Raw genomic sequence first — 72,089 nt, forward strand, 5'->3', positions numbered from 1 at the left:
TTGAAATATGGTGTGTAGGTGATATATGTACAGGGAGTTTTTTTTCTATCGATCTCTGAGTGATTAAGAAAAAAAATAAAGTGTTACTTTCATCCTGGTTCTTCCTATGAATAACTCAGAAATGGTGTTGTGTCCTGCAAATTCAATCCCACATTTTCTGTAACCACGAAATTGAGGCTCTAATATACTGTACTAAAAGAGAGGATTTCTTTATTTATTTCATATTAATATATTCAGTCAGAAATGCAGAATTTAGACTAACTGTAAAAATATTTTTACATTATGTAAAAATTGACTGCTAAACAGTAAATCTTGTAAATATGGGCCTAGAAGTACTCAGCATATAAAGAAGATGGGTGAAATTATGGTGAATAACCCAGTTACCATCAATTTCCTGGATTAGTTATGTCTAAAAAGGATAAAAAATAAGCATGAAATTCCTAGTTGACCATACTGCCATGTCTACATACTGAAAAAAAGACAATGAAAGAGAGCTTCCAAGAGGATCCAAACACTGCAGGTTCAAACCCCACATGTGCAGATTGTCAATATACTGTATGAAGTGTACATAAATATGGGTGTGTTTGCATAATTAAATGCTGTTCAAATGTCCTATGAATGAAATGAAAATACTATATCACCTACAATACATTACATCTAGAAAGAATGTAGGTTTCTTCCTAGGTTTCTTTCTAGGGAGTTTTTCCTAGCCACTGTGCTTCTACACCTGCATTGCTTGCTGTTTGGGATTTTAGGCTGGGTTTCTGTACAGCACTTTGAGATATCAGCTGACGTAAGAAGGACTATATAAATACATTTGATTTGATTTGATTTGAGAGACACATAATGGGGATGTATTCCAATATGCTTTAATTTGGTTGCTGTGATATGTTATGGTGATATTAGGTCAAACTTCAATACAACATTTTCTAAATGTTTGGAGGACCTCCAAGACATGAACATCAATGGAATATTATTTTAAACCTAAAACAAATATGCTATTAAGGTGAATGTTCTGTGCAACGTAACTTAAACATGAATGTATGAATTATATCACAACTAAGCATATTTTGTGTTTTGGTAGCCTACCTCTTGCAATGTTCCCACAACCTACAGTGCATTCAGAAAGTATTCAGACCCCTTGACCTTTTACACATTTTGTTATGTTAAAATGGATGAAATTACATTTTTCCTCATCAATCTACACACATTAAAGACAAAGCGAAAACAGGTTTTTATAAATGTATTAAAAACAATAAACATAAATACCTTATTTACATAAGTATTCAGACCCTTTGCTATGAAACTTGAAATTGAGCTCATGTGACAAATAAAATTGATCATCCTTGAGATGTTTCTACAACTTGATTGTAGTCCACTTGTGGTAAATTAAATTGATTGGTCATGATTTGGAAAAGCACACACCAGTCTATATAAGGTCCCACAGTTGACAGTGCATGTCAGAGCAAAAACCAAGCCATGAGGTCGAAAGAATTGTCTGTAGAGCTCCGAGACAGGATTGTGTCGAAGCACAGATCTGGGGAAAGCTACAGCATTGAAGGTCGCCAAGAAGACAGTGCCCTCCATCATGCTTAAATGGAAGAAATTTGGAACCACCAAGACTCTTCCTAGTGCAGGCCACCCGGCCAAACTGAGCATGGTCACTCTGACATGGTCACTCTGACAGAGCTCCAAAGTTCCTCTGTAGAGATGGGAGAACCTTTCAGAAGGACAACCATCTCTGCAGTACTCCACCAATTAAGCCTATATGGTAGAGTGGCCAGACGGAAGCCACTCCTCAGTAAAAGGCACATGAGAGCCCGCTTGGAGTTTGCCAAAAGGCACTTAAAGGACTCACAGACCATGAGAAACAAGATTCTCTGTTCTGATCAAACCAAGATTGAACTCATTGGCCTGAATGCCAAGCTTCATGTGGCAGCATCATGCTGCGGGGTTGTTTTTCAGCAGCAGGGATTGGGAGACTAGTCGGAATCGAGGGAAAGATGAACGGAGCAAAGTACAAAGAGATCCTTGATGAGAACCTGCTCCAGAGCGTTCAGGACCTCAGACTGGGGTAAAGTTTCACCTTCCAACAGGACAACGACCCTACAGTAAACACACAGCCAAGACAATGCAGGAGTGGCATTCAAGACAAGTCTCTGAATGTCATTGAGTGGCCTATACAGAACCCGGACTTCAACCCGATCTAACATCTCTGGAGAGACCTGAAAATAGCTGTGCAGCGACGCTCCCCATCCGACCTGACAGAGCCTGAGAGGATCTGCAGAGAAGAATGGAAGAAACTCCCCAAATACAGGTTTGCCAAGCTTGTAGTGTCATACCCAAGAAGACTCAAGACTGTAATCACTGCCAAAGGTTCTTCAACAATGTTCTGAGTAAACAATCTGTATACTTACATAAATGTGATATTTCTGTTGTTGTTTTTTTATATACATTTGCACACATTTCTAAAATGGGGTATTGTGTGTAGATTGATTTGTAACGTAACAAAAATTTGAACAAGTCAAATGGGTCTGAATGTTTTGGGAACCTTTAAAGAACTGATAAAGGCTGTTATGTTATCATTCTTGCAACATCAAAGGAATCCAATCAAATTGTATTTGTCACATGCACTGAATACAACAACCTTACCGTGAACGCTTTACTTATGTGCACCTTGATACAAACATTTTCTGAACCTCAGCACAACTCGACAGTTTTAGCGTTTTGGGAACGTATATCAAGTCATGTTAACCCTATGTTCCCACAACCTAATGAAACATTCTGGGAACCTTTAAAGAACAGACAAAATGTGTTATGGAGACATTTTTGTAACATCAGATGAATGTTTTTTGCACTCTAAAAGAGACATTGTAGAATCTTCTGCACAACCGGACAGTTTTTGTGTTTTGGGAACATATCTTTTGTGATGTCCCCACAATGTTCCCACCCGACTGTTCCCACAACCTAATGAAACATTCGTGGACTTAAAATAACAGATTAAATGTGTTATAAGAACGTTCTTGCAACATCAGGCACATGTTTTATGCAAACATACAAACATTTGGGGAATGTTCTTTGGTGGTTGTTACAGATGTTGTGGACAACATTTTAGTGAATGTTAGGAGAACATTCCAAGGATATTTAATCTAAAAGAAAATTGATAAACAAATATATTTTGTCAAAACATTTTCTCAAGATAAAACCCTAGCTAGAACTTAATGGGAATCTTAGCTAATGTTCTGGAAATGTTCCCGGTTTGCTGGGTATTCACTGCTTTTGCCTTGGGTTGGGTTTACGAGACTAAAAGGTGCATGTGTTGTTCTCATAACTGCTGTAAAGGAGATGATTGTTGAGAGCATCCTGACGGGTTGCATCACTGCCTGGTATGGAAACTGCTCGACCTCCAACTGCAAGGCACTACAGAGGGTAGTGCGTATGGCCCAGTACATCACCGGGGCCAAGCGTCCTGCCATCCAGGACCTCTATACCAGGCTGTGTCAGAGGAAGGCCCTAAAAATTGTCAAAGACTCCAGCAACCCTAGTCATAGACTGTTCTCTCTGCTACTGCACGGCAAGCGGTACCGGAGCGCCAAGTCTAGGTCACCGAGGCTTCAAAACAGCTTCTACCCTCAAGCCATAAGACTCCTGAACAGCTAATCAAGTGGCTACCCAAACTTTTGCATTACACCCCCCCACCCCCCCATATACGCTGCTGCTATTCTCTGTTATTATCTATGCATAGCCACTTTAATAACTCTACCTACATGTACATAATTACATAAATGACCTCGACACCGGTGCCCCTGCACATTGACACACTGACTCTGTACGGGTAACCCCTGTATATAGCCCCGCTATTGTTATTTACTGCTGCTCTTTAATTATTTGTTATACTTATCTCTTCATTTTTTTGTATTTTCTTAAAACTGGATTGTTGGTTAAGGGGTAGTAAGCATTTCACTGTACGGTCTACATCGGTTTTATTCGGTGCGTGTGACAAATACAATTTGATTTGTTCAGTTGCTTCAACCTGTTTCCAAAAAATGGCTGTCCTGCATTAGCTGGTTAAAGTGAGAATCATGTCAACACTGCAGGGCAGGCTGTGGAACGCTTGTGCGATGCTGAGCTGTGATTGGCCGTTGCTATAACAATGAGGGCGGGGTAAATGCGGTAGGGGGCGGAGAGAGAGATTGACGATAACACTCTTCTGTAGCGTTCCCTCTCTTCTCATAATCTCGAGTTAGCTTCTGTTTTTTTCTGTTTATTATTTTTCAGTCAGCAGGTCATTGCATGCAGGCGGACGGAGTGGCTGAGTCCTGCGCTGTCAGAGGGGGAGATTGGAGTGGTTGTCTCTTGCTACTACGCTCTCTCTATTTCTCTCTCTTGCTTGTGTTCTGCCTGCTACCATCGGAATAACATTCCTGCAGCTCTGGATTATCTGCCTAAAACACAGAATTACACTTTTACACACACACCTGGGAAATCTCTGGATACCGTAAACAGAAGGAGAGAGGCTTCTGTTTCCCTTCGCGGGCGACCTCTTCTCCCCTGTAAGTACAACTGCAGCTGCTCTCTCTCTCCCTCTCTGCAGCGGTGTGTAACGTTACTTCTCACGTTGTCTGTATGTCTGTATCTCTTTCTCTCTATCTTTCATACCTATCTGTTTTACCGTTTGCAAATGGAAGCACTTTATGTATCTAGTCCCCCCATTTGAAGGTGTTATAGGTATTTGGACAGTGTATTAAAGTAATCAAATCTTTGTTGTACCCATATTCCTAGCACGCAATGACTGCACCAAGCGTGTGAATCTACAAACTTGTTGGATGCATTTTTCAGTTTGTTTTGTTTTGTCTCAGATTGTTGTGTCCAATAGAAGAGAATGGTAAATTGTTAATAAGAAAATATGTTTCTGAACACCTCTATATTAATGTGAAATGCCTCCATGATTATGGATATTGAGGAATAAATCGTGAAAACGTAATGAGTGAGAAAATGACACAGGCAGAAAGATCATACCACCCCCCTCAAAAAGTATGCCTGCTAATCTTTGTGTGTCTGTGTCTCTCTCTCTTTCTGTGTGTGTCATACCCCCCCCCCCCCTAAAAAAAATGCTAACCTCTTACCATTACCAATAACAGCGGAGGTTAATGTGCCGGTGTTCTTTTCTCACCCATCAATAGTCACGATTCATTCATGATTATCCATAATCAAATCAAATTGTATTGGTCACATACACGTATTTAGCAGATGTTATTGCAGGTGTCGCGAAATGCGTGTTCTTCTAGTTCCGACAGTGCAGCAATATCTAACAAGTAATCACGGTAACACACACATTAACGTAGCATGTCTTGGGGATATGATCAAATATGAGAATACACTCAAATAAAAGGTGACATTCTGTATTGTCGCTACATTTGATCTCAAATCCAAAATGCTAGAGTTAAATTAAAAGTTTTAGCTTGAGGTTTCTACAGATCTGCCAACCCTGGCTCTGTAAGGCCTTGCCCTGTGTCCTTTGCAGTGACACATATTCACCTCTGGCACTCTTGCACAATTTATTTTATTTAATTATTATTAGATATTTTTTTAAATAATTGCCAGCTTGGTTCTCCAAAGACACTAGGCTAAAGATAGCTGTTTTAAGAGCTAGTTAAAAACACGGTCTCACAATGAGTGAAGATGGAATCGCTGAGAAAGAAACAGGGAGCGTAAAGGTGTGTGTACAGGTGTAGGATCTTAATTTAATCACCCTGTTGCAGAACACTTCCTAATATTGAGTTGTACCTACTACCATACCCTATTCAAAGACACTCAAATCTTTTTTCTTGCCCTTTTTTCTTGCACACATACACAATCCATATCTCAATTGTCTCAATGTTTAAAAATCCTTCTTTAACCTGTCTCCTTCCCTTCATGTGCACTGATTTGAAGTGGATTTAACAAGTGACCTCAATAAGGGATCACAGCATTCACCTGAATTCACCTGGTCAGTCTATGTCATGGAAAGTGTTGCCAGTTATTCTGCTCTCTGGCACACTCAGACTAGAGTGCTCTGAAATCGGAGTAGATAGCCAGAGTAAATTTACAAACACACCCTTAGATTGACACACATGTGCGTTAATAGACTGTTAAGGATTAGACATATTGTACTTTTCTTAAATGTTTTTTTGTATTTGACTAAAACAAGCAGACAACAACAAAATTGCTTTTGAAAAACGTAAACTATTTGTTGTGAGCCAATGGGGTAACCTAGGTAACACCAGGTTGTTTTCTAATACCGACTGGGATTATCGCAATTATGCATCACCTAATCAACATAGAACCTCCCTTTTTTTTAAATATATATTTTGAATATTCATCAGTGTGTTGTGTGGAAGCTCTGTGGCAGCAGACTGTCAGCAGGGCAGAGGGAGACAGACTGAGATAAACAGACAGACAACTATTAATAACTCGAACAGCCTTTATCAGCACTGTTTGTATTATGTTGTTACATTACCATAATTAAAATAAAGGTTAAATAAATAAAAAAATGTGTACACTACCATGAAGACTGAGGGACTAGAGTAGTGCACATGTTATTTCCTTAAGTTTCTAACTGTAGTTATATCATCAAACAAGAACTAGTATGCTTATACAAACGTACTTGCATTTTTAAAATGAAATTAATTATAAAATTACATGTATACTTTTGTTAATCCCTTTGAGGCTTTGTCTTCATTCAGCTTTGACTTAACTATACTATATAAAAATCTAAACGCCACATGCAAAAATTTCAAAGATATGACTTAGTTGCAGTTCTTATAAGGAAATCAGTCAATTTAAATTAATTAGGCCCTAATCTATGGATTTCACATGACCGGGCAGGGGTGCAGCCATGTGTGGGCCTTGGAAGGCACAGGCCCACCCACTGGGGAGCCAGGCCCACCCAATCAGAATGAGTTCCTCTTCAAAAAAGGGCGTTATTACAGACAAAAATATTCCTCAGCACCCTTGGGATCTTTCATTTCAGCTCATGAAACATGGGACCAACACTTTACATGTTGCGTTTATATTATTGTTCAATATATATTCAGATCCTCTTTTTTGTTGCAGCCACATTTCTCCACCACTCAACTTTTTAGAAAACAAAGACAAGCACAAGAAACAACCATTTTAATAAGCCATTATCAATCATCTGCTAACAGAGGTCACATACACAGAAAAACATTTGATAAACAATGTTATTCTTACAAACAACGGCCTCTAGTCTTATGTCGAGGGCTTCCTTGGGAACAGGTTAAAAGTACTACGTAGGATGGATAAGTATACCAATATGAACATACTGTACATTTGGATAGAAAAACACATACTTACTAGCTAGCTAACAACAACTATCTACTTCCTGTTTTGTCTTCTTCTGCTGTAGTGACTGCTTATTTACTACCAACATCAACTAGTAAAATCACTACCTGATTACTATTGACAAGCCTGTGTGTACTAAAGCGTTAGTGTTTTTAATACTTATTTACAACCAACATCAAGTAGTTAAAATCTCTACCTGAGTACTACTTTACTACTGGAAACACTGTTTTCCTACTGAACACAAAACTCTAATTGTGTATCTGAGTAGTGCATAAACTACACAATCCCTACAAGTCTCTACATAGCCACTACTGCATGAAATATGTTTTGTCTAGTATTTCAGTAGTCGTTTTTCATTACGTAGGAGAGAAATACAACACTGTGGAAGGGAAGAGAGAAGGCAACTGTTCTTGAGAAAATATATATTTTTTGGCTGAGGACATTTTGATACTCTTAGTTTGACCGTAGCTTCTGTTTGCGTCTTTAGTTGACACAATGTAAAAGCCCTTTTCCTTGGTAAAGATACACTGCCTCACAGAGACGATAAGACGCATTCCTCTGTACCTCATGTAGAAGGGGTCTGCTTGTTTCTGCCAGCTTACGCTTAATCGTCTTAGCCTTAGCCCTGAGACATGTAGTGGCGGTCACTCCTCAACCATGATATGAGTAGTGGTGATTTTCTGCTCTCTGAGGCACGGATGTATGGGCAAAAGGTCAGCAGTCAGCATCAACCTTCTCTGGCCTCGTGTGTGTGTGTGTATACATACATACATACATACATATACACACACACACACTGTATGTGGGGGCATTGATTGTGAGAGAGCTGGGGGACAAACAGCAATGAGTAATTTGAGAGTACTCTGAAATCAGGGTTAGATGAAGCCGTCAATAGAGCCAATACATCACCACTCAGATGTCCGGGATGGTGACATCATCAGTACTATTTAGATGGCCTGGCTCATGAATACTTTATGAAAGAGAATAGTTCAGCTTGCTTAATGTAATGAGTACGATGGGAGACAGAGAGCTGGTTTCAAGCGCAGGGCGCAGTAGGTGTTTTTTAGTAAAGGATCACAGAAGGCAGGTAGCTGGGTCCAGGGACAGGCAGAAGGTCATACACAGGGACTCCAACAAGGTAACGGTACAGGCAGGGAAAAGGCTAATAACGAAGTCCAAGAGATCAGGCAAGAGGTTGATGATAGGAAATCTGATAGGCAGGGAATAGGCAAAAAGACGTTGTTAGTGAGGATGGCCAAAAACTATGATACACAGGAGGACTAATACGGACATAAACAGAGCTTCGACTAGATTGTGTATCAAAACAAACAATACCTCAAAATGATGGGGTGCAAAGAAGTGAACTAAATAGTGTGTGTAAATGACATACAGGTGTGTGAACAGGTGATCAGAATTCAGGTGATTGGGATCTAGAGAGTGAGCTGCGTTCAGGGGAGCTATGTGTTTGAGAGTGTGAGTTGGAAGCGGACGTTTCACTTAAGGCATTCCCAGCCGATTGTTATATTTTGGTTCTCCTTGAATTGCGGTGGCATTTGGGCATGGTTAATTTTTCTTGATTAAAAAAATATATATCTCTAATTGTAAATCAACTAATATGGCAGTTTAATAATGACTTTAAATCATTATTACCATTATGATAACAATGTGCCACCAGTAAAAGTAGTAACACCAATTACACATTTAAGGTAATTGAGGAACGTCAAAACTCAAGTTTAGGCGTTCAGACAAGTTAAGGAATGGGTTAAAGAAATCCTCTGGTACTGTTGTATACTTTTTAGCCAGTAGTTCCAAAAGTAGCACTTACGAGCCAAACGTGGTCCCTGAAAATCACATAAAATGTCATATGTGCACATATGTGCATCCCGTCATTATTCTCGCTCTGCTGTGTGTTTATCTTGCTAGCTATCACTCAAATGGCGAGGGTCTGAACTGAAGCTCTTGGTTAGAAATCAAATTGCTAGGGGGCAGGTCCACATGGGGGGAAATGTAGGGAAAATGGCAAAAAAACGAGAAAAAACCCCCCCAGCTAGTTTCAGACAAGAATTTTCATGGCTAATTGAGGTAAAATAGTCATTCTGATCATGTAGATTCTGCATGTATGAACTACACATTGACACATCCAGCCCAAAGCGGGAGGATTAAAAAATACTTTTCTATTCACAAAAATTTCCAGAGCATGTCTTTAAGTTTTGGGATAAGGTTTAAACAGAACATTTTTAAATTACTTCTGTGGTATAAATTACTTGCATTATGTTTGATCATTGATAATCAGTTCAATATAAACAAAATATGTATAACAGTCATGTAAAAAAGTAAGTAAACCCCCTGGAAAGTAGTATTTCTATTTGGACAGATGAATATGTAACCTTCACTTCAACACTTGACGGATAAAGGTACTTATACTTTGCAATAATTTATTCATCAAAAATCTACAGAAATGCAATTCCATATACAGTATATAAGACCACTTTCCAAAGGGTCTACTTACTTTTTCACGTGACGATGTGCAACTATTTGCCACCACATTTCAAGAATGACCCATTTACAGGGTTAATGGGGTGCCCTGACTTTTTAGAATTTCAAACCTTCCCAGTACTTACTCCATGTTAGTGAGTTAGTGTAGTGTGTATGATGCCAGGGCTGTAGGGTTAAATGTAATTTTTAAACAGTATACACTGAGTGTACAAAACATTAAGAACACCTTTCTAATATTGAGTTGCATCCCCCCCTTTTGCCAGCCTCAATTCATCTGGGCATGGACTCTACAAGTTGTCGAAAGCATTCCACAGGGATCCTGGCCCATGTTGACTCCAATGCAGTTGTGTCAAGTTGGCTGGATGTCCTTTGGGTGGTGGACCATTCTTGATGCAAATGGGAAACATTTAAGCGTTAAAGAAAACAGCAGCATTGCAGTTCTTGACACAAACCGGTGTGCCTGGCACCTACTACCATAGCACGTTCAAAGGAACTTAAATGTTTTGTCTTGCCCATTCACCCTCAATGGCACACACACTATCTATGTCTCAATTGTCTTAAGGCTTAAAAATCATTCTTTAATCTGTCTTCTCCCCTTCATCTACAGTGATTTAATGTGGATTTAACAAGTTAAATCAGTAAGGGATCATAGCTTTTACCTGGGTTCACCTGATCAGTCTATGTCATGTAAAGAGAAGATGGTCTTAATGTTTTGTACACACAGTGTATATAAGTATAGGAGAAACAGGAGCTAAGAATCACACAGGACCAGAGAAGCTCACCATGAAATGTCCCAAATTCCAAACCAACACCTAGCTCCCACCCCTAGACACCTCTTAATACCAACTGTGAGGAGTTCCCTTCTCTGAAGTCCCCTTCAATACCATTGACCCATAAAAGCCGCGTATTTTACGAGTCTAGGGAGAGAAACAATATTTCCTGCCTCAGGAAGGTACAGTAAGTGACATCACTGCACAATGCTAATTTTAGCCCCATTCTTACAGGACTAGTATTACTAAAGAATTTTGGTTATGTAATTTAATATTTAAAAAATAAAATAATAATTCACCTTTTATTTAACCAGGTAGGCCAGTTGAGGAGAAGTTCTCATTTACAACTACGACCTGGCCAAGAAAGTAAAGTAGTGCGACAAAAACAGCAACACAGAGTTACACATAGGATAAATTAACGTACAGTCAATAATGCAATAGAAAAATCAGTATACATTGTGTGCAAATGAAATAAGGAGGTAAGGCAATAAATAGGCCATAGTGGCGACGTAATTACAATTCAGCATTTAAAACACTGGAGTGATATGTGCAAGTAGAAATACTAGTGTGCAAAAGAGCAGAAAAACAAATATAAGGGATGAGGTAGGTAGTTGGTTGGATGGGTTATTTACAGATGGACTGTGTACAGCTGCAGCGATCGGTAAGCTACTCTGACAGCTGACGCTTGAAGTTAGTGAGGGAGATATAAGTCTCCAACTTGAGTGATTTTTGCAATTCGTTCCAGTCATTGGCAGCAGAGAACTGGAAGGAAAGGCGGCCAAAAGAGGTGTTGGCTTTGACCAGTGAAATATACCTACTGGAGCATGTGCTGCCAGTGGGTGTTGCTATGGTGACCAGTGAGCTGAGATAAGGCGGAGCTTTACCTAGCAAAGACTTATAGATTACCTGGAGCCAGTGGGTTAGGCGACGAATATGTAGCGAGGACCAGCCAACGAGAGCGTACAGGTCACGGGGGTGTGTAGTATATGGGTCTTTGGTGACAAAACGGATGGCACTGTGATAGACTGCATCCAATTTGCTGAGTAAAGTGTTGGAAGCTATTTTGTACATTACATCGCCAAAGTCAAGGATCGGTAGGGAAGTCAGTTTTACGAGGGTATGTTTGGCAGCATGAGTGAAGGAGACTTTGTTGTGAAATAGGAAGCAGATTCTAGATTTAATATTGGATTGGAGATGCTTAATATGAGTCTGGAAGGAGAGTTTACAGTCTAGCCAGACACCTAGGTATTTATAGTTGTCCACATATTCTAAGTCAGAACTGTCCAGAGTAGTGATGCTAGTCAGGTGGGTGGGTGGGGACAGCGATCGGTTGAAGAGCATGCATTTTGTTTTACTAGCATTTAAGAGCAGGTGGAGGCTATGGAAAGAGTGTTGTATGGCATTGAAGCTCGTCTGGAGGTTTGTTAGCACAATGTCCAAAGAAGGCCAGATGTATGCAGAATGGTGTCATCTGCGTAGAGGTGGATCAAAGAGTCACCCACAGCAAGAGCGACATCATTGACGTATACAGAGAAAAGAGTCAGCCCGAGAATTGAACCCTGTGGCACCCCCATAGAGACTGCCGGAGGTCCGGACAACAGGCCCTCCGATTTGACACACAGAACTCTATCTGAGAAGTAGTTGGTGAACCAGGTGAGACAGTCATTAGAGAAACCAAGGCTGTTGAGTCTGCTGATAAGAGGGGGGGCTTGGGCCCTAGAGAAATGCTTTTTGAAATTATTGTGGATTTATCGGTGGTGACAGTGTTTCCTAGTCTCAGTGCAGTGGGCAGCTGGGAGGAGGTGCTCTTATTCTCCATGGACTTTACAGTGTCCCATAACCTTTTTGGAATTAGTGCTGCAGGATGCAAATTTCTGTTAGGAAAGCAAAGGCTAGCTTTTTCAAACTTGACTGTGTATATTGGTTCCTGACTTCCCTGAAAAGTTCCATATCGCGGGGACTATTCGATGCTAGTGCAGTATGCCACAGGATGTTTTTGTGCTTGTCAATGGCAGTCAAGTCTGGAGTGAACCAAGGGCTATATCTGTTCTTAGTTCTACATTTTCTGAATGGGGCATGCTTATTTAAGATGGTGAGGAAAGCACATGTTTTTTAAATAACCAGGCATCCTCTAATGAGGAGGTGAGGTCAATATCCTTCCAGGATACCCGGGCCAGGTTGATTAGAAAGGCCTGCTCACAGAAGTGTCTTAGGGACTGTTTGACAGTGATGAGGGGTGGTCGTTTGACCGCGGACCCATAACGGTCGCCAGCAATGAGGCAGGGATCACCGAGATCCTGGTTGAAAACAGCAGAGGTGTATTTGGAGGGCAAGTAGGTCAGGGTGATATCTATGAGGGTGCCCATGTTTACGGATTTGGGGTTGTACCTGGTAGGTTCCTTGATAATTTGTGTGAGATTGAGGGCATCTAGCTTTGATTGTAGGATGGCCGGGGTGTTAATCATATCCCAATTTAGGTCACCTAGCAGCATGAACTCTGATGATAGATGGGGGGCAGTCAATTCACATATGGTGTCCAGGGCACAGCTGGGAGCTTAGGGGGGTCTATAACAAGTGGCAACAATGAGGGACTAATTTCTGGAGAGATAGATTTTTAGAATTAGAAGCTCGAACTGTTTGGACATAAACCTGGATAGTATTACAGAACTAGCAGGCTATCTCTACAGAAGATTGCAGTTCTATCTTGACGGAAAATGTTGTAATTGGGGAGAGATTTCAGAAATTTTGGTGGCCTTCTTTAACCAGGATTCATACACAGCTAGGACATCAGGGTTGGCGGAGTGTGCTAAAGCAGTGAATAAAGCAAATTTAGGGAGGAGGCTTCTGATGTTAAATCTGTAGTAGAAGACGTCCTAAAAGCCCTCCAGCCTTCAGATGTGAGCTAAACAGTGCACTTTATATGCATTTCTAAGCTATGAATGAGAAAGTGAAGTTGTCATTTCCAAACTTTTAGCTCAATTTTATGCTGCTTTGCGATCTATTAACAGCAAGGGCTCAATAAATAAATATTTTTAATGATTGCCTATGTTCAATTCAATCGCACATATCATATAAACAAAATCATTCACTGTGGCCCTTCATATTGTTGTAAGTGGAGATCCCACCTACATAGTTATTGTATGAGTGATGGCTTACCAGCCAATCACATGAGAGTTATTCGGTTATATTTGTTGGGCTCTGGTTTAAGTGTCGGATTTTGACTTGACATATTGCCCTAGAACAGAGTCAAGCTAGTTCTGGACAACTAACGGTAATCGGAAATGACTATAAACTCAGAGACATTATTGTGCCGTCCAGCTACAAGTTTATTGACTGTTTATATAAGTAAACAGACATTAGACTCCCCTCAATTGGTGTAGCTAGCTAGCTAGCGTGAATCCAACGTCCCCATCTCTCTATGGCTGATGATCATCACATTGCCATGACAAAACTGTAAAAACAACTGAAGCCAGATGTCACACCCTGATCTGTTTCACCTGTCTTTGTGATTGTCTCCACCCCCTCCAGGTGTCGCCCATTATCACCTGTGTATTTATACCTGGACTCTCTGTTCGTCTGTTGCCAGTTCTTCTTGTTTGTTCAAGTCAACCAGCGTTTTTTGTCTCAGCTCCTGTTTTTTTCCAGTCTCTCTTTTCTCACCCTCCTGGTTTTGACCCTTGCCTGTCCTGACACCGAGCCCGCCTGCCTAACCACTCCGCCTGCCCCTGAGCCTGCCTGCTGACCTGTACCTTTGCCCCCCTCTGGATTACCACCCTCTGCCTTACCCTGATCCTAATCCAAAGATTTTGACTCCCCCATCGGTTTGACCATCCGCATTGATGCGTGATTGTGGGAACGACGGATGGAGAGGAAATTCGATTTCACTAGCACGTCCAGGGATTCCACCTCGCCTCCGAGTCATCCAGGAAGTCCCCGACGGTCCCATGACCTAGAGCACCCGAGATTTCCCAACCTTCCTCGAGAGTCACCGAGGATGGCCAAGGCACTGTTTCCCAAGCCCAGGCAACTAGGCAGGGCTGGGCTGTCGCCAGCGGAACGGCAACCCCGGATCAGAACAAGGAGCTGTCTGTATTGCAGGACTTTTGGTAATTTTGTGTCCTCGTGCCTGGAAAAAAGACCAGGCTCACCGATAAGAGCGAGTACTCTGGTGGCCATATGGGGAACGTTTTTCCTTCCCTTACTCGCACCATTTTTCATGTCATTCTGCTGTGGGGAAACCAGTCCAAATCTCTCCGGGTCCTCATTGACTCTGGGGCCGATGAGAGCTTTTTGAATGCCACGCTGGCTTCCGAGCTGAACATCCCCACTCAGCCCCTCTCCATTCTCGTGGATATTAGAGTGTTGGTTGGACACTTTATAAGTAGGGCCCCCCCTCCCCCCCCCCCCCCCCCCCCATTCTGATGGCAACACCGCCATATTGACCGTGGCGGATCGCTTTTCCAAGGCCGTCCACTTCATTCCTTTCCCCAAGTTACCCTCTGCCAAGGAGACGGCCCAGCTCATGGTGCAGCACGTCTTCCGGGCCCATGGGCATGGTCTCCGAATGCGGCCCTCAGTTCTCATCCCGGTTCTGGAAGGCGTTCTACACCCTCATTGGGTCGTCGGCCAGCCTGTCTTCAGGGATCTACCGCCAGTCTAACAGACAGTCGGAGCGAGCCAACCAGGACCTCAAGACCACCCTGTGCTCCTCCAACCCCACCACCTGGAGCCAGCAGCTGGTGTGGGTGGAATATGCCTGCATCACCCTTCCCTGCTCTGCCATGGGCCTATCACCGTTTGAGTGTTCCCTGGGGTATCAGCCCCCGCTCTTCCCTGAGCAAGAGGAAGTCGGCATACCTTCTGCCCAGATGTTTGTCCGCCTTTGTCATCGTACATGGAGGAAAGCCCGGTCGGCACTCCTCAAGACCACCTCCAGGTATTGATGACAAGTGGATCGCCATCGGACCCCAGCTCCACAGTATTGTCTCGGGCAGAAGGTATGGCTATCCACCCGGGATAGAGAGGGGGTACTGTCACTCCCTGATCTGTTTCACCTGTTTTTGTCATTGTATTCACCCCCCTCCAGGTGTCGCCCATTTTCCCCATTATCCACTGTGTGTTTATACTTGTGCTCTCTGTTCGTCTGTTGCCAGTTTGTCTTGTTTGTTCAAGTCAACCAGCATTTTGTGTCTCAGCCCCTGTTTTTACCAGTCTCTCTTTTCTCACCCTCTTGGTTTTGACCCTTGCCTGTCCTGACTCCGAGCCCGCATGCTTGACCACTCTGCCTGCCCCGGAGCCTGCCTGCCAACCTGTACCTGTGCCCCCCCTCTGGATTACCGACCTCTGCCTTACCCTGACTCTGAGCCTGCCTTCTACCCGGTACCGTTTCCACTCCACTCCACTCCTGGTTTACTGACCCCTGCCTGCAATGACCTGTCTATTGCCTGCCCCTGTTGGAATATTAAACTATTGAATAAACAATGTGGTCTGCATCTGGTTCTTACCTTCATACCTGATAAGATGTTGCATCTTGAGGAGGACCATTTCAACTTTGGAAAGTGATACACTGTGGCAGGACGCTGTCAGTGCATGGAGCCAGTGCATCAGGATACAGATTGAGATATAGTTTTTTCTTTTCTAGCTCAGAATATACAGTATTTTTCAAAATCACAGTGTAATTTTAAAGGCATGTGCTGTTCTCCTACTTAGCGGCAGCTAAGCGAGGTCCAGCAGCAGCTAAGCGACAAATCAGAGAAGAGATGTGACCAACTGGAGAAGAGAATCGGCAGGAAGATAGATGTCATCCTAAGCTCATGTGAGTCTGCTCCGCTCTGCTCACTTATCATGGTTCTGCATCTGGTCTATTTTTCAATGGGGCCCCATCAAACACACCCTTTGCAGCAGAACTTCATGTCATTGACCAGTATGCCCACAGCTCAGGTCCCCCAATCACCCAGTCAGACCGAGGGAAACTGGTTGTAGGCTTGTCTAGAATTCTCCCATGGCCTTCGAACATGACATACAGTATCTGGACACACCCATGAAACTGCCAATAGGCCCACGTCCAGATCTTCCGTGGCCAGTTATCGGGTAGGGGAAGGAAACACAGAGGAGAGGCTCAGGCCCATGCACAGCACCCCCATGAGTACTGATTTTAAGGAGGGCCGCTTCTATGAAGGTGATGGCCTGAAGACCAAGTTGGCTATGTTTGAGGGGAAGGAGGATTGGGGGTCATTCATAAAATACTACTGGAACTCAGAGAAACTTGACAGGCTGCACAAGTGCCTGAGGGGTCATTCCATCTGTTTTGTGTGCTCCCTCCCACAGTACGTTAGGGAGGACAATGACCAGCTGGCCGCGCACCTGCAGACCAGGTTTGGTAAGAAGGAACCACCCACGACTGTGAGGAGGAAACTGGGGGAGATTAGGCAGGGTATGGAAACATCTGCTGAGTTTGCAGAGGAGGTCAATTGCCTGGTTTCTCTTGCCTATCCTGGGGTTAGCTTGGTGCTTCAGGATCAGCTTGCCACTGACGCTTTCCTTAATGGACTCAAAAAAACAAAAGGTGGCATACGAGGTGATAAACTGTGACCCTGGCTCAAGCACAGCAACTCGTGGAGGTGCATGAGCACAACTTAAAGGCAACTGTTGGCCGTGACAGGAAATCAAGGCACAGGGCTCGAAGCCTATCATGGTCTGACAGACGAACAACCAGTGACATACATGGTTCAAGGGCCCACATAAGTTTGAGTCTCTACTGGAAGAAATTAAACCGTTACGGTTGGAGCTGAGAAGCCTCGAACAACCCCCTGCACCCCCTAAGTTTGTCATGTCCGGCCCCATCAGCTACCTTGAGCTGTCTACTGAGCGGGAGAGGAGGTCCGGCCAAGGCGGAGTCACATTCCAGTCCCCAAGCCCAAACAAAGGTGCCAAAACCACCTGCTTCCAGTGTCGGGAGGGACATTTCAGAAAACAATGCTCAAGGTCTCCTAGCCCCACCCCATCCAGAACTCTAGACAGACGCCCAACTCCAGACCTCACCACCATGAACAAGTCCCGAGAATAGGGCGAGCTGCTAGCCGAGGCCCAAGCCTTCAGATCCCAGTCTAAGTTAATGGGGTTGATCAATTTGCACACTGAGTTGAGGCCTACCCACTCCCAGACCAAGGTACAGAGAGCACAGCAAAAGCCCTGGTCAAGGAGTTCATTGCTCGCTTCGGTAGTCCCCTCGAACTCCACACAGATCAAGGAATAAACTTCCAAAGCTTTCTATTCCAGGAAGTGTGCCCCCTCCTACAGATAACAAAAACAAGTACCACACCTTACCATCCATCCTCAAATGGTAGAGCGGTTTAATCGCACGCTCTTGTAGATGAACCGCCTCTATTTTGATGAGAATCAAAAGAACTTGGACCAGCACTTACCCCTACTCTGTACTGCCTACTGCAGCGTCCCACACTCCACAATGGGGTTCACACCCAACAGAATGATGCTGGGCAGAGCTATATCAACCACAGGACATCTGGCTTCGCACAGCAGAACTGCAAAACAAACAGAGACATACCTACCTTTGTGCATCTTTGCGCAGCATAGGTCCGGCAGAAGAAAGCATATGACCTACGTGCTATGGAGAGAACCTACCAACTGGGAGACTTGGTGTACATGCGGGACAACACCAAAAAATAAGGACTATGCCCTAAGCTAAAAGCACCATAGGAAAGGCCCCTTTGTCATCGGTGAATGTTTTGGACCAGTCCTGTACGAAATCAGTGGTCTGCGAGGAAAGAAGGTCCTCCAACATGACCACCTGTCTCCATACACTGGGCAGGTGGTCCCAGGATGGATGAAACGACTCAGACATCAGGTCACCATACAACACCGGAGTACCTCAACTGAACCCACACAAAGCATAGATACCCCTGACAACCAAGACCCAATTTCCACAGCTGTGGAACAAAGTGAAAATGACTGTGAGGAGGGACAAACTTCAAAAAGAAAAAGCTCTGACCGGCTGCACTCAGTCGCTGCATGCTGAAGAAAACACAAACACCATCAGCCAAGAATAAAACACAGAGGGCGAGTAGTCCACTTGTTATCAGGACTGACACATTGGGAAAAAAACAAGAAACAAGCAAATATTGACTAGTTACTGATGTTTTTCAGTGAAAGGGAACTGTTACTGTCATCCTGAAAAGTGAAGTTGTGAAAAGGACATTAACACTCACCTTTAGTTTACTGAACAAGGTAGTCACTTGTTCAGTAAAAAAAAGAGAGAAAAGAGATACTTACCTTGTTTGCTGTTACTACTGATGACACTCAAATGTTTGAAATGCATTTAACTTTGCATTTAACTTTTACCAGTATGTTTGTTCATAGGGGGGAAAATTGTTAGTTATTGTGGGTGCCCAAGGGACTCGGCACTGCTGGAGGGGGGTGGTGTTGTAAGTGAAGATCCCGCCTACATAGTTATTGTATGAGTGATGGCTTACCAGCCAATCATGTGAGAGTTATTCAGCTATATTTGTTGCGCACCGGTTTAAGAGTCTTGACATATTTCCCCATCATGGAACCAAGCTAGTTCTTGTGTTGGCGATAGTTGGTCTAGTGCATTATATTATTTACAAGTTGGTAATAAAACGCCCAAAGAGAGAATGTTGTTGTGGCCTTCTTTCCACGCATCCAAACAACGAGTAGCTGACAGGGGTCCAGGATCATTGATCGAACTACAGTACAGTAGCTAGCTACCATTAGCCAACAACTGTGGTAAAGCAACAGGAGACGGCTGATCAACTCCACGTAGGACATACAACAATATATAGGCTATGCTCAGAACGTTCAATTTATCGAATCAGTTATTGTTTTCGTGCTCAAACTTTGACCAACACCTGTCAAACTCAGACATTTTTCTCAAAACACAGGGATGTAGATTCGCACGGGACTAGTATTAATGGCACCGGAGGAGATGGCTGCCGTTTTATGGTCCCCTAACCAATTGTGCTATTGTGTGTTTTTTTTCACAGTATTTGTAACTGATTTTGTACATGATGTTTCTGCCACCGTCTCTAATAACCGAAAAGAGCTTTGAGATATCAGGACAGCGATTACTCACCGAGTACTGGAAGAAGATTTTTTATTTTAGGAGTTGGCCACAAAGTATTTTCTTCACACACCCGAAAAGGCCCTCATCCCTGTCATTCGCAGGAGAAAGAGACTGAGATATCGGGGACGTAGGTCGGGGTGCCTTGTAAGGATCTGACGGCGAGTGGGTAATCTGCCTTTAACCATTGGTCCTATTAGCTAACGTACAGTCATTGGATAATAAAATAGACAAACTACGATCACGTATAATCCTACCAACAGGACATAAAAAACTGTAATATCTTATGTTTCACAGAGTCGTGGCTGAACGACGACATGAATAACATACAGCTGGCGGGTTTTATTCTGTATCGGCAGGATAGAACAGCCGCCTCTGGTAAGACAAGGGGTGGCGGTCTATGAATATTTGTAAACAACAGCTGGTGCACAACATCTAATGAAGGTTTTGCTCACCTGAGGTAGAGTATCTCACGATAAGCTGTAGACCACACTATTTACCAAGAGTTTATTTATATTGTTCGTAGCTGTCTATTTACCACCACAAACCGATGCTGGCACTAAGACCACGCTCAATGAGCTGTAGACGGCCATAAGCAAACAGGAAAACGCTCATCCAGGGGCAACGCTCCTAGTGGCCGGGGAATTTAATGCAGGGAAACTTAAATCCGTTTTACCTCATTTCTACCAGCATGTTAAATGTGAAACCAGAGGGGAAAAACTCTAAACTCTAGACCACACACAGACGCGTACAAAGCTCTCCTTCACCCTGCATTTGGCAAATCTGACCATAATTCTATCCTCCTGAAGCACCAGTGACACGTTCAATAAAAAAAGTGGTCAGATGAGGCAGAAGCTACAGGACTGTTTTGCTAGCACAGACTGGAATTTGTTCCGGGATTCTTCCGATGGCATCAGTCACTGGCTTCATCAATAAATGCATAAGATCACGTCGTCCCCACAGTGACTGTACGTACATACCCCAACCAGAAGCCATGGATTACAGGCTGCCGCTTTCAATGAGCGGGACTCTAACCCCGAAGCTTATAAGAAATTCCGCTATGCCTTCTGACAAACCATCAATCAGGCAAAGCATCAATACATGACTAAGATTGAATCGTACTCCACCGGCTCAGACGCTCGTCAGATGTGGCAGGGCTTGCAAACTATTACAGACTACAAAGGGAAGTCCTCTAAACAGGTCAACATTCACAAGGCCACAGGGCCAGCCGGATTACCAGGATTTGTACTCCGAGCATGCGCTGACCAACTGACAAGTGTCTTCACTGACATTTTCAACCTGCCCCTGACTGAGTCTGTAATACCAACATGTTTCAAGTAGAGGTCGACCGATTAATCGGAATGGCCGATTTAATTAGGGCTGATTTCAAGTTTTCATAACAATTGAAAATCTGTATTTTTGGACACCGATTTGGCCATTTAAAATAATATATTTTAAATTGTATTAATTTTTATCCACCTTTTTAACTAGGCAAGTCAGTTAAGAACACGTTCTTATTTTCAATGACGGCCTAGCAACGGTGGGTTAACTGCCTTGTTCAGGGGCAGAGCGACAGATTTTAATCTTGTCAGCTCGGGGATTCAATCTTGCAACCTTACAGTTAACTAGTCCAACACTGTAACCACCTGCCTCTCATTGCACTCCACGAGGAGCCTGCCTGTTACGCGAATGCAGTAAGAAGCCAAGGTAAGTTGCTAGCTAGCATTAAACTTATATTCTAAAAAACAATCAATGAATCAATCATAATCACTAGTTTAACTACACATGGTTGATGATATTACTAGTTTATCTAGCGTGTCCTGCATTGCATATTATCGATGCGGTGCGCATTTGCGAAAAAGGTTGTTGCTCCAACGTGTACCTAACCATAAACATCAATGCCTTTCTTAAAATCAACACACAAGTATACATTTTTAAACCTGCATATTTAGTAAATATTGCCTGCTAACATGAATTTTTTTTAACTAGGTAAATTGTGTCACTTCTCTTGCAACAGAGTCAGGGTATATGCAGCTGTTTGGGCCGCCTAGCTCGTTGCGAACTGTGTGAAGACTATTTCTTCCTAACAAAGACAGCCAACTTCGCCAAACGGGGGATGATTTAACAAAAGCGCATTTGCGAAAAAAGCACAATCGTTGCACGACTGTACCTAACCATAAACATCAATGCCTTTCTTAAAATCAATACACAAAGTATATATTTTTTAAACCTGCATATTTAGCTAAAATAAATCCAGGTTAGCAGGCAATATTAACCAAGTGAAATTGTGTCACTTTTCTTGCTTTCATTGCACGCAGAGTCAGGGTATATGCAACAGTTTGGGCTGGCTTGTTGCGAACTAATTTGCCAGAATTTTATGAAATTATGACATAACATTGAAGGTTGTGCAATGTAACAGCAATATTTAGACTTAGGGATGCCACCCGTTAGTTAAAATACGGAACGGTTCCGTATTTCACTGAAATAATAAACGTTTTTGTGGAGAGATGGGTAACGATGCTTTGAGGGTGGCTGTTGTCGATGTGTTCCTGGTTCGAACCCAGGTAGGGGTGAGGAGAGGGACGGAAGCTATACTGTTATACTGGCAATACTAAAGTGCCTATAAGAACATCCAATAGTCGAAGGTATATGAAATATAAATGGTATAGAGAGAAATAGTCCTATAAATACTATAGAACTACATCCTAAACCTCTTACCTTGGAATATTGAAGTCTCATGTTAAAAGGAACCAGCAGCTTTCATATGTTCTCATGTTCTGAGCAAGGAACTTAAATGTTAGCTTTTTTTACATGGCACATTTTGCACTTTTACTTTCTTCTTCAACATTTTGTTTTTGCATTATTTAAAAATAAGTGTTCATTCAGAATTGTTGTAATTGTCATTATTACAAATAAATAAATAAAAATCGACCGATTTTAATCGGTATCGGCTTTTTTTGGTCCTCCAATAAATCGGTATCGGTATCAGCGTTGAAAAATCATAATTGGTCGACCTCTAGTTTAAAGCAGACCACCATAGTCCCTGTGCCCAAGAACACTAAGGTAACTTGCCTAAATGACTACCAACCCGTAGCACTCACGTCTGTAGCCATGAAGTGCTTTGAAAGGCTGGTCATGGCTCACAACAACACCATTATCCCTGAAACACTAGACCCACTCCAATTTGCATACCGCCCCAACAGATCCACAGATGAGGCAATCTCTATTGCACTCCACACTGCCCTTTCCCACAGAAGGACCACATATATGAGAATGCTATTCATTGATTACAGCTCAGCATTCAACACCATAGTGCCCTCAAAGCTCATCAATAAGCTAAGGACCCTGGGACTAAACACTTCCCACTACAAGTGGATCCTGGACTTCGTGACAGGACGCCCCCAGGTAGTAAGGGTAGGTAACAACACATCCGCCACGCTGATCCTCAACACGGAGGCCTCCCAGGGGTGCTTGCTCAGCCCCCTCCTGTACTCCATGTTCATTCATGACTGCATGGCCAGGCACTACTCCAACATCATTAAGTTTGCCGATGACGCAACAGTGGAAGGCCTGATTACCAACAACGATGCGACAGCCTATAGGGAGGAGGTCAGAGACCTGGCCATGTGGTGCCAAGATAACAACCTCTTCCCTCAACATGATCAAGACAAAGGAGATGATTGTGGACTACAGGAAAAGGAGGACCGAGCACACCCCCATTCTCATCGACGGGGCTGTAGTGGAGCATATTGAGAGCTTTAAGTTCCTTGGTGTCCACATCACCAACAAACTATCATGGTCCAAACACACCAAGACAGCTGTAAAGAGGGCACGACAAAGCCTATTCCCCCTCAGGAGACTATGAAGATTTGGCATGGGTCCTCAGATCCTCAAAAAGTTCTACAACTGCACCATCGAGAGCATGGTTGTATGGTATGGCCTGGTATGGCAACTGCTCTGCCTCCGACCGCAAGGCACTACAGAGGGTAGTGCGTGTGTGTTTTGTCGGTGTGTGGTTCCGCTTATACAGGACTATTAAAGGCCCAGTGCACTACTTTAATGATTCCCCCCCTGACGTCCTGCAGCTATGACTTTCCATTATGTAAATAACATTTATCATAACCATAACTTGACCTCAGCAGCAGATTAAATATGTCCTGATTCTCCACTCTTCCTTTAGATATCTAGCTCACTGAGATACCGTCCAAAGGTTATGTGTAGAGACAAAACAGACATTATCATTCAATAACTGTGCAGGGGTGTTTACTGTAAGTACAGACAGAGGAAAGTGCCCAGCCTGCTCTGTTTTCTGTATATATGCCAAAAACACCTGTGTGAGTGAGTACAGTACATAGTAATTGACACTCTGCAATCATACACTCTCCAGCACACTTAGTTCAACACAGCCAAGGTCGACATCTGATGTTCCAGGTACAATCACATCACATGCACCTGCATGAGCACATTAACAAGCATACACACACACACTTCTTTTTTTACAATATACACTTGCAAACACTGAGTGCACACAAAGACTTTGTAATTGCAAGCACAATGTCATATTATGACTATAACCAAAAGGAAAATGACCAAACAAGATAAGAATGCATAACATAAATGTCCTATTACATAAAGCTGCATGGCCAAGCCTGGAACACAATGGAGCACTCTAATGTTGACCCAGCAGAGTGAGATATTTGTTTTTCACTTAGGCCCATGATGTACAGTCGGCCTTCTGTTCAGAGAGAGAGCGAGAGGGATGCACACACCAGACACACACACACCGAAGATGGAGAGACCGAGAGGGGGGACAAGACAGAGCCCAAAGAAAGGAGCATTTGTTGTCTTACGAGTCATCTCTCTGCTGCTGGCGAGGAAAAATACAAAAGGTTATCTTTATTATTGTCTCACCACAGATGAGGAGAGAGGGATGGATGGAGGAGGGACAGATCAGGGGAAAACTCCCACCATGCATGGTGAGTCTGAGTCCATGAGACGTGTCATTGTAATGTTGAACACGACAACAGTCCCTTTGGAACATGACCAGAGGAGAAACAACAGTCCTTCACCACTGTACTGTACTTATATTATCTGCAGTCACTCACACACAATTACCACAACAGCCCTTTACAGCTCTAACATTTCACTGAAGAACATAAGTGCTTCCAATTCTGTTTTCTTTGTGTATAGTGGATTGTTTTGTGTCTTGAAAGTAGCTTGTCTTTTAGTCTCTTGCACCTGGAAATAACAAACTTTGCACTGGACTGGTCAACGGCTGTGTTTGGATGTGAATTTGCTTGTGCGTGTACCTGCTTGTGTGCAATGGTGCTTCTGTACTCTGGTATATGGGGGACAGATGTTCAATGTTCCTGTGTGTGCCTTCTGTCTGTAGTCCTGTCGGGACATTCTCTCTAGGAGAATGTTGTCGGATGTGTGTAGAGACAGTGTATGTGTTGTGTGTATTCGTAGACAACGAGTTTGTGTGGATGAAAGAGTGTGCATGTGCAATGTGTGTGTATGTATGTTTGTGTGTGTTTTGGAGAGCTACCGCCGGTTACACAGGCAGCGCTTGAATGAGCAGTCTTTCGGTGCGTGTGAACTGTTGGGGCGAGAGGTAATATGACCACAGGCCCAGAGTTGGCCTCACTACTGAGCAGTAACAAAGTCTGCACAGTACAAAGGCACACTCATTAATTGTTCTTCCTTAAATCCATTTTTACAAAATAAACACCAGCTCAATCTTTCTTTCTCTTCCTCTCACATCCCCCTCTCCTCACATCATGTGCCATTCTTACTGCATGCTCATCTGCTTTCCACAACTTCCTTTTTAAAATCCATCAAACCATGTCAAGGGCAAGGTATTGGTATTTAGGATTGTGATGCACATTTGCCATGGTACTTTGAATGTTTTTTTCAATGTTCTCATCCTTTCTTTTTCCATTGAAATATCTGTGTATCTGTTTGTTTGTGACTGCTGTCTCCTCTCCTGCCAGGTTCAGAGGTCTGATTGGAAAATCACACTGGTCAGATTAGACTGCTTCCTACTGTAATGGATTTTCCTACCATTGAGCCCAGGCACACATTTCAGCCTATTTCATGTGGTTTTGGGATATTTCTGTGGGCTGGAGAGTGTGTGTGTCATGTTCCTGATGTGCACTGACCTGCATAAACCCATGAAGCCAAAGTGAACAAGCACACATCATCTACCTCAGTAGGCTGTATTCTTGAGAGAAGTTTAATCCAGGACAATGGTTGATTTCTACAGACATTTGGGTTGTGGATTTACAGTATATGACAGGAGTTTATTATGGAAGTCCTTTTTGCTAGAAAGACTATTTGAACAATAGTTAATTGAATGAATCATCATGATCCATCTAAGACAGAAGTGATAAACACAACAAGCAGCTAATAGACTCAACTTTCCTTTTATAACTCTTCTAATGCATTCTAAACTTTACAGGAGAGAGTATTGCTGGAGTGGAGCAGAGAGACCATTAGTGCTCTCTCTCTCTCAGGAGAAAGATGCACCATTAAGGCTCTGTGTCCAGGACTGATCAGAGGGAATGAATGGCGGGACTGAGCCTTGCTGGCACCCCTACATGACCAGATGCCCTCTGTGTGTGTGTGTGTGGGGGGGGGGGGGGGGGGGGGGGGGGGGTGTTGAACATAGAACACTCATAACTTATTTTTTAGTTGTGTATCCTGCATTGACCACCCACACACACACACACACACACAGTCATACTGTACATTTACTGAGCCAAACGCCATGTTCTTTGACAGTGTTAAAGCCATCCTATTGGCTCAGAGCATAGAGCTCCCAGAATGCACCCTGCTCCAAACAGAGGGATAAGTTGTCTGTAAACAAGATACTTGGAGCACACCACCATTGGTAACACTTCCCTGACAACACACAAACATACTTACTCTGTGCTCAGGAACACTTTCGTATGCTGATTACTCAACACTACATACGTCAGCTACTACAGCAAATAAAATTACTGCAACATTTAACAAAGAGCTGCAGTCATTTTTAGAATGTGTGGCAAAAAAAACTAAAAGCTAAAAAAACTAAAAGCATTGTATTTGGGATATATCATTCACTAAACCCTAAACCTCAACTAAATCATGTAATGACTAATGTGGAAATCAAGCATGTTGAGGAGACAACTGCTTGATGTAACCCTGGATTGCAAACTGTCATGGTCAAAACATATTGTTACAACGATAGCTAAGATGGGGAGAGGTCTCTTCGTATCGCTATCAACAAAACAAGTCCTACAGGCCCTAGGTTTGTCGCACCTGAACTACTGCCCAGTTATATGGTCAAGTGCCACAAAAGGGACAAGCAAACAACAGTTGGCCCAGAACAGAGAGGCACGGCTGTCCCTTAAATGTACACGGAGAGCTAACATCAATAACATGCGTGAGTTGGGGTGGGGGGGGGTGGGCATGTGTTTGGCCTTGTATGATTCTCAATCAGAGGCAGGTGTCAGTCGTTGTCTCTGATTGGGAGCCATATTTAGGTAGCCTGTTTTCTATTGTGTTTTGTGGGTGGTTGTATCCTGTGTTAGTGTTTTCACCATATGGGACTGTTTCGGTTGTTTGTTTGTATTTTTTGTTCAGTCTTCTGTTGATTTATTAAATATATCATTATGGACACTTACCACGCTACACATTGGTCTGATCCTTGCTACTCCTCCTCTGAAGAAGAGGAATTCCGTTACAATATGATGTGGTAAAGTAGTGTGTAATAATGTGTTGTGTGATTTGTAATTGCCTTAGTCTTTTTTGAACCTCAGGAAGAGTAGCTGCTGCTTTGGCAGGTACTAATGGGGATCTGTAAGAAATACAACATTTATGTTACGACACACAATTAAGCTGCTTTGGAGTGCTGGAAAGAGAAAAGGGGAGGAGAGCAGTGAGGAAAAGGCGACGTGAGATGTTTCACTCTTGCCCGACTCTGCAAAATAAGCCAAATGTGTTTCTATCGGCTTATTTTGGATCTAAGCTTCTCACCTGTCTTCCCGCCTTTGGGACAATGACTCCCATTTGTTAGGGCATGGAGACATGAGCATCTCATCATTAAATACAGATCTCTGAGAAGAGCAATGAATTGAGAGGCTGAATCCAAAGGACATAGAACTATCATTCTCTTGTCTCTCCCAACCTTTGAGGGGAAAGATTTAATGCAACACCAGGTTTGCTGGTCATCTGCCTAACAGACGTTGCTTTTAAAGGGGCAATCACCAGTTGCTACATCTATTTTTATAAATGAATGGCATATACCCATTAATTCTTAAAGAATATAGTTTATAAATGACTTAATCTAATTTTATTGGTTAACTCGTTTCAACCACTACACAAATTTCTTGTCCTAACCGACTTGTTAGAACTATAGTTCTATGACATCTACTTTACAGACAGATTATTTCACTTATAATTCACTGTATCACAATTCCAGTTGGTCAGAAGTTTACATACACTAAGTTGACAGTGCCTTTAAACAGCTTGGAAAATCCCAGGAAAGTATGTCATGGCTTTAGAAGCTTCTGATCGGCTAATTAACATCATTTGAGTCAATTGGAGGTGTACCTGTAGATGTATTTCAAGGCTTACCTTAAACTCACTGCATCTTTGCTTGACAAATTGTAGACCTCCAAGTCTGGTTCATCCTTGGGAGAAATTTCCAAACGCCTGAAGGTACCACGTTCATCTTAACAAGGAAGAATCCACTGCTCCAAAAATGCTGTAAAAAAGCTAGACTACGGTTTGCAACTGCACATGGGGACAAATATCATACTTTTTAGAGAAATGTCCCCTGGTCTGATGAAACATAAATATAACTGTTTGGCCATAATGACCATTGTTATGTTTGGAGGAAAAAGGGGGAGGCTTGCAAGCCGAAGAACACCATCCCAACCATGAAGCACGGGGGTGGCAGCATCATGTTGTGGAGGTGCTTGGCTGCAGGAGGGACTGGTGCGCTTCACAAAATAGATGGCATCATGAGGGGGGAAAATTGTGGATATATTGAAGCAACATCTCGACATCAGTCAGGAAGTTAAAGCTTGGTCGCAAATGGGTCTTCCAATTGGACAATGACCCCAAGCATACTTCCAAAGTTGTGGCAAAATAGCCTAAGGACAACAAAGTCAAGGTATTGGAGTGGCCAAAACAAAGCCTTGTGTGTGAGCAAGGAGGCCTACAAACCTGACTCAGTTACACCAGCTCTGTCAGGAGGAATGGGCCAAAATTCACCCAACTTATTGTGGGAAGCTTAAACAATTTAAAGGCAATGCCACCAAATACTAATTGATTGTATGTAAACTTCTGACCCAATTGGAATGTGATGAAAGAAATAAAAGCTGAAATAAATCATTCTCTCTACTATTATGCTGACATTTCACATTCTTAAAATAAAGTGGTGATCCTTACTGACCTAAAATTGAATTTTTACTAGGATTAAATGTTAGGAATTGTGAAAAACTGTGTTTACATACACCTTAGCCAAATACATTAAAACTTCCGACTTCAACTGTAAGTATATGGATGAGCGATGGCCGAGCGGCATAGATGGTATAAAATACAGTATATACTGCACATGTGATATGAGTAATGTAAGATATGTAAACATGATTTAAAGTGGCATTATTTAAAGTGACTAGTGATCCATTTATTAAAGTGTCCAGTGATTGGAACGTTGTTCTGAAAGAGCTGCAAAATCTGGACCCCTACAAATCAGCCAGGCTAGACAATCTGGACCCTCTCTTTCTAAAATTATCTGCTGAAATTGTTGCAACCCCTATTACTAGCCTGTTCTCAACCTCTTTCGTATCGTCTGAGATTCCCAAAGGTTGGAAAGCTGCCGCGATCATCCACCTCTTTAAAGGGGGAGACATTCTAGACCCAAACTGCTACAGACCTATATCTATCCTACCCTGCCTTTCTAAGGTCTTCGAAAGCCAAGTTAACAAACATATTAGCGACCATTTCGAATCCCACCGTACCTTCTCCGCTATGCAATCTGGTTTCAGAGCTGGTCATGGTTGCACCTCAGCCATGCTCAAGGTCCTAAATTACATCATAACCGCCATCGATAAGAGACATTACTGTGCAACCGTATTCATCGACCTGGCCAAGGCTGTCGACTGTCAATCACCATATTCTTATCGGCAGACTCAACATCCTGGGTTTCTCAAATGACTGCCTCGCCTGGTTCACCAACTACTTCTCTGATAGAGTTCAGTGTGTCAAATTGTAGGGCGTGTGTTCCGGACCTCTGGCAGTCTCTATGGGGGTGCCAGAGGGTTCAATTCTCGGGCCGACTCTCTTCTCTGTATACATCAATGATGTTGCTCTTGCTGCTGGTGATTCTTTGATCCACCTCTACGCAGACGACACCATTCTGTGTACTTCTGGCCCTTCTTTGGGCACTGTGTTAACAAACCTCCAGACGAGCTTCAATGCCATACATACAACTCTCCTTCCGTGGCCTCCAACTGTTCTTAAATGCAAGTAAAACGAAATGCATGCTCTTAAATCTATCGCTGCCTGCACCTGCCCGCCCGTCCAGCATCACTACTCTGGACGGTTCTGACTTAGAATATGTGGACAACTACAAATACCTAGGTGTCTGGCTAGACTAAACTCTCCTTCCAGACTCACATTAACCATCTCCAATCCAAAATTAAATCTAGAATCGGCTTCCTATTTCACAACAAAGCATCCTTCACTCATTCTGCCAAACAAAACTGACCATCCTACCGATCCTCGACTTCGGCAATGTCATTTACAAAATAGCCTCCAACACTCTACTCAACAAATTGGATGCAGTCTATCACAGTGCCATCTGTTTTGTCACCAAAGCCCCATATAATAGCCCCCACTGCGACCTGTACGCTCTTGTTGGCTGGCCCTCGCTTCATATTCGTTGCCAAACCCACTGGCTCCAGGTCATCTACAAGTCTTTGCTAGGTTAAGCTCCGCCTTATCTCAGCTCACTGGTCACCATAGCAGCACCCACCTGTCGCACGCCCTCCAGCAGGTATATCTCACTGGTCAACCCCAAAGCCAATTCCTTCTTTGACCGCCTTTCCTTCCAGTTCTCTGCTGCCAATGACTGGAATGAACTGCAAAAATCACTGAAGCTGGAGACTCATATCTCCCTCACTAGCTTTAAGCACCAGCTGTCAGAGCAGCTCACAGATCACTGCACCTGTACATAGCCCATCCAACTACCTCATCCCCATACTGTATTTATTTATTTATTTATTTTGGTCTTTTGCACCCCAGTATCTCTACTTGCACATTCATCTTCTGCACATCTATCACTCCAGTGTTTAATTGGTATATTGTAATTATTTCGCCACCATGGCCTATTTATTGCCTTACCTCATTTATCTTACCTCCTTTGCACACACTGTATATACACCTTTTCTACTGTATTGTTTGTTTATTCCATGTGTAACTAGCCTACCTGGTTAAATAAAGGTAAAATAAAACTAATAGTAATTGGGTCAATGTATACAGAAGCAGCCTCTGTGTTAGTGTTTGCTGTTTAGCAGTCTGATGGCCTTGAGAGAGATCTTGTTTTTCAATCTCTCGGTCCCAGCTTTGATGCACCTGTACTGACCTCGCCTTCTGTATGATAGCGGTGTGAACAGACAGTGGCTCAGATGATTGTTGTCCTTGATGATCTTTTTGGCCTTCCTGTGACATCGGGTGCTATAGGTGTTATGGAGGGCAGGTAGTTTGCCCCCGGTGATGCGTTGTGCAGACCGCACCATCCTCTGGAGAGCCTTGCGGTTGAGGGCGGTGCAGTTGCCGTACCAGGCTGTGATACAGCCCTACAGGATGATCTTGATTGTGCATCTGTAAAAGTTTGTCAAGGTTTTGGTTAACAAACCAAATTTCTTCAGCCTTCTGAGGTTGAAGAGGCACTGTTATGCCTTTTTCACCACACTGTCTGTGTGGGTGGACCATTTCAGTTTGTCTGTGATGTGTAAGCCCAGGAACTTAACTTTCCACCTTCCCCTGCAGTCCCTTCGATGTGGATAGGGGGGTGCTCCCTCTGCAGTTTCCTGAAGTCCACAATCATCTCCATTGCTTTGTTGACGTAGAGTGAGAGGTTGTTTTCCTGACACCACACTCTGAGTGCCCTCACATCCTTCCTGTAGGCTGTCTCGTCATTGTTGGTGATCAAGCCCACTAATGCTGTGTCATCTGCAAACCTGATGATTGAGTTGGAGACGTGCATGGCCACGCAGTCGTGGATGAACAGGGAGTACAGGAGGGGGCTGAGCACACACCCTTGTGGGGCCACCAGTGTTGAGGGTCAGCGAAGTGGAGATGTTGTTTCCTACCTTCACCACCTGGGGTGGCTGGTCAGAAAGTCCTGGACCCAGTTGCACAGGGTGGGGTTAAGACCCAGGGCCTCCAGCTTGATGATGAGCTTGGAGGGTACTATGGTGTTGAATGCTGAGCTGTAGTCAATGAACATAATTCTTATTCTCATGAGCTTAGTTCAACTGTTGTACCCCATCAGAACCCAAAATATAAGCTTGTTTTACTCCAATGTTTGTAAACGATGTAAATGTAAACAAACACTATGTAGCCTCAACATGGTCAGAACTATGATGTTGATATCATGGATGGTGGTTACATTTCTCCAGGCCCATCCCTCAGCCTTTTTACCTAAACAGGAGCTGATATTGTTTCTACTGTTGATTGCCACTTTAAAGGGAAGTGTGCATCTTCAGGTTCAAATTATTGAAAAATGGAATAAGAAATTACACAGACGAATTGTACATTTTTTAGTGGCACCGACTGGTAAGATGCTTCAGGAGGGTGGTCATGTGTGCTAGAAATGCAGAGGTCCTGGAATCAAGCCTCTGGGTGAGCCAAATTAGTGGTACTCTAAGCAAGCAGCGTGATGTCCGTTACACACATGCACGCACAATCATGTGTACGACTGAGGAACATAGTTCTGCCTACTGTTAGGTCTTAAAATAATGACATCACACACACAGTCTGAAAGGAAACTAATTAGAAAGTAGGAGACCATAGCAACCAACCTGCACTGCTGCTCAGTGATTGAGAGTGAGAGAACGATATAATGAGTGGGGGGAGAGGGTTATATGGTTATGTGATGTATTGACAAAGCAGTGTCTGGGCCATGACAGAGAGGTGACTGTATTGATTAAATGCTCTCCTGCTATTTCGCTGCCTCATTATTCCATCAATCAGTGATCTGATGTTAGCATTTTTAACAGCCAGGGAGCACCACACACAGAGTCTGTCTCTCTGTTTCTGACCTCAACCAAAGACCACAACCCAATCACTAACGGGAGCTGTTCTGTTTGGTGTGCCATGGGAGGGTGTGCAGTTAGGTTAGAGAACATTGGTTCAGCAGAGGGTAGTTACATATTCACTTCCCTCTGTCCAGACAGTCTGATCGTTATGCTCTTTCACCCCGGGGATTATGGATAGTGGTTCAAATTGTATAATGTGGTTGTAGCGTGTAAAATGTTAAGGACATGGTGTTGTTTGAGTAACTTTGCCTTGGATCTGAAAACTTGTGTTATTTATTTAACCCTTATTTTACCAGGTACTTTGACTGAGAACCCATTCTCATTTACAGCAACGATCTGGGGAATAGTTACAGGGGAGAGGAGGGGGGATGAATGAGCCAATTGTAAGCTGGGATGACTTTTACCTCAGTGGGCTTACATCAAATCAAAGTTGATTTGTCATGTGTGCCGAATACAACAGGTGTAAACCTTACAGTGAAATGCTTACTTGCAGGCTCTGACCAATGGTGCGAAAAAAAAGAAAAAAAGTGTGTGTGTGTAGGTAAGTAAAGAAATAAAACAACAGTAAAAATACATTTGAAAAAAGAGTAGCAGGGCTATATACAGACACCTGTTAGTCAGCCTTATTGAGGTAGTATGTACATGTAGGTATTGTTAAAGTGACATGCATATATGATGAACAGAGAGTAGCAGATGCGTAAAAAGAGGGGTTGGCGGGTGGTGGGACACAATGCACATAGCCTGGTTAGCCAATGTGCTAAAGGTCTTACTCACGTTGGCTACGGAGAGCGTAATCACACAGTCGTCCGGAACAGCTGATGCTCTCATGCATGCCTCAGTGTTGCATGCCTCGAAGCGAGCATAGAAGTGATTTAGCTCGTCTGGTAGGCTCATGTCACTGGGCAGCTCACGGCTGTGCTTCCCCTTGTTGTCTGTAATAGTTTGCAAGCCCTGCCACATCCGACGAGCGTCGGAGCCGGTGTAGTATGAGTCTGGAGTGATATACAGCAAAAAAACAGGGTTCGATACCCAGTCATTTACATACATGTATGCCTTGTTCTCTCTCTCTCTCTCTCTCTCTCAGCGCCATGAACAAGATGAAGAACTTTAAGCGACGTTTCTCTCTGTCTGTCCCTCGCACTGAGACCATCGAGGAAAATGAGTTCACTGAGCAAATCAACCAGCTCAACATCCAACACACTCAGGGTAAGACCTCTAACTACCTTGCACTGCCTGTCCAACACTGTCCAATGACACACAGTAAATCATCTCCTCTGTCCTTGTATCCGGTGGGTCTTGCTGTTATGAGTGTTGCTAATGGATGACAGCGTTTTGGGACAATATTTAGAAACAGGAAGCTCAAAATCCTGATCCCAGATCTTACACTACTTTCTCCTCCATACCTCCCTGCATTCATTTATTCATAATTTTATTAATGGATCAGGCCATTCTTTGATCCGTTTGTAATCAAACCACCAGCCCAGTCATCTCTGTACGAGCCCCACTCTGTCCCCACAGCCTGTATATCACTGATTTCCAGCTAAGGGAAGGCTGCAGTTTGATGAGTTTAGGACACACATTTACACAAGCTCCGAGTGGAGAGATAGAAGAGAGGAGAAGCAGAAAGAGAGGTGTGTGTGTGTGTGTGTGTAAGAGAGGACAGGAGAGGGAGAGAGAAAGACGGAGGGGGAGAGAGAAAGACGGAGGGGGAGAGAGAAAGACGGAGGGTGAGAGAGAAAGACGGAGGGTGAGAGAGAAAGACGGAGGGTGAGAGAGAAAGACGGAGGGTGAGAGAGAAAGACGGAGGGGGAGAGAGAAAGACGGAGGGGGAGAGAGAAAGACGGAGGGGGAGAGAGAAAGACGGAGGGGGAGAGAGAAAGACGGAGGGGGAGAGAAAGACTGAGGGGGAGAGAGAAAGACGGAAGGGGAGAGAGAAAGACGGAAGGGGAGAGAGAAAGACGGAAGGGGAGAGAGAAAGACGGAAGGGGAGAGAGAAAGACGGAAGGGGAGAGAGAAAGACGGAGGGGGAGAGAAAGACGGAGGGGGAGAGAGAAAGACGGAGGGGGAGAGAGAAAGACGGAAGGGGAGAGAGAAAGACGGAGGGGGAGAGAGAAAGACGGAAGGGGAGAGAGAAAGACGGAAGGGGAGAGAGAAAGACGGAAGGGGAGAGAGAAAGACGGAAGGGGAGAGAGAAAGACGGAAGGGGAGAGAGAAAGACGGAAGGGGAGAGAGAAAGACGGAAGGGGAGAGAGAAAGACGGACAGAGAGAGAAAGACGGACAGAGAGAGAGGGGTGGAAGAGTGAGACGGGGTGCTGGGAGCTGAGGCGGATGGGGATTAGCAGTGTTCAAGACACATTTATACAAGCCAATCTCCCTTGTTGTAGGCCACTGGGTCAGAGCAACAACCATCCTCTCATCTGGCACTAGTCTGCCCTGCAGCAGTGAAAGAACCTTTTAACCATTGTGCTCTGGTGTTCATAGTGTTCTTTAGGCTCTCTGTCAATCCAGACATTCTACCCTTCGCAACCCCTTATTCCACCACAGCCTGTTTCAGACAATAACTGAACAAAGATTTCATGAAATAATCATTGATTTCTGCAACAGTGAATCAGGGCGATGCTGTCCAACTTTCTGTCCATGTTTGGAGTGACGGACTTGGCTGACATTTTTATTAACCACATAACCTAACATTCCTTTCAACTCCTAATGAGTTTGGGAAAAACATCAGCAACTCAAATAATGTTTTTTTCACATCAAGATACAGCTCAATCATATTCCCTGACACTGAAATACCAGAACACACAAAAAGCTTGTCACATGCATCAGAGCAGCTGTCTTTACAGTGGTCATGTCTTTATTGTTTCTAATGGATCTTTATTGCAAACAAAAAGAGAAACACAATCAGCTCGCAGATCAGAATGACTATATATAGGTGTATATCCTTAAGGCAGTTTTATCAACATAATATCTCCTTCAGTCGCCTGTCTCGGTAGGTTAGCAAAAAAAGTCAATTAGTCACGTCTGAGTGAGAGATTAATTCATTAGCAAACCTTACAGGCTAACATGTGTGTACCAGGGAGGCCACCCTTCTGCCTGCCAGTCTAATCTTTAACACAATCTAATACAGCAACCTAGTTTACAGTGCCTTCGGGAAGTATTCAGACCCCTTGACTTTTTCCACAATTTGTTAGGTTACAGCCTTATTCTAAAATTTATTAAATCATGTTTTTCCCTCATCAATCTACACACCCCATAATGACAAAGCAAAAACGTATCGCATTTCCATTAATATTCAGACCCTTTACTCAGTACTTTGTTAAAGCACCTTTGGCAGCGATTACAGCCTTCAAGTCTTCTTGGGTATGACGCTACAAGCTTGGCACACCTGTATTTGGGGAGTTTCTTCCATTCTTCTCTGCAGATCCTCTGAAGCTCTGTCAGGTTGGATAGGGAGCGTTGCTGCACAGCTATTTTTAGGTCTCCAGAGATGTTTGATCGTGTTCCGGTCTGGGCCTTGGCTGGGCCACTCAATGACATAGAGATTTGTCCCAAAGCCACTCCTGCGGTGTCTTGCCTGTGTGCTTAGGGTCGTTGTCCTGTTGGAAGGTGAACCTTCGCCCCACTTTGAGGTCCTGAGGGCTCGGGAGCAGGTTTTCCTCAGGGATCTCTCTGTCCTTTGCTCCGTTCTTCTTTGCCTCGATCCTGACTACTCTCCCATTCCCTGCCACTGAAAAATACCCCACAGCATGATGCTGCCACCACCATGCTTCACTGTAGGGATGGTGCCAGGTTTCCTCCAGACATGATTCTTGGCATTCAGGCCAAAGAGTTCATTGTTGTTTTCATCAGACCAGAGAAACTTGTTTCTCATGTTCTGAGTTTTTAGGTGCCTTTTGGCAAACTCCAAGCGAGCTGAGGAGTGGCTTCCATCTGGCCACTCTACCAGAGGCCTGACTGAGTGCTGCAGAGATGTTTTTCCTTCTAAAAGGTTCTCCCATCTCCACAGGGGAACTCTAGAGCACTGTCAGAGTGACCATCAGGTTCTTGGTCACCTCCCTGACCAAGGCCCTTCTCCACCTCCCTGACCAAGGCCCTTCTCTCCCGATTTCTCAGTTTGACCAGCTCTAGGAAGAGTCTTGGTGGTTCCAAACTTGTTCCATTTAAGAATGATGGAGGGCACTGTGTTCTTGGGGACCTTCAATGCTGCAGACATTTTTTGGAACTCTTCCCCAGATCTGTGTTTCGACACAATCCTGTCTCGGCGCTCTACGGACAATTCCTTTGACCTCATGGCTTGGTCTTTGCTTTGATATGCACTGTAAACTGTGGGACCTGATATAGACAGGTCTGTGCCTCTCCAAATCATGTCCAATCAACTGTATTTACCACAGGTGGACTCCAGTCAAGTTGTAGAAACATCTCAAGGATGATCAATGGAAACAGGATGCACCTGAGCATAATTTTGAGTCTCATACCAAAGGGTCTGAATAATTATGTAAATAAGGTATGTTTTTTTTATATACATTTGCAAACATTTCTAAAAACTTGTTTTAGCTTTGGCATTATGGAGTATTGTGTGTAGATATCTGAGGATTATTTATTTAGTCAATTTTAGAACGAGGCTATAACAAAATGTGGAAAAGGTCAAGGGGTATAGTTTCACTATATTAAATAATACTTTTTATATGCTGATTGGAAGATAAACATAATGAAATAATTGAATTAGTTCAGGTCATCACATTAAACACTGTCATACAAAATTTTACCAGAGCCAGCTAGAGAGGAATGGATGCCCCATCGGTAGAAAACATTGTAGTAGCCTACAACAGGAAGCTTCATTAGAAATGCAACTCTGAGAGGAACTAACAGTCAGCAGACAGCTCCTGTCTTGAATTTGAGTTTCCTACCTGGCCATGTGAGAGCCTTTCAGTCTGCCCTTTAATACATTATTCACTTCATCAGATGTCTATATTATCTCCCAATTTAGATAGGACTATAACACACAGTCTTTTAAATATACACATAGGCTGAAGACTCTGTACCCTCTCATCATAAAGAACAATATTATTGTGAACACTTTTCTTCCTCTTGTACCCGCACACCAACAAAAACACGACTACAAACTAACTCACACTTACTAACTCTCCTTCTTTGTGGACATGGCCTTACATAAAGACATCTTGTGGTCCACTTATTGGATTGTCCTTTTCCAAACAAGCTGTCTTATACCTTTGTGTGTGTGTGTGTGTGTGTGTGCGTGCGTGTGTACACGTCTCACCTGCCCTGACCCCAATTACAAGCAGACAGATCAAAGGGTTGCTGTAAATGTGATATTTAAATGACCAGCCTGCTCCCTTTATTTCTTCCCCTCTCGCTCTCTCGTTCTGTGCCCACCCATAGCAGAAGTATTAATCAAACTAAGATGACATCATAGCTATCTTTCTGACCATTAATCTATCTCCACTTCATACTAGAGGTTGACCGATTAATCGGAATGGCCGATTAATTAGGGACGATTTCAAGTTTTCATAACAATCGGAAATCGGTATTTTTGGACACCGATTTGGCCTATTTATTTACACCTCTATTTAATTTTTATTTAACTAGGCAAGTCAGTTAAGGACACATTCTTATTTTCAATGACGGCCTAGGAACGGTGGGTTAACTGCCTTGTTCAGGGGCAGAACGACAGTTTTTTACCTATAAGTACCTATAAGAACATCCAATAGTCGAAGGTTAATGAAATAGAGAGAAATAGTCCTATAATTCCTATAATAACTACAACCTTAAACTTCTTACCTGGGAATATTGAAGATTCATGTTGAAAGGAACCACCAGCTTTCTTATGTTCTGAGCAAGGAACTTAAACGTAAGCTTTCTTACATGGCACATATTGCACTTTTACTTTCTTCTCCAACACTTTGTTTTTGCACGATTTAAAACCAAATTGAACATGTTTAATTATTTATTTAAGGCTACATTGATTTTTTTGATGTATTATATTAAGTTAAAATAAGTGTTCATTCAGTATTGTTGTAATTGTCATTATTAGAAATACATTTTTTTTTAAATCAGCGATTAATCGGGATCGGCTTCTTTTGGTCCTCCAATTATCGGCGTTAAAATCATAATCGGTCGACCTCTACTTCATTCCATCCAATTCCCTCTCTCTCGCCTTCGTTGATCTCTCGATCTCTATTCCATCTCTCTATCGCTCTTTTGCCCAATCAATTTTTCACCTTATTTTTCTAACACTTAAGTGAGCTGGTTAGATACTTGCCTTCTGCCTATGAATGATTAACTTTTATTTAAACTAAAATCTACCATCTAAATTTCCATCATCATCATTTGCGTGCATGTACACCAGAAATGGTATCTGTGTTTGCAGACACAAGTGTATCTACTAATAAAAGGAAGACTGTGGGTGCAGGAATAAATATTAATGGATGAGCTATCTGTCAGAGAGAGACTGGAGACAAGAGAAGGAAACAGAGAAAGAGGGGGAGAGGAGACCGAGAGAGAGGGGAGGGGTGCAAAGAGAGAATATTTCCCTCTGTTTAGCCCTATCCTCACATGCTTTTGTTAGCAATCAGTGTCTCCATGGAAACAACGAGTTAAAGAGCTCACTGCAGACTACATCAAACACCTCAGGAGGCAATTGGCTGAACACACACAAGAACGTGCAGAAGCACAAACACACCCTAGCAACGGTCATTGAAATTGTTAAAAGGTTTTAAAAACTATTTTAATAAATGCAACAGTTGGACAATGGATGAACACTTTAAAAAAAAACATTTTAGTCTTTTAGGAGATACTCTTATCAAGAGTGACTTACAGTACTGAGTGCATACATTTTCATACCTTTTCGTACTGGTCCTCTGTGGGAATCGAACCCACAACCCTGACATTACCATGCTCTACCAACTGAGCCTCATGGCACTACATTTTTCAATTTTTTATGAATGGAGTTCAGGCATTATATTTAGTGTCAAATGGCAAAAAAAAATGTACTTGTGTGTGTATATAAACTACCGTTCAAAAGTTTGGGGTCACTTAAAAAAGCAAATTTTTGTCCATTTAAAATAACATCAAATTGATCAGAAATAAGGTGTTGTCACGTTCTGTCTGACCTTAGTTCCTTTGTTTTGTCTTAGTTTTAGTATGGTCAGGGCGTGAGTTGGGGTGGGCAGTCTGTTCTTTTTTCTATGATTTGGGATTTCTGTGTTTGGCCTGGTATGGTTCTCAATCAGAGGCAGCTGTCAATCGTTGTCCCTGATTGAGAACCATACTTTGGTAGCCTGTTTTCACCCTTGAGTTGTGGGTGATTATTTTCTGTTGAGTGTTTGTATTCTGCACCAGACAGAACTGTTTCGGTTTCGTTCGTTCACTGTTGTTTTGTATTTCAGTGTTCAGTTTGATTCATTAAATATTAACATCATGAACGCATACCATGCTGCGCTTTGGTCCTCCGATCCTTCCTACTACTCCTCAGAGGAGGAGGAGGAAGAAGAAACCCGTTACAAGTGTAGACATTGTTAATGTTGTAAATGACTATTGTAGCTGGAAACACCTGCTTTTTTTTAAATGGATTATCTACGTAGGCGTATAGAGGCCCATTATCAGCAACCATCACTCCTGTGTTCCAATGGCACGTTGTGTTAGCTAATCCAAGTTTATCATTTTAAAAGGCTAATTGATCATTAGAAAACCCTTTTGCAATTATGTTAGCACAGCTGAAAACTGTTGTGCTGATTTAAAGAAGCAATAAAACTGGCCTTCTTTAGACTAGTTGAGTATCTGGAGCATCAGCATTTGTGGGTTAGATTACAGGCTCATAATGGCTAGAAACAAAGCACTTTATTCTGAAACTCGTCTGTCTATTCATGTTCTGAGAAATAAAGGCTATTCCATGCGAGAAATTGCCAAGAAACTGAAGATCTCGTACAACGCTGAGTAGTACTCCCTTCACAGAACAGCACAAACTGGCCCTAACCAGAATAGAAAGAGGAGTGGGTGGCCCAGGTGCACAACTGAGCAAGAGGACAAGTACATTAGAATGTCTACTTTGAGAAACAGACGCCTCACAAGTCCTCAACTGTCAGCTTCATTAAATAGTACCTGCAAAACACCAGTCTCAATGTAAACAGTGAAGAGGTGACACCGGGATGCTGGCCTTCTAGGCAGAGTTCCTCTGTCCAGTGTAGTTTTTTTCCCACATATTAATATTTTATATTTATTGGCCATTCTGAGATATGGCTTTTTCTTTGCAACTGCCTAGAAGGCCAGCATCCCGGAGTCACCTCTTCAATTAAGCTGCCAGTTGAGGAATTGTGAGGCGTCTGTTTCTCAAACTATACATACATACATAACCTGTCCACACACACACACCTACTCATTACAGCGTTTTTCTTTATTTTTACTATTTTCTACATAGTAAATATATATTTTGAATTGTTTAACACTTTTTTGGTTACTACATGATTCCATGTGTGTTATTTCATAGTTTTGATGTCTTCACTTTCTACAATGTAGAAAAAAGTTTAAAAAAAAGAAAAACCCTTGAATGAGTAGGTGTGTCAACTTTTGACTGGTACTTTATATATTTTATTATTATCAAATACAACAGGTGTAGGCCTTACAGTGAAATGCTTACTTACGAGCCCCCAACCAAAAATAAGAGATAAAAGTAACAAGTAAATAAAGAGCAGCAGTAAAACAACAATAGCGAGACTATATACCAGCACAGAGTCAATGTGCGGGGGCATCGGTTAGTTGAGGTAGTATGTACATGTAGGTAGAGTTGTTAAAGTGACTATGCTTAGATGACAACAGAGGTCCTGAATGGCAGTAGAGGAGTAGAGGTCCTGGATGGCAGGAAGTTTGGCCCGTGTACTGGGCCGTTCACACTACCCTCTGTAGTACCTTGTGGTCGGAGGCTGAGCAGTTGCCATACCAGGCAGTGATGCAACAAGTCAGGATGCTCTCGACGGTGCAGCTGTATAACCTTTTGAGGATCTGAGGACCCATGCCATACCTTTTCAGTCTCCCGAGGGGGAATAGGTTTTGTCGTGCCCTCTTCACAACTGTCTTGGTGTGCTTGGAACATATTAGTTTGTTGATGATGTGGACACCAAGGAACTTGAAGCTCTCAACCTGCTCAACTGCAGCCCCGTCGATGAGAATGGAGGTGTGCTCGGTCCTCTTTTTCCTGTAGTCCACAATCATCTCTTTTGTCTTGGTCACGTTGAGGGAGAGGTTGTTGTCCTGGCACCACATGGCCAGGTCTCTGACCTCCTCCTTATAGACTGTCTCGTTGTTGTCGGTGATCAGGCCTGCCACTGTTGTGTTGTCGGCAAATTGAATGATGGTGTTGGAGTCAAATAAGTGAACATGGAGTACAAGAGGGGACTGAGCAAGCACCCTTGTGTTGAGGATCAGCATTTTGGATGTGTTGTTACCTACACAGGAAGTCCAGGATCCAGTTGCCGAGGGAGGTGTTTAGTCCAAGGGTCCTTATCTTATTGATGAGCTTTGAGGGCACTATGGTGTTGAACGCTGAGCTGTAGTCAATGAATAGCATTCTCACATAGGTGTCCCTTTTGTCCAGCTGGGAAAGGGCAGTGTGGAGTGCACTAGAGATTGCATCATGTGTGGATCTGTTGGGGTGGTATGCAAATTGGAATGGGTCTAGGGATTTCTGGGATAATGGTGTTGATGTGAACCATGGCCAGCCTTTCAAAGCACTTCATGGCTACAGACGTGAGTGCTACGGGTCGGTAGTCATTTAGGCACGTTACCTAAGTGTTCTTGGGCACAGGCACTATGGTGGTCTGCTTAAAACATGTTGGTACTACAGACTCGAACAGGGAGAGGTTGAACATTTCAGTGTAGACACTTGCCAGTTGGTCTGTGCATGCTCGTAGTACTCGTCCTGGTAATTCGTCTGGCCCTGTGGCCTTGTGAATGTTGACCTGTTTAAAGGTCTTACTCACCGGCTGCGGAGAGCGTGATCACAGTCTTCTGGAACAGCTGGTGCTCTCATGCATGTTTCAGTGGTATTTGCCTCGAAGCAAGCATATAAGTAGTTTAGCTCGTCTGGTAGGCTCATGTCACTGGGCAGCTCTCGGCTGTGCTTCCCTTTGTAGTCTGTAATGGTTTGCAAGCCCTGCCACATCCGACGAGCGTCAGAGCCGGTGTGGTATAATTCGACTTTAGTCCTGTATTGACGCTTTGCCTGTTTGATGGTTTGTCGGAGGGCATAGCGGGATTTCTTATCAGCTACCGGGCTAGAGTCCTGCTCCTTGAAAGCGGCAGCTCTAGCCTTTAGCTCAGTGTTGATGCTGCCTGTAATCCATGGCTTCTGGTTGGGGTATGTATGTACAGTCACTGTGGGGACAACGTCATCGATGCACTTATTGATGAAGCCAATAACAGTTGTGGTGTACTCCATATTCCAGTCTGTGCTAGCAAAACAGTCCTGTAGCTTAGCATCTGCTTCATCTGATCACTTTTTATTGATCTTGTCACTGGTGCGTCCCTCTAATTGTTGATTGTAAGCAGGAATCAGGAGGATAGAATTATGGTCAGATTTGTTAAATTGAGGGCGAGGGAGAACTTTGTATGCGTCTCTATGTGTGGAGTATACAGTTGAAGTCGGAAGTTTACATACACTTAGGTTGGAGTCATTAAAACTCGTTTTTCAACCATTCCACAGATTTCTTGTAAACAAACTATAGTTTTGGCAGGTCGGTTAGGACATCTACTTTGTGCATGACACAAGTCAGTTTTCCAACAATTGTTTACAGACAGATTATTTCACTTATAATTCACTGTATCACAATTCCAGTGGGTCAGAAGTTTACATACACTAAGTTGACTGTGCCTTTAAACAGATTGGAAAATTCCCAAAAATTATGCCATGGATTTAGAAGCTTCTGGTAGGCTAATTTACATAATTTGAGTCAATTGGTGTACCTGTGGGTGTATTTCAAGGCCTACCTTCAAATTTGATGCCTCTGCTTGACATCATGGGAAAATCAAAAGAAATCAGCCAGGACCTCAGATTTAAAAAAAATTGTAGACCTCCACAAGTCTGGTTCATCCTTGGGAGCAATTTCCAAACACCTAAAGATACCAAGTTCATCTGTACAAACAATAGTATGCAAGTATAAACACCATGGGACCACACAGCCGTCTTACCGCTCAGGAAGGAGACATGTTCTGTCTCCTAGAGATTAACGTACTTTGGTGCGAAAAGTGCAAATCAATCCCAGAACAACAGCAAAGAACATTGTGAAGATGCTGGAGGAAGCAGGTACAAAGTATCTATATCCACAGTAAAATTAGTCCTAAATCGACATAACCTGAAAGTCCGCTCAGCAAGGAAGAAGCCACTGCTCCAAAACCGCCGTAAAAAACCCAGACTACGGTTTGCAACTGCACATGGGGACAAAGATGGTACTTTTTGGAGAAATATCCGCTGGTCTGATGAAACAAAAATAGTGACCATAGTTATGACCATCATTATGTTTGGAGGAAAAAGGGGGAGGCTTGCAAGCCGAAGAACACCATCCCGTCCATGAAGCATGGGGCTGGCAGCATCATGTTGTGGGGGTGCTTTGCTGCAGGAGGGAATGGTGCATTTCACAAAATAGATGGCATCATGAGGCAGGAAAATGATGTGGATATATTGAAGCAACACCTCAAGACATCAGTCAGGAAGTTAAAGCTTGGTCGCAAATGGGTCTTCCAAATGGACAATGACCCCAAGCGTACTTCCAGAGTTGTGGCAAAATGGCTTAAGGACAACAAAGTCAAGGTACTGAAGTGGCCATCACAAAGCCCTGACCTCAATCCTATAGAACATTTGTGGGCAGAACTGAAAAAGTGTGTGCGAGCAAGGAGGCCTATTACCCTGACTCAGTTACACCAGCTCTGTCAGGAGGAATGGGCCAATATTCACCCAACTTATTGTGGGAAGCTTGTGGAAGGCTATCCGAAACGTTTGACCCAAGTTAATCAATTTAAAGGCAATGCTACCAAATATTAATTGAGTGTATGTAAACTTCTGACCCACTGGGAATGTGATAAAAGAAATAAAATCTGAAATCATTCTCTCTGCTATTATTCTGATATTTCACATTCTTAAAATAAAGTGGTGATCCTAACTGACCTACGACAGGGAATTTTTACTTAGATTAAATGTCAGGAATTGTGAAAAACTGAGTTTAAATGTATTTGGCTAAGGTGTATGTAAACTTCTGACTTCAACTGTACCTGTAACGGATGTCGTCGGGAGAAAGAAATGAGGACCAAAGCGCAGCGTGGTAAGTGTTCATGATGATGTTTAATTAAAACTCAGAACACTAAACAATAAATTACAACTTGAATTTACCGAAACAGTACCGTGTGGCCCAATCACTCACACGGAAACAAACACCCACAAACCAAAAGTGAAACCCAGGCTACCTAAGTATGATTCTCAATCAGGGACAACAATTGACAGCTGCCTCTGATTGAGAACCATATTAGGCCGAACTCAAAAACCAACATAGAAAAACAAACAGACTGCCCACCCCAACTCACGCCCTGACCATACTAATACAAAGGAACTAAGGTCAGAACGTGACAGTACCTATACAAACTTTACATTGTTTGCGAGATCAGACATACTATAATATCACTATAATCCAAGTGTTCATTTTCGAAACTTGCCTTCATTTCAGTGCATCTAATTTGTAAACATTTCAACTGTATTAAATCAATACTTTTTTCAATTACACAAAAAATGAACAACCATCAAAATAAATGGCTGATAACAACATCCTCAAGTGGGTGGGTTATGCGCGTTGCTACTGTACGCACGCACACACACACACACACACACACACACACACACACACACACACACATCAAATCACTATACACACATAGGCACACATGCACAGACACACATACATAGAGGTTTCAATCGGTGTGATGGAAGAGACACATATCCACTCCAAACACATCCAAAAGCAGTGAGACCAACAATCCATTCACATACAGGGTCAAACCAAGGCTGAAACACTCCACCTTGAGCTGTTCAACGGCCTGACACAGTTACACATGCACACACTTCCACACAGTATAGCTGATACAGCCTTGTGTAGTGTCCAGACTGAAAGAGTGCTGTGTTGTTGTTTCACAGAGTAATTGTCCACTCAATCTGTTGTGTACAACACTGAAGAGGATAGATTGTTAAAACAAGTGTGTGTGTAAGGCTACAATATGTAATTATCAGTATCTATAACACTATGTTGTCTCCCTCTCTGTCTGACCTGCAGCACTGACTCCAGACAGCCTGACTCTGCCGTCACTTCACCCTGAGGCCAGTCCCAGTCCAGTGAGCCCTGAGCCAGCCACGCCCGGAGCACAGTCCCCCTCCCAGCTCCAGTACCGCAGCAAAGCACCACACCGACGCTTCTCTATGGAAGTGAGACAGGGAGGGAGAGTTGGGAAGAAAGAAAAATGCATATAAAATATAGAGAGTTTAGATGTGATAAAGTTAATATTGACAGACCGATTAGTATAGTATAGCTCAAAACACCAATCTGAAAGGAACTGCTATACTGAGAGAGACACTAAGTAAATATAGCCTCCTGTACAAGTCAGGTAACACATTACTTGAAGGGTGTATACATAAGGCATTCATAAAACCGTTATGAAACCAATCATAACACCATTATGATATCATAAGTGACTGGGTTCCTCTCCTCCCTCTCCAGGCTGAGTGGCCATAACATCCTCTCAGCCTCAGAACAGCAGTAGCTGCTACACAGCCCACAGGGAATTACAAGCCATCATCTGAACTGTCTTTCTTTACCGTCTCTCGCTTTATCTCTTCCTCTGTTTTGCTTCCACTAAACCCAGCCGTGACAGATACCTTTAGTGAGAGAATTCAGCCGTATTACTTTTCAACAAAAATAACTGCAAAGAGCGACTGTCACAAATGCATGTGTTTGTGTACGCACGCACATACGAGCACACACACACACACACCCTCGGGAAATGTACATACACACAAAAACTTTATTTTAGACAGTTCCAGATGTGTATTACAGGGGGAAGTGTGAGATAGTCACTCACAGGAGAAACTGTGTCAGAGGGTGAGAGACTGGGGGAAAATATTAATTGAACAGAGGTTTGATTAATCTCGGCCTATATTCAAACAGGTCTCCATTCATACAGAATAGACTCACAGAGAGAAGATGACATTCTCAAACCAATAGTTGTCTAATCATCCCTAGCTTTAAATAGCCACAATCCCTCCTCACCTCTGGCAATGAACATTCTGGTGCAATGTGTCATTGATAATATGAGAATATTGCCCACTTATGATGGTATGTATATTGACGAATACTGATTGATTATGTGTGAGTGTTGCATATTGATGACGGATTATTGATTGTCTGCAGGACGTGAGTAAGCGTATGTCTCTGCCCATGGACATCCGCCTTCCTCCGGAGTTCCTCAAGAAGCTGCAGATGGAGAGAGAGATGGAGAGTGAGAACAACTCTCCTCCCTGCAAACCCCTCAGCCGCATGTCTCGACGGGCTTCACTGGTTAGTACCCCATACCTCGTACCCCTACTGTATACCTCATACACCTATACCCTAATACACCCATACCCTAAATCAAACCCCTCAAACGCATGTCCCTACGGGCTATCACATACCTGTACCACTATATACCATAATACACCCATACCCCAATACACTAAATCAAACCACTCAGACGCATGTCCCTACGGGCATCACTGGTCAGTATCCTGTACCCCCCTATACCCCAATAGCCTAATATACCCATACCACAACACCCAGTAGGCTACCGCCTATACCCAATATCACAGTATCCCAATACCATGATCGCTAAATCATATGGTCATAACCATAAATATATCCCTTTACCATCCATAACCCTACAGCACAGTTACCCTACACATAACTAACCAATATCCCAATACTGTAATAATACCCTATTGCCCTAACCATAGTAGGCTACCTAATGTGTTTTTCCATGCAGTCTGACATTGGCTTTGGAAAGCTGGAGACGTACGTGAAACTGGGCAAACTGGGAGAGGTAAGTATGTGTCGCTATGGTCACGCTCTTTCAGCTGCAGTTCAAGCCACACATCCAGCTGATGGAATAGGTGCAGGATACAGAGAATAACATGTGAAAATAAAGGAGAAACTTGAAAGTAAAGGTGTGTGGGTATTATCAGCGTGTGGGTATTATCAGCGTGTGGGTATTATCAGCGTGTGGGTATTATCAGTGTGTGGGTATTCACCTTCCCTTTTACCTCATCTAGCTCCCTTAAGAAAGTCTAACAGGAAACAAGTGAGTCAACACATTCTCTGGGGACATACTGGGTTTCACCAATCTACAATAGCTGGATAGGTGTAAGCAATCCCCTTACTTAGTTTTCTTCATATGTCTTACACCTATTCAGTCCTGCCAGATCTGTGAAGGGGAGTGAACATGGGCCGCATCAGGGTGGGAGCAGTGTTCTGGAATGTATTGCAGTCTAGGTCATCTCAAACCAGAGGGGGGAGTTAAAACATGTGTTTACAGTAAACTAACAGAACCAATGAATGGTCAACCATGACTGCTCCTCCACATAACAATGTGGTCCTCTTTAAATACCTTACATCCAGCCATGAAACAAGTAATTGTTTCAAGAGAGAGACAGCAATGACATAAAGCTGCCTGGTAGCAAAATTAACCTTATTCTTAATAGGTTATGGTTAGGGGTAAGGTTATGGGATAGGGTTAGACTCAGTAGTTAAAAGGGTCAGGGTTAGACATTTGGCATTGACTATTCCATCCTGTTTCCTATTTCCTGATCCCGTATAGGGGACGTATGCCACCGTTTTTAAGGGTCGGAGCAAACTGACAGAGAACCTGGTGGCGCTGAAAGAGATTAGGCTAGAGCACGAGGAGGGAGCGCCCTGTACAGCTATCAGAGAAGGTAACACACAGCACCCTATACAACCATCAAACCTCTCTCCTAACCTCTGCTCACCCCTCATCACACCACACATACCCACAAACGTGTTTCAACAGGGCTGAGATTTACTACTGTAGCTCAGTGCCCCCCCCCCCCCCCCACAATAAATAAATGTAAATGTAAGAAACTCAGTTTGGCTTTCAACTTACTCTAGAAAGTTGGAATAGTAGAATGCACAAGTGTGCAAGTTTGTTATTGGGTAGTGCATCATCATGCCAGTCATTGCATACTATGACTGACATGATAATACATCTATTTATTTGTCAAAAATGTCCAGCTCAACTAGCCCATGTCAGATAACGTTTTTTAGCCCATGGATTTTTTGATAACGTTTGAGTCACTCAAATATCACATGAACACACATAAGACATGGCAAAGTGTGTAGAATTGCAGGAAATGTGCTTTAAAAGGCAACATTTTCTCTGCACCCCATGACAAAAATGTGTAGAATTGCAGAAAATAAGCTTTAATGTTTAAACATGCAACATTTTCTCTCTGCCAACAAGGACAGTGTGAACAGTTTGTGTCATGAACAGTGCTTGTGCCCATAGAAATGGATGTGACGCCACCCAGTGGAGCTAAAATGTAATTACCATGTCATCCATGCAGCCAGAGGTACATCCAACCATTTTCTCTGTCTCTCTGCAGTGTCTCTACTGAAGAACCTAAAACACGCCAACATTGTCACACTGCATGACATCATACACACAGAACGCTCCCTCACTCTTGTCTTTGAGTACCTGGTGAGTAGTTCAAACATCTTTCAGATACTTTGAGCAGTTTAATAATCAGTATCTTTTTTTAAAAAAAATGTACATAGCTTCAAGTTCTTAAATAGTGTGTGTGTTTGTCTGTGTGTCTCTCAGGACAGTGATCTGAAACAGTACCTGGACAACTGTGGAAACCTGATGAGCATGAACAACGTCAAGGTTAGTCCCCAGAGCAATAGAGAGTTCGGACACCTTTTAGAAACAGATGCCGTGTAGTTGCCAATGAGCAGTCCATTTATCCATTCATGGCAAGAATTTGGATTCTAATTTTAGAAGTTCAGTAACATTCTGTAGCATTGTTTAAAATTAAGAAAAATTCCAGGAATTGCTATCGGTCAATACTTCTCATGGGGAGCTAACATGGCTGCCGTGTGGAATTATTTGATTGTATTGTATCATGTAAATGCATCATAAAGCAGAAACCTCAATGTCCTAACTCTAAATATATGGTTATTGTCACCCCTACTGAAAACAGTTCATCTTCTCTTCTTCTCTCTCTCTCTGTAGATCTTTATGTTCCAGTTGTTACGTGGTCTGTCCTACTGCCATAAGAGGAAGATCCTTCACAGAGACCTCAAACCTCAGAACCTGCTCATCAACGACAAGGGAGAGCTCAAACTAGCTGACTTTGGTATGACATGCACACACGCTCACACATACAGATAGTCTCCCCATACAGATAGATACACAGACATTGGTAACTTAGTAACCTTTTCAACACCCATTCGGCATGTAGATGACCAGATCAGTAGATAACGTTCCCTCTCGGAGATCCAGCTCATGACTGTTTGTTTGATTGGTCAGGTCTGGCACGGGCCAAGTCTGTCCCCACTAAGACCTACTCCAACGAGGTGGTGACTCTATGGTACCGCCCCCCTGAAGTACTTCTGGGTACCACAGAGTACTCTACACCCATCGACATGTGGTGAGTAGTACACTACACAGGTACACACAAAAATGCACACACACACACAGACCTCCATTCTGAGACAGAATCCTTTCAGAAAACCTCTACATGTCTGTCACGTTGATTAACCTTCATTAACAACAATGGAAACCTAAACGATAGAAACCATGTTTTGATCAGATGTCCACACTATACATGATCACAGCAACATAGCTAAGCTGTTCCTTCACTTAACTCACATATAAGCCATCACTCCTGATATGAGTAATCACCATGGTGATCATTTCTGCATCACATGAATTTACCTTGAATCTTCAAATGCTGTTATCCAGCAACACAATTCAGCAACTTTCAACTAATTTGCAACACATTATTTTCATCAGTGGATGGGTCTCCATCAGAGCAGAGGACATCATTGTACTCTCTTACACCTTGGCTTGTACACAGGCCTGCTCTTAGATTTGTGTGTGTGTCTCTGTTCTACTGATGAATCCCCTGCTCTGTGTCAAGTCAAGTTTTATTTGTCACATACTCTGTAAACAACAGGTTCATCTAGACTAACAGTGAAATATTTACTTATGTGTCTGTGTGCGTGTGTGGTGTGTGTACATGGTGGTCTAGACCATGTGATGTGAGTCCATCAGTGTGAGTGTGTGTGCGGTTCCAGGGGTTTGTTATTTCCATACACACTGTGAAGCATTACCACCTCCCTTCAGGCATTAGTCTCCCAAGATCACTTTGGACATGTTCCAGAACATCAAAACTGTGGTGTATCATGGGTCAATTGTGAATGACTGACTGATCTACAAATAATCTGCTATGTCAAACGCACCCTTTACTTTCCATTTCAATCCTCTGTGTCTGTGCTTCCTGTGTCTGTGTTAAAGGGGCGTGGGCTGTATTCTATTTGAGATGGCGACAGGTCGTCCCATGTTCCCCGGCTCCTCAGTGAAAGAGGAGCTGCACTTAGTCTTCAGAATCATTGGTAATTCTACTCTTTCATTTATACCACTGGGCAATCGTGCTGGTAACTAGATTCAAAGACATACAGACAACCCCCCATACAGACATAGAATATGAAGCATTTACATTAACCTTTCTCTCTCTCTTTCTCTCGCTCTCTCTCAGGTACCCCAAAAGAAGACAGCTGGCCAGGTATCTCCAATAATGATGAGTTCAGATCCTACATGTTCCCCGAGTACAGACCTCAGCCACTCATCAACCACGTGCCTAGGTAACGCAACCACAGCATTACCGCAATAAGACCACTCACAAACCACTAGCTCAGGTAACACAAACCACAACCCAGTAACATAACCAGAATCTACTGTCCTCTCCAGGCTGGATACTGAGGGGATTGACATGCTAACTGCTTTACTCCTGGTAAGAAAAACACTTACACCAACCTGAAACCAATAGTGTTCAATACCAAACCTTTATTCTGACGTTGTGTGTATTTCCCTGTGTTATTTCAGTATGACACTAGGACCAGAGTCTCGGCTGAAGCATCTCTTAGACACCCCTACTTCCTCACCCTGGGAGAGAACATCCACAGCCTTGCAGACAGTAAGACACACACATTAAATGTATTTGACTTCAATCATGTGGTGAGAATGATGCATTAAGTTGCAATTTATGTTTTGTGCTTCATGCTCTCTCTATCTCACTCCCTCCCTCTCACTTTCTCTCTCTCACCTCTCTCTAGCCTCCTCTGTGTTTTCTCTCAGAGAAATTAAACTACAGAAAGACCCAGGCCACCGCAGCTCAGTGTTCCAGCCTCCAGGTACAATACAGTACAACAAATACAGTACTACTCCCATAAACCATCACAATAACACAAATAACAACTACTGCAAATAAACCATGAAACATGTTCAGTTAATTAATGTGATCCTCCTGTTCTCTTTACCAAACCCAGGTCGGGGGAAGAACAGAAGGCAGAGCATATTCTAAAGGACGACCAGCCGATGGAGTGCAGACAGGGGGAGAGAAACCCTCAAGGAGGAATCGGCTTTGAAGACAAACACACTCCAATCCCTCATACAAACAGAAATACAAATGCAAACACACACATCCAGGTCACATCAGTCTAACCTAAAAGGTATTTCCTGGTTAAATAAAGGTTCAAGTTAAATTTACACACACACACACATCTAATCCTCTCCCTCCCCACAACAGAGGATGGATACAGACAGGGTTTCTGAGAATAAACTAGCACTACACCTCAAACGTCTTGGAGCCGAGTTCCCTCTATATGAGCATTCTACTGTCATGATTCTGGGACTGACCCGGAAGTATCTCCCATTCTCCTACCCAATCCCCTTCCTACTCAGCCCCCTGCAGACACCCAAGCTAACCAATCACTCTGCATGTTTCAATGATCTCCACTTCTCCCTTTCCCTTCCTCCTCTCCTTCTGTTCATGTCCCCTTGTAGTAAAATAACACAGAGTTAGCACCTTGCAACACAACCACCATCTGAGACCAAAAAACTAAATCCAAACAAAATCTGTATGGTTGGGCAAACCTTCCTCTACATAACCACCCCTTGATTTTACCTAGTGGGGATTTCATTCAAATCAGTATTACAGTTTTTGAAATGGCCTTAGTAAAATGTGTTTGAGATTTCTTTCTTCAAAATATGATATAAAGAAACCTATGGGCATTTGCTTTGCATTAGTGAATAACACACGGTTAGTGTTCGTATCACTGAGTTACCTATTTGCACAAGCCTGAAATCACCTCTGAAGAGTATTCCTGGACTGGCTCTAGATTAAGATGAAGAAGGATTAGACAAAGACCATTACATAATGAACACGGAATTGCAAATGGAAACTGACTATTCCAATTGGTTTATTCACTTCCATTCACTGGAGCACAAATTCTGATCTCCCCACTTCTCTCTGAAGTGTGCAGTTGTCCCCCCCCCCCCCCCCCCCCCCCCCCCTATGAAATGGGCTTGGGAATTCCAATTGGCTCCCAGAGCAGATATAGGATACTTCCTAAATAATCTGGACATCACTGTCTAATCTGTCTCCATTTTATGCTTGGACCGAGCCTGTCTTCTAACATAGTCTCCCCTTACCTCTCACCTACCTCTCTCCTAACCTAGGGTGCATCTAGTCTTGAGGGGGTTCCTCTTCTCCTCTCATTCATCTAAACTATTATACAAAAGACAGGGTCACTGAAAAGCAATTTGGGGTAAGCCTACTAGAATTCAATCTGTTTACACCTCTGTGTGTCCAGCACATTTATATCTGATGAAAGAAAGGGAACAAGGAGAGGGAGCCACTATAGACTACTCAGATGCAGTTCTCTCTACCCCACACTGGAGACAACGCCAATAATCTTATAGAGATAACTTTCCTTGTCTCCTTTACTTCCTAACTGAAAAAACTGACAGGTAAAAGCAATATGGTGGACACTTATCCAGTCCTATCAGTGGCCATGAAGGAAATAAGGTAAGGATGGGAAGCCAAAAGCATTGGGACCCACTGGGAGAGATGGCGATCTGTGTATTACACTTTAAAACTTCCCCTCTGTTTATTTTAGCAACCTCTGGGGCAGAAGTATTAGCCTACTGTATATGTTTTGCTGTGGTAAATAAAGATATTTTAAATACTGTACTGTAATGAAAATAAATCATATATATGTACCTTAAAGGCCCAGTGCAGTCAAATGTGACATTCCTGTGTTTTATGTATATTTCCACACTATGAGGTTTGAGTAATACTGTGAAAATGTGAAAATGATGATAATGCCCTTTTAGTGTGAGAGCTGTTTGAAAATACCACCTGTTTACTGCCAGGCGGTAAATTAGTTAATAGTCAAATAAGAAAGAGAGTTCCAAACCTCTCTGGCAATAGCAGCTAGTTTTCAGTTTTCCCCTCAATCAGACCACTCCCATATAGTCTTAGCAAAATTAGAAATTGCTCTTTGCTAAGGAAGCTATCTGGTTATTTAGATATTAATTTATTTTTGACATTTTGAATCGACAGCAATCACAGTAAGGTACTTAATTGTAACCCAGAAATGACTTGATGTCTGATAAAAACATCTGCATTGGACCTTTAGGAGATGTTTTTCTGTTTTCTCAGTGAATTTTATGCCAGATGATACAAGTGATGACTGTGTTAAATGACTGTAGATGATGTCTAAATGTTTTATAAAAGATAAAGTATATTTAGATTTTGTATAAAATGTGATATTCAATATTTTGTGTGATTTATCTACAGCACTTATTAAAACAAGAGAAACTGAATGTATTGTGACTGCCAAGAAGCCAAAAGTGATCAAATAATAAATAACTGATAAATTAATAAATTATATAATTCTGTAGCACAATGACCGTCTCTGATTCAGTACTTATACACAATACGGTCTATGACTGAGCGTCTTCAATCATGACGGAAAATAAATAGAAAGCAAGAAAATGTAGTGTTCAATTGGTGTCACAATTCCAAATCTGGCCTTTCATACTAATTTGGACATTTAATCATCCATATTTCGTCACTCATGATCTACTTTAAGATATTGACCATAACCTATTTATTAAGATCATGAATCTCGTGGTCATAATGCGATTGAGGAAGACCAACAGGAGTCGCAACACAGACCACTAGTCAATGGACAAACCCAGCACGCTTAAAACTATTCCATAAAAATGCTTTACACGGAAAATAACGACAATAGCACTTCACATAACATAGATTATTGCTAAACAGTCAAATCTAGCGTGGAAGATGCAGGCGCGGAACAACGAGATGTTAGCAGATGATCTGGTCTGGGCTTTGTTCAAGCACCACTGGCAGCACACCCTGACCTACTGGAGCGTGTTCTTTAGTTTCGGGCTGTGTAATTGCGTTCCTGGGGCCGACCATCCTGGACCTGAGGTGTCAGACCCAGTCCACTCTGCAGGAGATCTTCTTCTTCGCCCAACAGCTCTCCCTCATGCTGGGGAGCGCCCTGGGAGGAATCTTCAAGAAGATGTGAGTGTCAGATGTCTGGCTACTGGTGTGGCCAATGTGTACCAGCCAGGGTTGGGGTAAAATTAGTTTCAAGTGATTTTTAAACTATAACCTGGGATTTGTTTTTCGGCAACAGCAATTAACAGCAGCCCCTCCACTAATTTTGGTGTGCAGCAGAGGGATTGGCAGTCATAACATCCACATGATAGTCTACTTTGAAACATTTTAGCGAGTTCTAATCTCACCACGGACCATTTTTTGCTCATTAGCAACTTTACAACTACTTGCTACTTTACAACTACTTACCATGTTAGCTGACCCATTTCCTAACCCAAACCTTAACCCTTTAGCTAACCCTTCACCTAACGCTCACCTCAACCCTTTTAGCTAACCTTTTCCCTAACCTTAACCCAACTCCTAACCCCAAGACTAGCTAACGTTAGCCACCTAGCTAGAATTCGTAATATATCATACATTTAGCAAATTCGTAACATATTGTATGTTTCACATATTCGTAACGTATAACACTAATTGTAATTCATAACATATCATATGAAATATGTGATGGACAGCCACAAATTAATACGTAGCATACAAAATGGAGTGTCTCAGACATAAGTACCGAATAATACGAAATGCTCAGGGACAACGTTGCGCAAACAACCACATGTCTGATAAAAACAAATGTCATGACAGGCCTGATGGAAACATCAACTTTTTCTGTCAATTTTCCAGATGTCGACAAAATACACTGGACAAGGTCCTGGGATCTTCTTGTGTCTGTATTATACGAGAAATGACAATGAAAACTCCTTTATGTGCAAATATTGATTTAATATCCATCATATCGAAGTAGACTTGGAGTCATAATATGGTGTGTGGTCCTCCCTCTATGACTCGGGAAACCATGCAGTTCATTAGGCTACAGCTGAAACAAGTTATGATGAACTAAACAGGATGGTGATCTTGATGCTCCTTTCCAATAAATATCAAGGGTCTTATTCTGGCGACATGATTGTTGATGCCTGACTGCTGTTTGACAAATGCAAATATTTTGGCTCTTATCCACAATAACCATCTTGTAGACTAGCTTACCCGCTCAGCCTACCCACACTGTATCAGCAAGCTGTTGGCTAGAGCACACTTTCCAAGACCAGAGAAGGCAAATTTAGCTATTTATTTGTGATCACTATCGGTAGAGTTGAAAATGCGATGGAAAGACAATTTACGTGAAAGTGGCTTCTTTGCTGCCCTTCTTGACACCAGGCCATCCTCCAAGTCTTTGCCTCACTGTGCATGCAGATGCACTCACACCTGCCTGCTGTCATTCCTGAGCAAGCTCTGTACTGGTGGTGCCACGATCCCGCAGCTGAATCAACTTTAGGAGACGGTCCTGGCGCTTGCTGGACTTTCTTGGGCGCCCTGAAGCCTTCTTCACAACAATTGAACCGCTCTCCTTGAAGTTCTTGATTATCCGATAAATGGTTGATTTAGGTGCAATCTTACTGTTAGCAATATCCTTTGCCTGTGAAGCCCTTTTTGTGCAAAGCAATGATGACGGCATGTGTTTCCTTGCAGGTAATCATGGTTGACAGAGGAAGAACAATGACTCCAAGCACCACCCTCCTTTTGAAGCTTCCAGTCTGTTATTCGAACTCAATCATCATGACAGAGTGATCTCCAGCCTTGTCCTCATCAACACTCACACCTGTGTTAACGAGAGAATCACTGACATGATGTCAGCTGGTCCTTTTGTGGCAGGGCTGAAATGCAGTGGAAATGTTTTTGGGGGATTCAGTTCATTTGCATGGCAAAGAGGGACTTTGCAAATAATTGCAATTAATCTGATCACTCTTCATAACATTCTGGAGTATATACAAATTGCCATCATACAAACTGAGGCATCAGACTTTGTTAAAATTAATATTTGTGTCATTCTCAACTTTTGGCCATGACTGTACTGTTCACAGATCATAGGGTCTTACCTCCTGTAAGACCCTATGATCTGTGAACAGTACAGTCATGGCCAAAAGTTGAGAGGTCTAAAAAAGTGCCTAAAATTGCCAATTTCATAATTTTCTGAAAGGTTTGTGACAAATGTTGTTCCCCCCACACGGGACGGTTGAGCGAATGTGCGCTAATGTGATTAGCATGACGTTTTAAGTAAAAAATTACATTTCTCAGGACATAGACCTATCTGATATGGGCAGAAAGATTAACAAGAATTTAAGCTAACTGCACTGTCCAATTTACAGTAGCTATTTACAGTGAAAGAATACCATGCTATTGTTTGAGGAGAGTGCACAATTATGAACTTGAAACTGTATCAATAAACCAATTAGGCACATTTGGGCAGACTTGATACAACATTTTGAACAGTAATGCAATGGATAATTGGATCAGTCTAAAACGTTGTACATACACTGCTGCCACCGAGTGGCCAAAATTTAAATTACACATAGAGTCCTAAGTCATAATGGCCTTTTTCTTGCATTTTAAAGATGGAACATAAAAAATTGAAAACACTTTTATTTCTTTGTATTATCTTTTACCAGATCTAATGTGTTATTCTCCGACATTAATTTCACATTTTCACAAATGTCAAAGTGTTTCCTTTCAAATGGTATCAAGAATATGCATATCCTTGCTTTGGGTCTTGAGCTACAGGTAGTTCAATTTGGGTATGTCATTTTTGGCTAAAATTGTGTGTGTGGGGGGGGTCTGATCCTTAAGTTGTTTAAACTCTTTCCTCCCAATGACGTTCCTATATGAGAATTACCAGCGCAATCTGAGATTCCCAGTGCTCCATTGGTTCTTGCATTAGGCAAAGCGCTGACTGGATGGCATTAGGGTGTAATTAGTGTTCAGGATATGGGAGGGGTTGCCAAGATGCCAACAATGCCTTGTGTGAATTTGTCTCAGTGATGCTCATGAATTGGGAAGTTGAGTATTTTGCTTCTGTCACCACCCCAGAACATAACAAATGACTGCCCTCTAAGAACTGCCAATATTGTTCCCATACCAATGAAGTGGTATGGGAACAATTACACATACACCTGTATCACCTGTATCAGAGCTGAGCACTGAAGAGAAAACATAAAAACAGAGGGAGAAGGGGAGTAGAGAGAAACAGGAAGGGAGAGAGAGTGAGCGATGGGAAGAGAGAGCGATTGAGAGGTAGAGAGAGCGATTGAGAGGTAGAGAGCAAGAGAAAAAGAGAACATATTCTGGTGTTGGGGAGGGAGAGAGGAAAAAAAGAGATGTACATATTCTGGTGTTAACTGCAACTTTCTGTGTTTATTAGGGACCCAGTCTAATGGAACGTTAGTTCTCAAACCAGCTCACAGAGCGAGAGAGTGGAAAGTTGCCAGGGCAGAGGTGGAGATAAGGCGGGGCTTGCTGGACACTAGGTGCCTCGGGGGTCGGAAACTCTGACAAACAGGGTAAATACGACTGTAGCATTTATCAGTGGGGATTGGGTCAAGGGGACATTCCTGCTACAATACTGCCCACGCTAGTAGAGCTGGAGAAACAAACCCTCAGCTACCCTACTTCTAGCCCTGGGTTAAGGCCAGAGATGGAGAGCTAAGCAGGCCTGGGCACAGTCACTTCCTGGATGGGAGACCAGATGTGTCTAGAAGTGGAGAGAGGGCCAGCCAGGGGGCTCAATTACCTTGTTGTAACTTTACTTTCATTAATCTGATGACTGTTTATTCATTTAATCCACTAACTATGTTTAATTGTTACCCAATTTTTTAATTAATGATGTAACAATTTAACTCATTAGAAGTTTGGGGCACCATGGAAGAGGTTATTTAAAGAGTTACCAACTCCCGAATTAAACTCTATAAGGTCTTTACCTATAACATCCATAAAACAGTCAACATATTAATCAGAACCTTTTATTATATCATTCTGAACAGTCGTAACCTCATACATCTGCAAAAACCCCAGCCTTACTCATGATTCAGTACTACATCAATTGGTTTAATTATTTATTTACTAGTTAACTAAAATAAGAAAACAGGATAAAATACACACTTAATACATGAGAAGATCCCTAGCGGACTGACAATATGACGGCTTGTTACAGAGGGGGGGAAAGAGAGGGAGAGATAAAAAAGGGACACTTATCGTGGATACATTTTAGAACGATTCTCACATTTAATCAAATACTTTGCACATAAACCGGTGCCCATTTGGAATAAGAAATTATGAATGTATTTCTTTGCCGTTTGAGACTCGTAATAGGATGGGAGGGTTTGAAGCGTTGTAGAATGGTCTTCTTCGATTCGCTTTCCTCGAAATCTGACTTAGGACAGCTAATCAGCCGTACCAGTGATTGTCTGGGAGTTGAGATCCTCGCCTACGCCTCGTGTTGATTGTTCAGGGTTCAGGATTCAGACCACTTTACACATACAGCTGCAATCTGGCAATGTTCTGGTCTCAGAGGTGAGGTATTTCTTCACCTTGTGTTGAGGTTCAAAGTTCTACCCATTTGAAATGTGTAGCTCCTGCCTCACGTTTCCTGGTCTAATGTTTATTTCTGTTGACAATCCTTTTATGCCCTCTGGCCGAAGGGAGCCGTTCTGTCAGTCTGACAGGGTATCTGACCTTATTGGGTTGTGGCTACTTACTTATGCACAGTTTATAGTAGATAGGAATGTGATTTTAGGAGGTATAAGAGAATCTCTGAACAAAAATACTTATTATACTTAACATTTATGGATTATGTACCTTTGATTGTAACAATGTTTTTTTCCCTTGTCAGTGTTGTGTGGCAGCCCCATGCCCAGGATGATGGTGTGTCATATGACTATTCCCAGATCTATGGGCAGTGTTCATTTTGTAAACATAATAGTGACAAAAATATGTCAAACACCTATTTTTCAGCTGCAATTGAGGAGGTTATAACTGACTAAATAAACCCAGAAAAACCTTTAATTTGACTTAAACAGGAGGAGACTAAATTATCTGTGACTAAAATCTGACTACTGAGTGGAAAGGACAATAGTTTTTGGAGAGATTGAGAGCTTTCCAGTGATAAGCACAATTATTATTTGCAGCACAGATGCGCAACACAGTTCCGTTCAGCAGTGGGAAGGACGCGCCACACCCGGCACACACAGCCTAGCCTATATCAGCTTGTGAGCTGCTGGGGAGCAAGCGATGAGCGTGAGCAGACAGGCTCTGCCTCCTATTATACACATTACTTAGGCGACTCTCTTGCTTCACCTGTAGCTAAACAGTCACCAGCAGCCTGGTTATGAAACACAAGCTGTTTTACGAAATGAAAAACAATAGCATTAAGTTTAAGAGTAAAACAACAGTCTAGCTATGTCTCTGTCCCTTGAGTGTAGAAACGTTTAAAAATGTGTAGTCTATCGCTTGTCGCTTGTGTAGTTTCCCCACCGCTTGTCATAGCGAGGTTCTGTAACCAATGAACTAGCCAAGTCTCCCTCTTTTCCTCTGAGAAAACGGTGAGTTAATGTGGACCCAACGACTCAGAATTCAGTACTTGGACCAGGACTTGAGCACGGGGACTTCAGCCATAGGGACATGTGACTCGATAATTGTTGACTCTTACTTGGACTCGGACACAGGGGACTTGGAACTCGATTTCGGACTCGGGGTTTAGTGACTCGACTACATCACTGGGCGAAACAGTTATCAGCTCCCTTTCTACTTTTGGACATCAATGTGCCTGTGATGATAACAATGGCAATGACGTGACCGAGTGATGGAGGTGCAACCCATACTACTTTTCCAATACTTTGCAACACCATCTGGTGATTGTGCTACTCTCAAGCATGTCTGTTTTTTAATGAAATGTGCAATATCTGTGTAGGCTGAATTAGGATTTTACATGGCCGGATAATTGTTATAGTGTATATTCTTATATAGTGAACAAAAATATAAATGCAACATGTAACAATTGCAAAGATTTTACTGAGTTACAGTTCACAGAAGGAAATGAGTCAGTTGAAATTAATTCATTAGGACCTATTCTATGGATTTCAAGTGGCTGGGCAGGTGCAGCCATGCCCACCCACTTGGAACCTACCTACCTGGCTGCCCGGCCAGCATGACCTTACTATCTGGCTAGCCAGACCTACCTGGCCGACCTGCTAGCCCTACCAACTTGGCTGGTCGGACCTACTTGGCCCGACCAACCTACCTAGCTTGCTGGCTGGCCAGCTAGACCTACCTGGCTGGACTTATCTGGCAGACCTAGCTGGCCAACTGGCTGGACCTATCTTGCTGGCCTGACCTACTATTCACCAGCCAGGCAGGTCCGGCCGGCAAAATAGGTCCGGCCAGTCGGCCAGCTAGTTCCAAAACATACCCTTAATAATAATTAATGCAAGTCATGCAGAGCCCTTGGTCTAGTGATAACCCAGCTTAGACACGTCACCCTTCTCCCACATTTTGTTGTGTTAGCCTGAATGTTAAATTGAGATTTGTTGTCACTGGCCTACACACACTGTTTTTCGAACTATTTACAAATGAATTAAAACTGAAAAGCTGAAATAAGTATTCAACCCCCTTGTTATGGCAATAAGTTCAGGAGTAAAGATTTGCTTAACAAGTCACATAATATAGCCCCACAGTAGAGGTGTCATAATAGCCATAAAACCTAGCGGTCAAACAGGAAAATGGTTTTTCAAACAATTTTTTCCCCATTTCGAAACACTGTTTCATGTAGGCTTACTCTGGCATGACGTTTTGATATCCATATAAAGTGCATTTGGAAAGTATTCAGAACCAATGACCTTTTCCTCATTTTGTTACAATACAGCCTTATTTTAAAATGGATAAAATAAAAAAACTCTGCAATTTACACACAATACCCCAAAATGACAGTGAAAATAGTTTTTCTAAATGTTTGCAAATGTATAAACAATAAAGAACAGAAATACCTTATTTACGTAAGTATTTAGTATCAGACCCTTTGCTATGAGACTTGAAATTGAGCTCAGGTGCATCCTGTTTTCATTGATCATCCTTGAGATGTTTCTACAACTTGATTGGAGTCCACCTGTGGTAAATTCAATTGATTGGACATGATTTGGAAAGGCACATACCTGTCTATATAAGGTCCTACAGTTGACAATGCATGTCAGAGCAAAAACCAAGCCATGAGGTTGAAGGAATGGTCTGTAGAGCTCCAAGACATGATTGTGTCGAGGCACAGATCTGGGGAAGGGTACCAAAAAAATGTCTGCAGCATTGAAGGTCCCCAAGAACACAGTGGCCTCCATCATTCTTAAATGGAAGAAGTTTGGAACTACCAAGACTCTTCCTAGAGCTGGCCGCCCGGCCAAACTGAGCAATCGGGGGAGAAGGGCCTTGGTCAGGGAGGTGATTAAGAACACAATGGTCACTCTGACAGAGCTCCAAAAGTCACCTAAAGATTCTCAGACCGTGTGAAACAAGATTCTCTGGTCTGATGAAACCAAGATTTAACTCTTTGGCCTGAATGCCAAGTGTCATGTCTGGAGGAAACCTGGCACCATCCCTACTGTGAACTATGGTGATGGCAGCATCATGCTGTGGGGATGTTTTTCACAGGCAGGGACTGGGAGATTAGTCAGGATCGAGGCAAAGAGGAACAGAGCAAAGTACAGAGATCCTTGATGAAAACCTGCTCCAGAGTGCTCCGGACCTCAGATTGGGGTGACGGTTAACTTTACAACAGGACAACAAACCTAAGCACACTGCCAAGACAATGCAGGAGTGACTGAATGTTCTTGAGTGGCCCAGCCAGAGCCCAGACTTGAACCCTATCTAACAGCTTTGGAGAGACCTGAAAATAGCTGTGCAGCAACGCTCCCCATCCAACCTGACAACGCATGAGAGGATCTGCAGAGAAGAATGTGAGAAACTTCCCAAATACAGGTGTTCCAAGCTTGTGTATAAGAAAGGTCAGGAAATGTATATTATTTTACACACATTTAACCCCTTACCTTGTTGGCACAATACCTCCATTTGTTTGTATGGGTTGCCTTCAGATTCTAGATTCTCATGACACTCGTGGGGGTCCTAGAGCAGAACACAATCGTATTCGTGAGTCTCCCCTTTCCATAGAGTTGTCTACAGTATGTAGGCCAAACTGTTCAGACACAACATAAATTTGTCTGACAAACACTTTCCACCGCAGATGCGGAAGCCCGACAGGCAGAGGAGGTGGATTGAGACGCAGCCCATACAAAAAAAAAAATATCTTTAGCTTAAACTGACAGCTTTTGATTGGGATTTTTAAAAATATGTTACGGGTGAGCCAATAGACAACGATTTTAAACTGCAAAAGTACCGGTTTAATAATGGAATTGTGATTCAAGGAAAAGTGGTTTAATTCTTTAGAGTCAAAGGTGTTGGGGGTGGGGGGTGCTAAGCTGACATGGAATTGTTTTAAAATGGTCATACTATGGATCATTTTCCTATTAGATTTTACATTTTAGGACACCTTAAGGTATCAAACTTAAAAAAATAAATAATATTCTGATAAAATATTGATTTTGGCCGTTACTACTAAAGCCCATAGAAACGCATTGAATAACATTCATAAAATGGTAAAAGGGACAGTGAACAAAATACATTATAAGAAACAAGGCTTTGAAGTGTCCCGTCTTAAATCTAGGAAATATTTTAAAAACTCAGGAAATATTTTAACTCAGGAAATAAATATTTTTATTTATTTAACCCCTTTTTGGGGTAGGCACAAAACTACCGTAATACATTTTTTTTTATACAGGTAACCTTCAGATGAGTCCCGTGACACTTGTGTGGGTCCTAGAGCAAAACAGAGAACACCATCGTGTTCGTGAGAATCTTCCCTTTCCACAGTGTAGTCATCTTCCCTTTCCACAGTGAAACCCTTCAGACACTAGACGTTTATGTGAGAAGACCACGTTTCACCTCAGACGTGGATGTGTCACACTGGCGGATGCGGTGGATTGAGACGTGTGGAATGGAACAAAAAACTCTCTAGCTTGACAGAATTTTTTTTTTTTGTCATGTAACTTAATTGACGAACAGGTGCATCAATCGACTCTAGGGGGTTTAATGTAAAATAAAAAAAAATCTGAAATATGCACTAGGTGTAATGTTTTGTGCAACAGGGTCTAATGAATGAAACATGAATCAAAATCATTAATATGCCTACATATTCAGAGGGTGTCTATCAGAACTATAGTTATGTATATAGAACTGTTTTTGACTACTGTATCAAGTTAATAAATCTAACTCTTTAGTTTAGAGGTAATACACATCTGTTATAAGGCCAAACTAAACATAGGGACTCCGCTTCATTTAAAGTTATGCCTCAGACACACTTCCTTAGAATATAAACATTTAAGATTTAATCCTTAGATTTGCATTAAAGTACTTTGTGCATAGTTTTGCTGTTGATTGGGAAATAGAAATGTACACAATTCATTTACAGCTATTATTAGATCAATATAGCTTTTTGAAAGAACACTGTGGAAAAAGTAGAATTTGAAACACAGAAAAGCGATGCTGTAAAATCTCATACTACAGGCACCCCATTGTTCTAAATGCCAACATTAAGACACACCTACACAGACAATATTAACAATATCAAAATACTTAACAAAGACATGGATTTAAGTTCCACTCCTTAAGGCTTTGATGCTCAAATAGTCAATGCCATTAGTCCAACAATGAGTATAGAAAACGGTGTAAAAACCAAAGACATCACCATTAAAAACAGACTACAGAACAGCATGGAGTCTCGCATCTGGTCGTGTAACAAAACCACAGATTACAATTCAGATTGTTAGGGTGATAGGGGAGGGGGAGACGGAATTCATTGAAAATACATGTCAGCTGAAGTTCACATCACAATCATATGACAGAGAAAATAGTATCTGACACCTCATAAGCAGATAACAGACAGAGAGGGATTAAGACAGGTTTGAAGGTATACTGATAAATCATATACATGTGTACATGTTTTAGCTCGTGCAAAATCAAGTTTAGCAGAATCTCCCTAGAAATTATTTATGGTACATTAAAAGCTCATGTTCCTCATTCACAGGACTTGCAAATGTGGGTGACGATATTCCATACTAAAGATGACTGTCATTCAAATCACAATACCTATGCAAACCTGTTCTAAAACATGAATCATATATACCAAAATGTAAATGCTATGTCACATTACGTCATGAGAATAAGTAAAAAACGCTATTGTGACAGGCTTTGTGAACACCCTGTGTGGGTATTCTGACAGCCTGCTTCTGCCTTCAACCGTGCCACATCATTGCCATTTTCTAAACAGTCTTGACAAGGTGACATGTTTGCAATGCAGAAACAGACTGGCACCACCCAGGCTATTCACTGGCCATGTCATGGCAAGGGCCGTTTTTACACACGGGTCATTTTACCCACACCTGGGAGAGAAAACCCATAGGAGAGCCGACTTTAGACAAGTAAAGGACCGGTAGAAATCTATAATACTTACATTATGTAGTCTACTTTATCAATTCACGTTATAAACCAAATACTGTTAGTGCTCTGTAGAAGCTGAGGTTTACTCCCAGGGAGAGCGTATAGGCACTGGAGACCAGGGCAGAGGGAGTAGGATAGGGTGGAGAGGAGGGATGGTTGTTCCTCCTCTTCATGTTTGGCTTGGGGGTTAAGGCACCACATTAGAATGGCTGAGTCTTATGGAGCAATGCTGTGGGTTAGTGACAATATGCCATCCAACACTAGCGCCAGCGAAAGTACTCCTCACTTATCAATTCTATATTCGGAATCAAGATGTGATTTTGCTTCACACATTTAATGTTTTTCTTATGGCTTTATATCAACAGAAGTGCATAGCCTTAGGGTTAGTTTAGGGTGAGGATCATTATTTGCTCAATCTCCACAAGGTTCGTGGCTATTTGTCAAAGGAGGTGATAATAATGGTCCATTGTACTACCTGAGGCCACAGGTTGGTTTAGATTTCCTTTGTAGGTTAGGAATATGGTTAAGGCCAGGTTTAAGGTTGGGACAAAGGTAATGGTTATGGCTTCTCATAAATGTACCTAGAGGTATAGGGGCTTTTTCACACAAATTCAAGCATTACCAACCCATAGGTCACATATGCCCATTTGTCTCTGGTATAAATGGTGGGTGTGAGGTGGTTTTGTTCTGATGTGGCCTCCCTACTGGTCTAAGTGAGGGCGTTACAGTAAGGACTTAATCTGTTATGGCAACAGTTTCTGCTTGCCAACACCAAGTGTGAGGCCAGTTGAAGCATTTCCCATCTGAGGTGGTCTCCAACTTTTAACAAATGTAACATGTCACAAGCTACAAATTATTTTCTAGCTTTCAAATATATACATTATTCACCTCTCCGGATCCTTTGTGTACAAGAGAAAGTAGTGCACTCTTTTCTGTCAATATACCTGGTAAAATGGTTAATAAAAAACTAAGGAGGGCCCTACAAAAATAAAATATAAATCCCCAAATTTGGTTTAAGCTTTTCCCAAATTCTGTTCTCTCCATTTTATTTTTCCTGGTTTTAGATTTTTTAGTTTTTCACTCAAATTACAATTGTTCACAGAGAAACAGCCAAACTGGATGTTCTGAATCAATGTCAATGCTTAAAAAGAACAAACATTTAGATTTGACTGAAATTCCCCTTTTTTCATATTTAATTGTGCATCTCGCGTGCCGTCTAATGTCCCGGTCTAGCGATGGTTCTGTAGTGCTATTGTGTTAGGTTTGGCTTTTTAAGCCAATAGTGGCTAACCAGGGGTGGGATAATGTCAATGTTGCGTTGGTTAGATAGTAGCTGGGAGCTTGCGGTGTCCGATACTTGTGAGATTTGTTTATGACAGTTTGCAGTGAAACACGTGAAAATTGCCAGTTACTGGTATCTCGTGATTGACCTGTTGGAGACCCCTGGTTTAAAACATACAACAAATAGCAGGAACATTACCCATGAAAACATCTAAAAAACTGCATTGGAATTGACAACACAGCCTCAAACAGAATAGAAGAAGGAAATAATATCAAGGTTCACATAAAAAAAGAAAATCTGTAATACCATTGGTCTCAAGAACAGAGACACAATTGCCTGTTCCAGGTAGAGATGCACATTTGTGACTGCTCAGCATCCAATCCATGAACTTTGCAGCACCCATTACTATTGCAATTCCTAAAAAGTCTGGCTACGCCCTCTTTAGGGGAGTTGTGAACCACCGTGTCTTGTGTCTGTTTGGGGGGTGTGGGGGGAGCTGAAGCAGGGCCTCATTGTCTGGTGGCTGCACAGGTTCCAAGGAGAAGGTCTCTTATGTCTTATGAGGGTCTGGGGTGAGGGGTCCAGGGGTGTTGGTCCCATCGAGGCTGTGTGTGGGGATATGGAAATGAGGGGTGAGCACCGAGGGGAACTGGAAGAGAACACATAAGAGAACACATGAGAACACAGAACTGCTTCAAATGTGTCATAAAGAACAGAATTTGGGTCCATAGAATAGAGGACAGAAACAGACGACACAGTAAGGAGTAGAATCACAGGGTGTTTCTCAATATGCATACTACCGTGCACCACACTCATGCTCAGAGTTCATTCTCAGAGGATGCTAGAGTGTGGAGAATGCATAAAAATGTACATTTTGAGAAGCACTCCCCTGCTATTGCATTACCTTTAACCAATACAGGCAAACAACTACATAAAGTAAATGCAAGCATGTAACTTCATAATTATCAGCCACCTACAGTGGGGCAAAAAAATATTTAGTCAGCCACCAATTGTGCAAGTTCTCCCACTTAAAAAGATGAGGCCTGTAATTTATCAGAGGTACACTTCAACTATGACAGACAAAATTAGAAAAAATCCAGAAAATCATATTGTAGGATTTTTTATGAATTTATTTGCAAATTATGGTGGAAAATAAGTATTTGGTCACCTCAAACAAGCAAGATTTCTGGCTCTCACAGACCTGTAACTTCTTCTTTAAGAGGCTCCTCTGTCCTCCACTCGTTACCTGTATTAATGGCACCTGTTTGAACTTGTTATCAGTATAAAAGACACCTGTCCACAACCTCAAACAGTCACACTCCAAACTCCACTATGGCCAAGACCAAAGAGCTGTCAAAGGACACCAGAAAAAAAAATTGTAGACCTGCACCAGACTGGGAACACTGAATCGGCAATAGGTAAGCAGCTTGGTTTGAAGAAATCAACTGTGGGAGCAATTATTAGGAAATGGAAGACATACAAGACCACTGATAATCTCCCTCGATCTGGGGCTCCACACGCAAGATCTCACCCCGTGGGGTCAAAATGATCACAAGAACGGTGAGCAAAAATCCCAGAACCACACGGGGGGACCTAGTGAATGACCTGCAGAGAGCTGGGACCAAAGTACCAAAGCCTACCATCAGTAACACACTACGCCACCAGGGACTCAAATCCTGCAGTGCCAGACGTGTCCCCCTGCTTAAGCCAGTACATGTCCAGGCCCGTCTGAAGTTTGCTAGAGAGCATTTGGATGATCCAGAAGAAGATTGGGAGAATGTTATATGGTCAGATTAAACCAAAATATAACTTTTTGGTAAACTCAACTCGTCGTGTTTGGAGGACAAAGAATGCTGAGTTGCATCCAAAGAACACCATACCTACTGTGAAGCATGGGGGTGGAAACATCATGCTTTGGTGCTGTTTTTCTGCAAAGGGACCAAGACGACTGATCTGTGTAAAGGAAAGAATGAATGGGGCCATGTATCGTGAGATTTTGAGTGAAAACCTCCTTCCATCAGCAAGGGCACTGAAGATGAAACGTGGCTGGGTCTTTCAGCATGACAATGATCCCAAACACACCGCCCGGGCAACGAAGGAGTGGCTTCGTAAGAAGCATTTCAAGGTCCTGGAGTGGCCTAGCCAGTCTCCAGATCTCAACCCCATAGAAAATCTTTGGAGGGAGTTTAAAGTCCGTGTTGCCCAGCAACAGCCCCAAAACATCACTGCTCTAGAGGAGATCTGCATGGAGGAATGGGCCAAAATACCAGCAACAGTGTGTGAAGACTTACAGAAAACGTTTGACCTCTGTCATTGCCAACAAAGGGTATTTAACAAAGTATTGAGAAACTTTTGTTATTGACCAAATAATTATTTTCCACCATAATTTGCAAATTAATTAATTAAAAATCCAACAATGTGATTTTCTGGATTTTTTTTCTCATTTTGTCTGTCATTGTTGAAGTGTACCTATGATGAAAATGACAGGCCTCACTTATCTTTTTAAGTGGGAGGACTTACACAATTGGTGGCTGACTAAATACTTTTTTGCCCCACTGTATATGTGAAAAGTATTAATCTAGCCAGCCAGCTAGTAAAAAAACAACCTAAAACTAATGTAATGAAAAGATAATGTAGATGGGCCAACGTTAGCTACCAATTCTTTATCAGTTAGCCTGCGGTCTACGCACACTACAGTGGCTATTCTAGGCAGTTAAACATTTCATAATTAACATGATACGTTAAAATAAATACGTACTAAGGCAACACGAGATGTGATTGGGCAACTTTTCATTTCAAAGTCGGAGGTAATTTTCTCTCACTTCAGCTCAACCAGCAGCCATTTTTTTTCAAGAAATATTGAGTGTTTTTTTACTTGGCTCGTCATATTATACCAACAATCCTGGGAATATTTCAATTGAAGCTTGAATCGATTAATACTGAGAAATATGTACAAACAAAGTATGCATCTGCGAACAACCATCCATGTTCCGTTTCATATACTTTGATTTGGACTCGTACTCTGATTACCGTTCCATGCTCGAAGCACACTAGTATGCATATCAAACTGACAGAGAGGACAAGGATAGAAAGAGGGATAAGAGAGACTGAAGTGCAGTGGAGATTGGAGGGATCCCTGAGAGAGGGATGAGTGAGGATAGATGAGAGTGGGGGTGTGTTCTGACCTGGAACAGGGTGTGTGTGCCCTGCTGGCGCCGGGTGGCAGGGCTGAGGGGAGCCACCGGGCTGAGCGTGCTCCAGAAGTGGATGTTAGACAGAAGGGGACTTGGGGTCAGCAACAGAGTGGGTGTCTGTAAATACACACACACACACACAAAACAAAACAAGGAGCTTATCAGCAATAGATTTGGACACATAAGTAGTCATTTGGGAAGATCTCAAATTATGGCACAAAATTGTTCTCAAAACTAGAATTCCAGCTTTAAGTGCAAGTAGTCATGTAGACTTGATAAAGACCAGAAGAGAAAATATGTGCTCTTCTGTATCCATAATGGAGGCTTTGAGGGTTTCGCAGCAGCCCAAGGAAAAGTCAACCCAGAGGAGAAGCTGGCCTGGGGCTGGTTCAAACAGCACTGTCTCATGACCACATTAACATAGACGTTAAACCATAGAGGTAGAATCTGAGAGAATAATGAGACCATTGTCAGGTCCTGCTGATCTAATCTTAAGATCACAACAGGACACATTGTCATGTGGTCAAACATCAACATCTCATTGTCATGGTAACTCTGTTCAGACTGGTAGAATGGGTGTTCAATAAAACTACAAAATTGCTGCCATCTGCTGGGAGAAAACTAGCAATGAAATGTGTTGACATTTCACTTAGCCTTGTCCCTAATTGTAAATGTATCTTCTCCTAATCAAGAACACATCTCAAAAAATAATTCTGAGTGTGGAGTGTATAAGATTGCATAAAAATGAATGTGTGTGTGTGTGTGCGTCTCACCTGTAGCAATGCAGGTGTGAGAGAGGCGGTGGGAAGGGAGGGGCTGTAGAGGTTCATAGGTGGGAGGTCAGAGGTGGTGACCACCAGTGTAGGAGTGGACAGCTCCAGGACTTTAGGAGGCTTGCGGGCCTTGCCCCCTGTGATATGGCCACTCACACACAACGGAGATAAACTCATCTCCCTATTCCCTCCCTTGTCCCTGTTCTCTACACACACCTCACCACCTGACACTTGGCAAAAACTCTGCACCTGGGGGGGGGGGGGGGGGGGGCAGTTGAATCACAGAAAGCAAAAACATGAATGCTAAATCCATCTTCATGTTTAGTAATCTGCGACTCTGTGGACTGGACGGAGATGGTCTCCATGTCGCAGTAGGTTGTGTGTGCGTGTGTGTTTTCCTTACCCCCTGTATCTGCGTCTCTGTGGGCTGGGAGGAGATGGACTCGATGTCGCTGTCGATTACTAGCTCCTGGGTGGAGTCAGGCACCATGCTGGGGGAGGGGCTCCGAGTGGGCAACTCTGATAGGCTGAAACTATTCAGAATTCGAAGACTCGAGGATTCCATGGGCTTGGCTTGCTCAAACGCACACACAGCCTGAGGCAGGAGGACAGAGTGTGTCATCACGACATCGCCCATGGGAGGGCACAATGGCGGA

The 72,089-nt window shown here is 42.6% G+C and overlaps 2 protein-coding genes across 5 annotated transcripts in view; one reads left to right on the plus strand and one right to left on the minus strand.

The window, feature by feature from the left end:
• Positions 1–4,196: 4,196 nt before the first annotated feature.
• Positions 4,197–55,088, plus strand: cdk18 (cyclin dependent kinase 18). Of its 3 annotated transcripts, XM_021609833.2 has the most exons (17): positions 4,197–4,553; positions 24,624–24,683; positions 34,105–34,226; positions 46,347–46,495; positions 47,478–47,624; positions 48,085–48,141; positions 48,916–49,030; positions 49,718–49,812; positions 49,936–49,998; positions 50,347–50,470; positions 50,644–50,764; positions 51,634–51,731; positions 51,875–51,980; positions 52,087–52,129; positions 52,222–52,312; positions 52,452–52,529; positions 52,665–55,088. In XM_021609833.2, the coding sequence occupies exons 3-17, from the start codon at positions 34,109–34,111 to the stop codon at positions 52,697–52,699; spliced, it is 1,440 nt and encodes a 479-aa protein (XP_021465508.1). In that variant the 5' UTR covers positions 4,197–4,553; positions 24,624–24,683; positions 34,105–34,108; the 3' UTR covers positions 52,700–55,088. The 3 variants fall into 3 exon arrangements, with proteins under 3 accessions (XP_021465508.1, XP_021465507.1, XP_036839504.1); XM_021609832.2 differs by lacking the exon at positions 24,624–24,683; XM_036983609.1 differs by lacking the exons at positions 4,197–4,553; positions 24,624–24,683 and adding an exon at positions 27,399–27,445.
• A 9,962-nt stretch (positions 55,089–65,050) lies between these two features.
• Positions 65,051–72,089, minus strand: part of LOC110528050 (ETS domain-containing protein Elk-4) — a 16,424-nt gene continuing 9,385 nt past the window's right edge. The window contains exons 3-6 of one of the 2 annotated variants that reach the window (XM_021609834.2): positions 71,837–72,089; positions 71,434–71,682; positions 70,652–70,777; positions 65,051–68,115 (exon numbers count right to left, since the gene is read on the minus strand). The exon at positions 71,837–72,089 is cut by the window's right edge and continues 461 nt beyond it. In XM_021609834.2, coding sequence (XP_021465509.1) covers positions 68,017–68,115; positions 70,652–70,777; positions 71,434–71,682; positions 71,837–72,089 — 727 coding nt within the window. In that variant the 3' untranslated portion in view covers positions 65,051–68,016. The remainder of the gene's footprint in view (positions 68,116–70,651; positions 70,778–71,433; positions 71,683–71,836) is intronic. The other variant, XM_021609835.2, reaches the window with a different exon arrangement.

This window comes from Oncorhynchus mykiss, chromosome 7 (genome assembly GCF_013265735.2).
Source record: "Oncorhynchus mykiss isolate Arlee chromosome 7, USDA_OmykA_1.1, whole genome shotgun sequence".
Lineage (NCBI taxonomy): Eukaryota > Metazoa > Chordata > Actinopteri > Salmoniformes > Salmonidae > Oncorhynchus > Oncorhynchus mykiss.

Coding starts and splice junctions, on each gene's coding strand:
- cdk18 (XM_036983609.1), top strand. Junction 49,999..50,346: donor TGAGCATGAACAACGTCAAG/GTTAGTCCCCAG, acceptor CTCTCTCTGTAG/ATCTTTATGTTCCAGTTGTT. Junction 52,313..52,451: donor CATCCACAGCCTTGCAGACA/GTAAGACACACA, acceptor ACCTCTCTCTAG/CCTCCTCTGTGTTTTCTCTC.